Here is a 56898-nt window from a genome sequence, read left to right as displayed (position 1 = left end):
GAAAGCTTGGGTTTATTCCAAAGGGTTTTTGAAATAACAATTGAAATTTTATGATGTCAACATGTTTGTTTTAAAACAAATTACAATCAACAAGATGTGAAAGAAATTCCAAAGTCTTAGGAATGCATTAAAGTTAATAGTGTGAATTTGAATAATGATGAAATACAGTGGTAAAATATTAGTATTTTAAACAGCTAAAAAAAAAAAAGCAGTTATTTCTATCTTGTGCTGCAGTGCGTTAGTAGAAAATATCAGTTTACATTTCCAAACATTAATTTTGCCAGTAATAGAAATAACACAGTGAGATTTTTGTCTGACAGCAGCCAGTGCTCCACACAGATCTGATCTGATCATCATCCAGTCTGTCATGAAGAAACAGAACAAACTGAGACTAAATCTAGAAGAACTGTGGCAACGTCTCCAAGTTGCATCAAGAAACCTACCTGCAGAGCTACAGTACTGTTAAAAGTTTTAGGCACAGATGTTGTTAAATTAGGATGCTGTTAAAAATAATGCCATAAATAGATTTTCTTTATCAACTAACTTCTATTATCTAAACTAAAGCAATATTTGTTGTGACCATCCTTTGTGTTTGAAGCAGCTTTTGCCCTCGGTGCATAATTTTTCAGATCGCTTTGCAGTTAGGTTTCTTGAAGCATCTTGGAGACGTTGCCACAGTTCTTCTGGATTTAGTCTTTCTCAGAATTGCATATTCTGTTTAGGTTTTTCATCACTTGACACTATAGAAGTCTGATTTCTTTCTTTACCGTGAAATAATCAAATGTTTTCCAAAAGAGTTGAGTTGAGGTCACACACTGTTTGATTGACAGCGAAGCCTGGACGCTTGCTGTGAGGGCTCGTTGACCTGGTTAGGGGAGGTCAAAGGATAAGTTTTCCTGGAAAATCAGACACTATGAACCAGTAGTTGGTCGTAACAAGGAGGCCTAATTTGTCTCTGATTGCGATTGTTTGTGTGTTTTGAAGAGACAGTGTGTATCTGTGCCATTTGACTTGATTGATTGACACTGACAGGCTTTTGACTTTCTCTAAATGCATCCAAATAAAAGAAACAGAAAATACAAAGGAGATAATGCAGTTGTATAGCAGATTATTATATAGCCTAAATGAAGCATTTTCTAATTAATTATTCATTTTAAATAAAAGTAGTTTCATTAATTGTATTATTTTGTGTGTGTGTGTGTTTGTATTTAATATACAATTATATACATTGCAAAACTACACACATATTTAATTTATGTAGCTATATATTGAAAAAAATATATACATATATACATAATTGCAGGGAACACATGATTTTCATTGTTGGTGTTCAAGAAAGTTTACTGTAGGGTGTGTTTTTATGTGCATTTTCATGATATTAATGTTTAAAAATGTCACCATGTCCTCTCAATACATTCTCCGACTCTGTGCTTCTTGTAAAACATGTTTGAGTGTTTGCGTATAAGTCAGACCACAGCGGTTGGTTGTTTCCTCATTGAGTCAAAAACTCAAATTGGCCCTCTTATTCTGAAGGCCTCATACCTTTTCTTTGTACTTTATAATATCCCCTTAAAAGTGTGAATCGAGTCAACCTGAAAGTCTCATTATGACTGAATAAGCTACATTTTGTCCTGCCTTTCTCTTTCGTTTTCACTTTGCTTTATAGGTCAGGCCGAAACTGGCCTTTGAGCACTGACATAACTTTATCTTCTCGTAGTTAAATGTTAACCTTACACAAGACGCACGAGTATCTGTATTGAACGTCAAGGACTGCCAGGACTTCTGGGGAGCTTTAACAGAACAACAGAACAGGGTGTGGTGTGTACTAAGAGATTCCTGTCTCTGTGTGGATGACTGAGTGCTTAAGTGTGTGTTTGTGTGTGTGTTATGCAATTTTCCATTGCATGTCATAATTGCATGCAGAGTGCGTGACGGTCCAGCTGAGCCCTGATGCATAAACTGATCATCTCCATAGAATGCAGTTCCACACACAGCCATTTGCATTGGTTGAAACCACACATTTATTCAAACGTGGCTCAAAGGAGGCCACCTACAATGATAGAATCAATTTGCAATGCAGAAACCTATATCTGCTACACTCCCAGTGCATTTTAATTCCTCATTTAGGCTAATTTACTTTCAAGCCTTCCTGTTTGCTTGCAGTGATGGCAACAGGCATAATGAGCTCATCACATGGCTTGGTCATTGGTCTGGAGACCCCTGCAGCTTGGCCAATCACAGGTCGATTTGATGACGCGGGAGGCGGGCTCAAGACGTCTCACGAGCTCTGTGATTGGCTGGATTCGTGAAGCTATAGAATGTGTAAAATGAAACTGGATTGAAGTTGTTGTGTCTGGTTTAATTTCTTTTTTGAATGCTAAAATAGAATGACGCATACTCAGACCTGGACGTGAGCTTCCTTCCTGTTTAGTATTGAAATGAATGTCATCCCTGTTTGAAAAAACTGTTTGAGTGGGATTTTCCAACAGGGCTGATGTTAACGTAAATAACAAACAGGAAGGAAAGTATGTTTGTGCTAACGTTATTTACATCAAAACAGAAAACTAGTGTTTTATTCATGTGATTTTTTGCAGGTTTTTAAACATTTTAAGACAAATTAAAATTAAACGTATACATTCATTTAACCAACAACTAGGCTTTTTGCATTTTTACAATTCGTGAATGTCCTGCTGAAAGTTTATTTTAGTCATTTTGTTAACATTACTGGCTCGCTGTTTTTGTTTTATTCGTTTATATTTTCTCTTTTATGTCACATTTGCTCAAATCGACTACAGGAGTATTTAGATATCGCAAATTGTTAATAATCCCACCTACTCGCTTCGGCTGCCCCTCCCTTTGAATCTCATTGGCTGATGCAGCGTCAGGATCGACCAGCTGTTTCTTGTTTTCCCAGAGCGCGATTGGTCCGAGCGACCTGTCGATCAACGGGACTTTGACAGGTGACTCCGCCCTCATCACCGCTGCCCGAGTGCTGATAGGCTACTGTACCCTTTTGTGAACGCTGATTGGCTGAGGGCGCTGGTTGTCAAGGCTTAGTGCTTCATTCACCATTTTGCGACTGTAGAGTACCCTGGAACCTCAACGGCTGGACTTTTTCTCATTTGCGGAAGAAAAACACTCTTTGCAAAAGCTTTCTCGGGGATTCCGTGGTTTTATAGGCTTGGTTTTCGCATCGACGGCACTGTAAATATTCACGGGGTGAGTCGAAAGCGTTCATCTGCAGTACTGCAGTGAGCTGCCTATATATTTAACGCTGTGTTTTGCTTTACGTCGCGGATCCATCTAACGTTACAATGTTTCGCCGTCAGTTGTTTAATTTTTCTTAGTGGATTGGATAAAATGGCGGAGTAAGCATTTTAACACACACACACACATTGAAAGGGAGGGGTGGAGGTGCACAGTCAGCCTAAAAACTTTTTCTCCTGAAAATATTTGTGTGACAGCTTCAACAAACTGCTTTTGTGTGTTCCTTTAGCTTCCAGGAGCTGTCACTGCTTCTATCCATAGCTTTTTATGTAAACATAACGCGATTATTTTCTTCCTTAAACTTGACTATATTATAATAATATGTTTTCAGTTGCATTCAGTAAATTTAATTCGGATGTTTTCATATGTATAGCCTATAGGCGCGTATATTTGAGAGGGATTGTATGTTTTTTTCTCATATTTAATAATATGGGCCCCGTCGCCCTCGCTTCAGGAGCCTCAGGAGACGGGAACTGCTCTGCGGCCTTGTGTTATGGAGGAGGCCTACACCACTCCACTGTGTTGTAGGTGGTTGTAAGCGTAGAGTAAGGCACTACGACCAATAAAAGCGCTTGACACAGATACGGCGGTGTACTACTCAGCAAAACTTTCGACAGCAGCACCATTGTTGATGAGAAACATTGTTTCAGGACATTTGTGTTTATTTGGAGACTTGCTGTTGCATGGGAACATTTATTATTGTGCATTTGGAGAGTCATTATAAGATTCAGTTGTTATAATTACTTGAAGGGTCAGTGAGTACAGTGGGCAGGCTGAGAAACCTAAATAGCTATTTAGTGCATTGCAAACTTTTTTATTTCTTTATTTTTTTATGTATTTCGCAGACATTTCATCCAAAGTGATTCATATTCAAGGTATACATTTGACCAGTTCATTCATTCCCTGGGAATCAAACCCATAACCTTGATGTTGCTGGTGTCATGCTCTACGGTTTGAGTTACAAAATCATTAAAAGTTATATATATTTCCTATATTATGAGTCACCACTTTATGGGAGTTGCCATGTTGACATCACATGACGCAGTGTGTCATGCAGAGTTCAGTTACTGCTACTTATTATATAATTATAAAACATAGGCCTATAAAAGTTACATTAAATTAATACAGTGGTTATAAAATATTGCATATCTTTATTTTATAAACATGACATAAAAAGCACAAACATAACCATAGTGATGGTATGAATGAGCATGCGATCTACTAGTCCATACAGAATAAGGACGCAATTAGTAAAAAAAGTATTGGTATTGCCCTTTCATTATTTACACTTTGTGTTATCTTGTATGCACTGGAATAGTTTAGTGGCCCCAAAATTTTACTCACCTACATGACCAAGCAATAAAAGTCATAGCAGGTCTTAGTAAACTATTTTATGATGGGATTTTCTTACTGAAGGTTATATACTGCATATCTTAGATTTGCATATTGTCTGCAAACTTGCCTTACAGTGTAAATGGCAGTGTGGTTACTGTGGTTTCTGCTCACAAGAATGGGACACTTTTGCATTGCGGACCTAAAACGATCTGTTACATCTTCATTAATTCCAGCATGCATTGGCTTATCAAAAGAAGTCTTTCATGTTCTGACCTTTAATCATAATATATTAGATGCACATCCGTAATTTAATAAAAACCAGTCGTATTTTATAGTCATAAACCTTGCATGCAGTTTTTGGAGATATTCAAAGTTTAAGTTAATTGTCATTTGACTATACTGAATTATTTGTAATCTGCAGGGTGTATTTAAACTGGGTTGTAGAAAGTGAATTCAAGTGTCTACACATATTTATGCAAACATTGTTGTTGATAACATCTGTGGGTTTTAAATGGGCTTTAAACAGAAGTCGGTGAAGAAAAGAATGCGTAAGTAGTAATGTGTAAGGATGGTATTGTACATTGAGATGTTGTAGTGCTGTGACAGGAAGTGAGGACTGTAGGGGTATATAGCCTCTGTAACGATTGCAAAAAGGTCATTTGAAAGAGCGAGCGAGAGAGAGCCTTAGAGTCACAGAAATACCACTGAACAAGGAATTCCCCCGCCTCCTCTGATCCAGCCAAAAAAAAACAAAATGTGTGTGTGACTTGTCTGGGCAAGCATTTTTCTTTGTGTTCTGTCGTTGTCAAATTTTCTTGTATTAAGTTGTTTTATATCCACTTTTTAAGGCTATATTATATAAATTCACACTGAAGATGTTTTGATGAGATTAGGTTTTAACTTAAAACTTTATCTTGTGCACTAAATTGTTTTTGGTTGTATAATCTGTTTTCTATACTCTCAATTCTCTATATGAGAATTGTAGTGTTGTATTACGAACTGATCCATCTCATGTGCTGTGTTTCATTGCAGGCTCTAATTTAAGAAGGAAAGGACAGCGCAAACAGGAAGAGGCTTGGACAAGAACAGAAGAAAAAGAGAAGAGGCGGGATGCAAGAGGGAAATAGAGTGGAAGATATTGATAGACTGGGACTTGCAGGAAATCAGGAGGATTAGAGACTCTCTTAGAGCAAGACAAGATGAAGCCCATTAAAAAGCAAGAAAGGCGGTCGCCCCCATCCACTCGCGCCAAGGGAGTTAAGAGGAGGACAGCGGACAGTAGCCCACAGGAAGAGAAGAGAGAAACAGAGGAAAAACCCCAAATTTCACCTACTTCTCCCAAGAGACATATCTCCTCAAATTCTGACTCATCACAGGAAGGGCCACTGAGAAGAAGTGGGTCTCCGGAAAAGGAGGGGGTCCTCGGTATAGCAGGGGATTTTGGGAAGACAGAGGAATGCCCCGGGAGCTCCAAGTCTGGCGGAACACAAAGTGACAGCAACAGTAGCACGACCAGCGCCAGCAACAGCCCCAACCCTTCATCTAGTCGCAAGACGGCCACTTTTAAGGCCCGCGTGCCCAAGAAGAAGTACACCTCGGAGCACTGTGCCGGAAACCATGGCAACGCCAGCGCTCCCAGCACACCCCCACAGAGCAGCAGCAGCTCTCATAATGGAAGTGGTGTTAGCCAGGGCCCAGCTGCCTCTGCTGCACACACGGACCTACACGGTCAAAGCCAGCTGGCTGAGGACAGCATCACTGGGTACGGACACAACAATATACCTGGGCCTACAGGTAGAACTGCAGGCGAGTGCGGAGAGAGGGACGGGCCAAGCGCATCCAGCCCACAGCGTTGCTCCTCAACTGACACAGCCAGCGAATACTCGGCCGACCTAGAAGTGACAGCTTCAAGACGTGATTCTCACTCCAACTCCCAAAAGCCACAAGCACATAGCACTTCGACATCTTCGCAGGAGAGCCTGTCATCTGGTCTAGCCGGGGTCCTCGCCAAAGGTCTCAAAAATCAGCGAGTTCTGGCCAGACAGGGTCCCAGATTAGGGGAAGGCTGGCCTCACGATCGGGGCCGGGAAATGTCTGGGGTGTTTCGCACTGGAGTTGTGCGGAGAGTTAGTGAGGAGCATGGGATTGTGGAGGTGCAATTAAATGGAGAAAAGACCATATGCAAGTACCCATTTCGAGTGGCTACTGATTCTGTTGACCTTATTCTAGATGCATCACCTCCCGGTATGGCCCCGGTGGCTATAGGCACACGAGTCTGCATCCCCTTCGGAGGAGGCGACGAGGGCAGTGAGGGAGCGCAACAGTGGTACAGAGAAGGCATTGTCACTCAAGTAGATCCACACCCAGCTGTGTCTTTCCCATACCGTGTTCAGCTAAGGGAAGATCGGTCTGATGAGAGAAAGGAGAGGAGAGGTGTGGAAGATGACGGAAGGGCTCAGGCCATTTGGGTCTCACTACAAAATCTCCGCCTCCTGGTTCCTCCTTGGGACTTAGAACCGCCCCAGCCAGCAGAGCCAGGGATTGATGTTAGGAGGGTAAGAGAAAGAGAGTGGGAGGAAAGAGAGGACATGGAAGTGGAGCAGGAGGTGGTTCAACTGACTAGACCAACGTTTGTTCAGAGTTTGCTTCAACCTTTCCCCTCACCCCATTCTTCGTCTTCTGTCGTTAACACTGCCATCACATCTGTACTCAGTGTGGCCCCAATCAGAGACTGGGAACATCACAGAGAGCAGGATCAGGAAAGAGACTTGCAAAGGCACATAGAAAGAGAAAGGGAACGAGAAAGGGAGAGGGAGAGGCAAAAGCATCATCCTCTTCATTCATCCACCCCAGATGGGGTGGACTTGGAAGTCAGCTGTCTTAGCCAGCTAAGGGATGATGGCATCACAGCCTTGGGAAGCAAAGCTCTGGGGGCTCCTTCTCAGCATCGGCCCATTCTTTCTAAACCAAATTACCTCAGCTCTCACCTTTCTGTGGTGAGAGGGCTCAGCACCCCGATTGCACCCCACCTGCCTCTTGCTCCTCTCCCAAATCACCCCCCTATGCTCCTGGGCCTGGATTCAACCACAGGTGCGGCAGTCATCTCCTCCACATCCCAGCTTCCTCCCTTGCCCCCAAGCTCTTCTCGAGGCTCCCTGGACAAGACCCCCAGTTCCAACTCGCACAGTGCATCAGGGGGTGGCTCTGGATCCTCGTCCTCTTCGTCACGTTCCCGCACACCCCTCACGGCCGCTCAACAGAAGTACAAGAAGGGCGATGTGGTGTGCACCCCTACTGGCATCCGCAAGAAGTTCAATGGCAAGCAGTGGCGCAGACTGTGCTCACGTGAAGGCTGCTCGAAGGAGTCGCAGAGGCGTGGCTACTGCTCGCGGCATCTCTCCATGCGCACCAAAGAGATGGAAGCCGGAGGAGGGGTTGGCCGAGACCGGAGTGGCGCCGGTAGCACGGGCACCCTCACACCTGACCTTCGTTTAGGTGGACGCACCAGCAGCGAGTATGACTGGGACGACAACTCAAGAGACAGCAGTGAAGCCAGCAGCCGTGGCGGGGACTCTCGACCACGTCTGGTGATGACTTCTCTTATACCACAAGAACTGCCACGTGACATGTCACGTTTTGACTTTGACGAGTGCGAGGCTGCAAATATGCTAGTCTCACTTGGCAGCTCACGCTCGTGCACGCCCTCATACTCACCTGTATCCAATCAGTCACCATTTTCACCTACGCCGTCCCCCTCGCCCACGCTATTTGGCTTCCGCCCAGCCAATTTCAGCCCCATCACAGCACCACTGACCCCTCGCCGCCCTCGCCACCTCAGTGGCACAAAAATCCCTGGCACTCCCAGCGTAGAACGTGAGCGCCATATCTCTGGCATCGTCCCCACTTTTCAAACCAACCTGACGTTCACTGTACCCATGAGTCCCAGTAAACGTAAGATGGATGTCCCTCCACCCCCACTGCCCAGTGCATTAGACTATGTGAAATCTGATCCCCAACTCAATGACCCCGGCCTCAGCCTCAACGCAGCAGCATTCAGGGTTCTGTCCCCTCAAAGCCAGCCTACCACCCCCTCATCTATCTCATTTCCTCGACAGAGGAGCGTCACAAGCCGACCCTCATCCTCTGCCGCCTCCACTCCACCTCCTATGCTGGTTTCTCCCACACCACCCTCACCACTGCCACAGGATCCCAGCTCACGTCGTATTGTTCCCCTACGCGATTCGCCTGTCATTGTTCGAAACCCCGATGTGCCGTTGGCAAAATTCAGCGATGGTCCCCTGAGCCGTAGAGCAATCTCACGCTCTAGGGAGCACAGCCAGCCCCCTCTCCATGCCGTGGGCCTCCAGGCCCCTGTGCCCATAAATGGCGCCGCCACCAATGGAGCTGTTCTCCTTCGTAATCCCGCTCCCACCTTAGTCCTGGTGACTTCCTCACAGTCATTGACACCTCTGGCTCCTGGACATCCTGCCCATTCAAACTCTGCTGCTTTAAATGTGTCCACCTCTAATGCAACCACTGGACCTGCCCTTGCACTATCTGGCTCAGTAGGTAAAGAGCAAGAGAGGAAGTCAGGTGGACCTGCAGATGCAGGTGGTGCTCTCCCACAGCCTGTGGCTTGCCATCCTTCACCCACTGCTCTGTTGCCTCTCATCCTTCCAGCCGAGTCCCCTCACCCTGCTCCTCGCAAAGACATCATCATGGGACGACCTGGCACTGGTAAGAAACCCGAAAGATGAATAAAACTAATTAGAACACTAACTTTTGTAAATTGATCACCATAGCCACCAAAAGTTTAAAGTATGTAAAATAATTATATGAATGTGCTAACTTTATATTATTTATATACTACGATACAAAAGCATTATTAAAATAAAGTAATACATTTATTCATCAAGGATGCATTAAATTAATGATTATCCCTGTAAAAGATTCTCACCTGCCTCTAGAGTTTGAGAGTAAATCTCAAAATGTCACACACCGTGCTTAGATTTTTCAATTAGTCAATTTCAATGTTCTTTTAAAAATGAAGTATCAAATTCTTCCAGTACCAAATTATCTAGGCAGTTCTATTCACATTTATTTGATCAAAATAAATTTATTGCACAGCATAGTTTATTTTTACATAAGAGAAAAATAACTTTTTTTTTTCTAGAGTAGTTTGTGCAGGCCAGAATATGTTGTCTTGTAAGTTGGAGGACACCAACAAACACCATTTCCTCTCAGGCTGACAAACTGTAAAAATAAGGGGGGGCTCAGTGTGACTTTGGTATGCCGGTCAGCAGCAGGTGTTTTTGGGTGTGTGTAGTGAAGAATGCACTGTGCGTTAAGGGTCAGTGTTTCTTTAGACAGTTGCAGCATGTCTGAAATGATACATGGGAACTTGCCCAGACATGCACGGCTAGAGCGTGATTGGACCCCTGATTCTCATGAGTACTTAATCTGAGATATACAGATCCCTGGAATGACAGAGGCACAGGACAGTTACACACATTCTTTGTTTTACCAATGTGATACACAGACATATGTATATGAATGGCTTTCATTCAGGTTCTGTCTGACACAGAAAGGTGCCTTTTCACCAGTTCCCTCCTGAGAGAATAGAGAGCCTGTAGGTTTTCCGAAAGAGTCGTGTGAATATATAACAGGTTTGTCTGTTTCTGCATTTAGTTTGGACCAACGTGGAGCCCCGCTCTGTGCCAGTGTTCGCGTGGCATTCGTTGGTTCCTTTTCTGGAGACCAACCAGACAAAAATGTCCATGCAGCCTGCAGATGGCCAAACACTTGTAAATCAGAGCAAAGGTAACATCTGAACACTATAATTTGACATTGCAACATTTTCTTGTATGACACTGCATAGAATATACACAAAATCACATTCAGTTGATATTTTGAAACTGAATAAACTTGCAGAACCTCGCTGTGGAGTTGCCCTTGTGACTGAGGGACCTACTGACCATCCAGCACCACAGAGAGGTTCTCCGTCTTGCCCCCCTCCTACTGCTGAAGACCCACCCGTGGAGAGAGGAGGTGACAGTGAGACCGAGAGTGATGCTGACGACCTGTAAATATCTGTTTGCATATCACAATTTTATTTTATTTTTTTTACTTTTTTTGGTTACTGTTTTTGATGCAATTATCTTTTATTTTTTAAAGTTTTTTCCCAACTCAAGACTCTGCTCCATCCACCAGCCCAATGAAAAGGCGCACACAATCTCTCAGTGCACTCCCAAAAGAAGGTGACAAGAAGGTAAGTTTCGGTCTGCTATTCGTGTCCTTTTGTTATTGTTATTATTGTTAATTTTATCAGTTGCCTGGTTTCTTTTGAGTATCACCAGATGGCCCTGCCATCTCACTTTTTAGTGAGTGCTGAAAAATTACCCAGAAACTTGTCTAGGTTTTCAGGCTACAGTCGTTAAGCATTGCCATCATTCATTCCCTTTTTATCTTCTGTTAAAAGTATTATACAAGTGTACAATCATTATTTCTCCAATCTCTCTCTCTCTCTTCTCTCTCAAACCACAAAGAGGGAAAAGGACCACATCAGACGGCCAATGAACGCATTTATGATCTTTAGCAAGCGTCACCGTGCGCTGGTTCACCAGCGGCACCCAAACCAGGACAACCGTACCGTCAGTAAAATACTGGGAGAGTGGTGGTACGCGCTGGGACCCAAAGAGAAGCAGAAGTATCATGATCTTGCCTTCCAGGTACAGTCATTTTTGTGAAAAATGATTAAATACTGCATAAGAGATAAGAGAAAGATGTCATGCCAATCTGCTGTCTTTGAAATTAGGACATAACGTGGAGTTAAAACGTGGTTTTGCATCTGAATTAGTGATAGAACAATATCGGTTTTACAGTGGTCGATATACAGTATGTACTGTAGATGCAAATATCTGAAAAGGAGGATGGTTGATGGCCAATTTAATGCCAGTATGCACTAGTATCATTCAAATTGTTTTAATGTTTTTTTCTCTCATGCTAATCAAGGCTCCTTTGTTTGTTCAAAAATACACTAAAACAGTAATATTGTGAAATATTATTACAATTAAAACAGCTGTTTTCTATTTGGATGTATTTTAAAATGTAGTTTATTCATGTGATGCAAAGCTGAATTTTCAGCATCATTACTTCAGTCTTCAGAGTCACATGATTCTTCAGAAATCATTCTGATATACTGATTTACTGCACAAAAATATTTCTTATTATTATCATCATCAGTGTTAAAAACAGTTGTGCTGCTTAATATTTTTGTATCAACAATGAGACATTTTTATTCAGAATTGTTGATGAATAAAACGTTCAAAAGAACAGCATTAAAAAAAAGATATCTAACAATATAAATTACTATTATAATATATAATGCATTAAATGAAGAATGAATAATGTTTTTTTATTCATCACAAACATTTAAACGGTAGTGTAGTGTTATCAAAATTAATTATTCATCATTTAGTAATACTATAGTGATTACAAATTTATTAAATAAAATGTTCAAAGGTTTAAAAATTATGCATTTATATTACTTTCATATACAAATATTAGAAATCTGAATATGTGCATGATCCAAGTGTTACACTGTTATTATTGATTAATGTATTAATCTAATATTAGTAACTCCTCCAGTAAAAAAGTAATATATTTATTTCATACTAACTATAGTGCAAATCTATTAACATATTTACTGACAAATTGCAAGTCTATAGTAGAGACTTGCTGATATAAAAATTATAATTCAACTTTATTTGGAGTACTACTTGTGCACAATGCACATTTCTTAATATTAAGCCTAAAATGTGTTTTAATGTCACTATTGACGAGGATTGTATAATCTTTGAATAATATTGGTCTTTAAATGCAAGATATTTAAGGTGTACCTAAAGTATACTTGCAATAGTTCCCCTTTAGCACAATCCAATATACTTCAGTATATCTTTAGTATGACTTCAGCACTACTTCTGCACAATTAAAATGCATTAAGCACAAAATTAGTTGTTCTAGTTTAGCAGACTTTAAGTATACCAGTTTAGTATATTTTAAGTACATAAATATGTAAATGTGTTTATAGTATACTTAAATATACTTGCATGAAATAAATGTATTACAAATTAATTTTAGTGTATTTATTTTTCAATTTTGTTTTGCTGTCTTTTTTGCTGGTTTTCTGTCTTTTAGGTGAAGGAAGCTCATTTCCGAGCTCACCCTGATTGGAAATGGTGTAACAAGGACAGAAGGAAGTCCCTGTCTGAGGGCCGGGGAACTCCAGGGGCCAAAGAAGCTCACGAGCGCAGCGTGTCTGAAAGCATCGGTCCGTGTGGGAGTTTGTTATATGCGTGGGCGTTTGTTAGTCTTGTGAAACTATGAGTGCATAGTAGTGTGAAACACAACTGATGTTGAATTAACCTTCTTTGTTTCCCCAGAGGCCCATTCCACATCTCAGGGGGAAGACCACAAAGGAGCAGGGCCCAGCTGGACTTCACCTCGGCCTGACGTTCACGGAGGATCAATGGGAGTGCAGCTTCAACGGCCTCGTGCCTTTTCCCAGAGCGCTGTGCATTCTCTGGAGAGGAGGGAGAAGGAGAGAGTGCTGGAAAGCACGGGACTGTTTCATCCCCGTGCCCCTGCTCACCCTCGACGACCGAGTGAGGATGTGACCAGTGACGAAGAGCCTATGGTGATCTGCGAAGAGGGGGATGATGATGTCATAGGTAATCATTCCACCTCATTTTGCAACACAAAAGTGAGCTGTTTTCTGTGAATGTGATTCATTAGCCGTTGTGGGTAAATAACTGGAGTGCAGCAAATGATAAAACTATTTACACTACAAACCAGTGTGTTTATAATACATTAAAATATTATAAGAAATACAGGTTTGCAATATCAAGCGGAAGTTTTGGACTGATGCAAATAACTGGAAATGAATGACGTGAAAGCTCTTATGCATTCGAGTTACAAATTGCCGTACATTAAAAATAAGATGGATACATCTTTGTCAATATGATCAATGCCCTAGCAACCATCCAGAACTCGTAGTTTCTTCAGAAGTGTAAAAAATGGTTACACTTTATTTTAAGGTGTCCTATTATACATTTAAGTATTGAGTTATATTAATTACATACATGTAAAAACTTTCTAAGCAATGATCTGTCAAGAATTAAATATTGTATTAATGTTTGTTAATGTAAGTTATTATAAAGTGTTGCTAAGAGCAAGCCTCACTTTTTATGCTAGAGATCTGCATCTGTTGAAAACCTAGGGTCTAATGATATCTGCTTTGTTTTGTCTGGATTCCATTTTTAATGGTTTAATTACATTTTAATGGTTAAGAAGGATAACAAATCAATTGAATTTATACACTTTTAACAGTTTAACATTTTCTTCAAAATTGAGCAATATTAGAGACCTATGTGTTTTAAATGTTAAATGTTTTTTTTTTTTCCAGATTCCATTTTTTATGGTTTAATTAAATGTTAGTAATCAAAAAGTATAGCTAATCAATTGAATTAATAACCTTTTCAAAATTTAATGATTTATTAAAAATGTAAATAATAGGGCTTTATAAAACAGACTTTTCATGGTTTAATATGCACAGACATTATTTTTAATCAGGATTTGTGTACAGCCCTACTTTTGATTGATCCAGATTTAGTCAAGTTCTGTGACATTCGGCGTTATACAATAAATTCCATCTCTATGACTGGATTCTGCGACTCTGTTATCTGCATTTTGAAAAACGTAAGACCCCAAAACCCCCAGATCTGTAGATAACGCTGTCATATGTGGAACGCACCCACCATCTGAAAATGATTATCTTTCAGCGATTTTACAGGTGTTTTGTGTTCCATTCTCATTTTCTCATTATTAGTCAGTCCTGACTGATTCTTGAGTCTGTGTCTCCCACGAGCCCTGTGCTCTCTGATGCACCACCACCATCCAAACATCATTAATTCATTTTGGAAAGGCAAAATCTGCTCACTGCTCGGTGCTCTCAGTCTCATGGGTGTGAGTTTTGCAAACCCTGGTCTCACAGCTAACGTGTGATTTCCCCACAGAAGACTCGTTTGCAGACGGCTCCATTGACCTGAAGTGTAAAGAGAGAGTGACAGACAGCGATGACGAAAACGAGCATGCAGATGAAGCTGACAGCAAGGTAACACTTAATACATCACATGGGTAGTAGGCATGACATGTCAAGCAAAATGTCCCGCATTACATCTGTTACAGTTCAACTATTTTAAACTTTTTTTTTTAAACTCTTGTTAAATTATTCATGCAGTTTTAGGTCATTTTTAAATGAATAAATGTTCTGTACTACTATGTTCTGTCAGTGTTATTCGCCTCAAATTTAATTGATGAAAAGACCATAGATCTCTTTGTTAAGAAATATGCTTTAAATTAGATAAGCCTCATTACCATAGCAACAGAAATTATATTTGCTCTCATCTAGTTATTATTTATAAAAAACAGATTATTTCAGCATCTGTGTGTTTGGTTGTCTGGCAAGTAACTATTATTTCTTCAGGATTTTCTCGTGAGGTCTTCCATGCCAATGGATATACCCACAAGGCAGCAGATGTCTCTAAGCGTTCTCTCTTAGATGGTTCACTAAAAAAATTGTTTGCCTTAAAGTGATAGTTCACCCAAAAAAATCTGTCATTTACTCAGCCTTGTGTCGTTTAAACCTGTTATTTTAGTATAATTGAGATACTGTTATAGCTTTTATCAGTATTGTGAATTAGTTTAGTACATCAAGTTAAATGAGAAATGATGTCTTGGCTATATATATTTATAAATATATATATATAAAAGCATGATGCTAACATCACTAAGGTAATGCATCCCAGGGAATGCATGAACTTAAAAAAATTATAGCTTGAATGCAATGTTGCTTTGGAAAAAAGTGTTGGCCAAATGCGAAAATGCAATGTCAATGTAAAATCCAAGTGGTCTGAAGCCATAAATGAACTTTGTGTAGAAAACTGAAGCTGTTTTTCACTTAAAAGTTTGTTCTGTATTCCGCATATTTGAATTGTAGTTTTATGTACAGTTACGAAACACACACACTAACACAGACATCAAATCCAGCATGAATGTGAATGAACTGATCAGATTATCAGAGTAAAATAGTGGTCTTATGCCACAAATTATCTTTTTCTTTTCAGCGCACCTTCCAACCAGTCCATTCCTCTTTGGCATTCTCTCCGAATGGCACAACTGGCAACAAAGGCAACGAAGAGGGGCGTGACAAGAACCTGGAGAAGAAGGAGAAGAGAGGCATGGGTGGTGCAGAACTGGATAATGTGGGGCCCAAAGAAGGGAAAGGAGGAGGTGGAGGAGGGCAGATTCCATTTCATGTTAATTCGGCCTCCGTCACTGGTATGAACGCCACTTTGCTGCACGATGCCAGGATATACCCTTCAAGAGGCGCTGTCAGGATGGCCCCCACTGTAGTGACCAATGTTGTTCGTCCCATCACTAGCACCCCTATCCCCATCGCCAGCAAGCCAGCTGATGGGGGTGTGGCTGTTGGGACCCTACCTCCAGACGGGAAGCCCAAGCTACTGATCGGTGCCGGAGGAGCAGGAGGAGGTGGGTACTTTCCCTCCTCTTCACCCAAACCTAATGGGCAAGGAAGCTTAGTAACTGGCCTAGTCCTGGGAGGAACCTTCCCAAACCAACCCACCGTTCAGCTCATCACCCCACCCCAACCTATTTCATGCAACGGAGCCCCTAGTAACAGTGCAGTACCCCTTCCCCTGCTTCATCACCAGTTCCTCCCTGCTGCCTCCACTACGCCTGCTAGTGGCGGGAAACCTGTAACACAGGTGCAGTACATCCTTCCAACTCTGCCTGTGACTGCCAATCCCAACAGTCCCTCCTCCCAGCAGCCCTCCAGCATCCTTACCTTGCCCAGTGCTGCACCCACCCATGTGACTCTGGCCAATGGTGTACACTCAGGGGGGGGGCAAGGAATAAGATATGCTTCAGTCCCAGCGGTGGGAGGAGTCAGCCCAGGAGGAGGAGGTGAGATTTGGGGTAGTTAAATTGTGGTGAAGAAACCGGGCACGGTTAAGTTAAATTCAGGGTTCCCACAGGGATCTGTAAAATTCATGGAAATTAATCAAATCTTTAAATGAATGGACATTTTTATTGTAAATAATAGACATTAAACTTCGTTTAGTTTTCTCTCTTAAAAAATGTATTTGATCAGTGTAAATTACCGTACCGTTAGCAAGAATTTTGTAATGTTTTCGAAAGAAATCTCTTATGCTCACCAAGGCTACATTTATTTGTAAAAAATACAGTAAAAATAGTGATATTCAGAAAGATTATTACAATATAAAATAACAGCTTTCTATTTGAATGCATTTTAAAAAGTAAATTATGTCTGTGATGAAATCACATTAGAAGTCATTCTAATATGCTTGAGTTGGTGCTCTAAAACATTTCTTTGAATCAATGTTGAAAATAGTTGCGTTGCTTAATATTTTTGGTGAAGTTCAAGAGAACAGCATTTAAAAAATATATATTTTGTAACATTTATTTAACTGTCACTTTTAATCAATTTAATGCACCATTGCTCAATAAAAGTATTATTATTATTAAGTAAAAAAAAAAAACTTTGAGCAGAAGTGTATATCCACCGCCTCTTCGGTATGTATCAAGTTTTTGTTGACATCATCCAACCTGAAATAAATTTATTTTAGCTTGTATGATACTAAATATTTTTTAAAATGGAAAAAAAAGTTGAATTATTTTAACCTTTGGACAGCACTAATATTTTCAAGTTTCTGTTTTTAGAGGTTTAACAGAGCAAAACCTATGGTTGTGAATGACTGGACTGGATATTGCATTTTGTGTAAAACAGGCCCAATATTTGACATATGTGACATATGAGTCACTTCACAAATGACTCATTCATGAACAAGTCAGTGAAATTCATTTCAAAACATGTGGGAAGCCTATAGGTTATTTAATGTGTCCTCATCCAAGGGAATGTGATGCTTTATTGATGCTTTTCAACACATTTAATGAGGTTTCCCAAGCTTACAAGGATCAGGATTATGCACACAGTGTTAGGGAAATGAGTTTATCAAGTCTATTCTTGGTCTCTACTATATCAGTCCTTTTCATCTCTTTGCACAGTTCAAGCGCAGTCCCCAGTCTTACAGAGCAAGATGTTGGTTCCCATGGCAACAGTCGGAACAGGATCTACACCTCCGCAGCCAATTTCCCTGGTGGGTCCACCCCTTCCTGTTCAAAATGGGACTCAACCAGGAAGTAAGGTAGATCGGCTCGAGTTACTGTCCTGGTACATGAATGAGAAGCATTTATTGTATTTGCAACAGAAGTGTCGGATTCATGAGCTGCTTTGCTTTTCAGATCATTCAAATTGCACCAATGCCTGTGGTCCAAACGAATGTGCATCCTGGAGGATCAGTGCATACTGGTAGCTCGTTTCCTGTCTCTATGCCAACGGCGACTGTCATGGCCCCTGGGCCCACCCCTCCTCAGACGGTGCTCTTGACGCCACCACCTACAAGGTACTTTACTGCCCACTGTCTCTTTAAAACTGCTGCCAGACATCTGAGCACTGAAACATAACACAGTCTAACCTTCTAGTGACTGTGCCAAGTAGGACATGTTCCTGGATCAACATCCTTGTTAGTCCTCGAACAACATCTGATTTAACAATGTACTAACACTGTTTGTTTTTAGAAGACAAAAATCTTTATATTCTTTTATGTTATACAAAAATATAGATTATTTATTTGCCTTATATATAATAATAAATTAATTTTGACCATGGGTGCCAAACATTAAGAAAGTTACTAAATCTGTTAGTTGACACAAGTTTTTAAGATGAAATGACAAGGATGCATAATTATGACTATAATTAAAGGATTTTACTGAAAACATGCTGTTAATACTGTCATACTGTTACAAAATAACACTGCAAGATTTAATGCACTAACAATGTTTTAAGAATGTGTGTGTATACATATATATATATATATATATATATATATATATATATATATATATATATATATATATATAATATAAAATTTATCTTTAATATTTTTGATACATTTTTGCATTTTTTAAAATATTTGTATTTTTAATCATGGGCACCAAAGGATAAGAAAATTACAGACAAATATGTTAGTAAAAAAATTTTTGTCACTGATAACAAAAATGGGATGAAAAGGATTATGAAATAAAGAATTTTTATTTCTAAAATTATATGCCATTTCAGTCTAAGTGAAATTAAGTACAGTTTTGAATATGGCATGATGAACTTGTTTTGTCAAAAAACACAAACTGTCTAAAACTAAAATAATGGTGTAAAAATGAACACTTTCATACCATTTCATCAATTGTTCATCCTCTGATTTTAGTAATTAGGGTTAGGAGTTTATTTCTTTGACAGGAGTGTTAAGAGAGATCCAGATACATTGGAAAAGTCAGTGTGTCTCAAATCTAACTTCTGCTGTGTCTTTGTCGCACAGGATCACATATGTCCAGTCAACTCCTGGAGTTGCAGCTCCTTTGCCATTGGGTTCAACACCTGCAGTCTCTTCCACCCACCAGACCCCATCACCTGCTGGTCCATCTTTTTTGCAATCTCCAGTGGCGACCCTTGGCTTCACGGCAATTGCCCCAGCTGGTCAAACCTTGGTTCAACCGATTGTTGCAAGTGAGTTTTATGACTGAGAGTTCTTTAAACCACCAACACATATTTAACACTGCGTGACTAACATCATTAAATTTCTACCACAGGTCAGCCACCCCTCCTGGCTCCATGCCCGCCCCAGAGCGGATTGTCACAACTTGCACAAGCCTCGACGGCCACCCATCAACTTGTGACCGCCATTTACCCCAGCGTCAGTTTAGCTGGAGGAGTTGTGTCAGTGACATCCATGCCACAAAGCACAGCAAGTTCCACATCAGTTCCAGTATCATCCTCGACGCCTCAAGCGAAGACCCCCTCAGCCGCGGTTGCGCAACCACATGCGCAAACAGATGCGCAGCTGCAGTCTCAGGTAAACATGCACATGGAAAACGAGAGAGGACCAGAATCTAGGAAGGATATGGAGAAACAGAGAAACCTGGTGGTGTCAAAGGATGGACATCAGCCGCCACCTAGTGGTTTGGAGGAATCGGTGCAACACACACATAAAGGTAAATCTAACCTCATTATCAAACCTCGTTAATTTTAGTTATAAATTTGGCTTTAAGTTAAGGTGTGTCCTTGTTACAGTGAAAATATACATTGAAGTAATGAGTAATAATTGACAACATGTACTTACTGTAAGGTCAGGATTAGGAATAGGGTTTGTTTTAGGGTTAGTTGCATATAATTATGCAGAATTTACTGTTATTACTAAAAGAAGTAGAGGTAACGTGTAAAAACAACACTGTAAAATAAATGTAGTTCAAAAGATACTACAAAACTGATATGGCTATTTCAAGGTCTTTAACAGCAGTTGTTATTAAATATTAATCAACCATTTGTATTACTGTATGTTCTTGCAGTCCCTCGAAAGTCATGTTCAAAATGTTCAATAGGTCAGCATTGTGAAGGGAAGGAGGATGGAAAGAAAGGGAGCAAAATGGAGCGAGAGTCTGAGAGAGACGTAGGAGGGGGCCCATCTCAAACAGAGAGAGCAAGAGCGATGGAAGAGGAGACAGAAAGTCAAGCAGAGATCAACAGCAAAGATGAGAGTCGAGAGGTGAGACTCTTTTCTCAGCTGTACAATACAACTTTGCTAAATTTAAACAGTTTTCATATGAAACGGAACCGTGCAGGTTCAGATATCCACATTATTCTATAATCACTTTTTGATTTTTTTCTTTCAGGCCGGACGCAGGGAAACTTCTGTTTTGGACCCCCCGCCACCCCCTTTGCAGACTGACCCCTCTTCAGTTAAAAAGACCAAGTTCCGCCCACCTCCACTGAAAAACACCTCTGATGCTGATGACAAGTGAGTGGCATTGCCCGTGATCGACTGCAGTTTTTAGTGTACCATTTATATACTATTATAGTAAATATTAGTATTTTAATTAGCTTTTATTTTTGTTTTTATTTTATTATTTTTTTTAAATAATTTGTCATATTTTTATTTAATTTTATTTATTTTTATTGTAGTTTTAGTAATTGTAGCACTTCAACTGAAACTTGTTTATTTCAGTTAGTTGCCAAGGCAACATTTCTCATTTTTATTTTAATTACGTTTTTGGTTTAAAGTTCCAGTTTAAAGTTTACATTTTTTTATCTAATATATATTTTACTTTAAGCTGTAATCCAATCAATAAAGACTAGTTTTAGTTAAGAATAACAACAGTGGACATAAACATTGTAACAGTATCACTATTCGGCCAAAAATTTTTATTTGTGCATGTACGCAGGTGCATTATATTTTTAGCCAGTGCGTTACTGTAAAATTAGCGCATCTTAGTATTCAAGGTGGCAGTAGACCTTCAGATATATTTGATATCAAACCAGATGTGATATTACTCCATTCTGTAGCTACAGTTTACTAATTTACTTCAAGATTTTCTTCAAACATTTGCTCAGCCATGACAGTTTTTGACCTGGAAGCGAAAACTGACTGTAGTGCATAATTTATTCCTAGTATGCATTGTTATACATTTGTTTGTTCTTGTGCATCTTTCAGGCCTTATTCTTTTGCATTTACACCAAATTAGTAGTCATATGTCAGTTATTATTTCATTTTGCAACAACTGCATTTGCTCTTTCACAGGGCGCTGTTTGGCTCCTCTTTTGAAGAGCGTCTTAAAGAGCTGCCGGAGTTCAAGCCTGAAGATGTGCTGCCCTCTCCCAATTTACAGAATCTAGCAACTTCCCCTAGAGCCATACTGGGCAGCTACCGCAGGAAGAGGAGGAACTCTATAGGTGAGAGAAGATTATAAATATAATGAGAAATTGCACAGTCAAATACCATGTTTTCCTCAGACAATCACATGTACATTTATGCATTTAGCAGATGCTTTTATCCAAAGCAGCTTACAAAAGCAATTTATCAAAGAGCCAATAATATTTGTTATATACGATGCCAGGTTTATTAGACAACTATATTGAGAAGCAAGCTAGAGAAAGGGATCTAGGGGATTCTTTTTGCCTAACCTTTGCTTTTTGGGGTGAGTTTGATCCCTCCTTTCATAACCTTTTCTTTCCTTCCCTAGATCTCGAGTCCGCCGACGACCCCAGTTCACCACGGAGGAAGAGTCGCCGCCTGTCCAGCTGCAGCTCAGAGCCCAACACGCCCAAGAGTGCTGCCAAGTGTGAAGGGGACATCTTTACTTTCGACAGGGGGGGTGGGTTCTGCTTTATGTTTAAACTGAGTCTCGTGGACGCATGCATTTGTGCATGATTTATTTATTTATGTGTGTTTTCTCATCTTCTGTGTTTATCAGTTGGAGAGACAGAGCATATTTTGGAGGAGTTGGACCGCGTGCCGTCTTCGTCTCTGCGTAGGATGTTGGACCAGCGGCGTTCACTCGTTATGCAGCTCTTCCAGGAGCACGGCTTCTTCCCCTCAGGTAACACCAAGTTAACCATCTCTCAGTATAGCACAGCCAGACTGTTGACTTGAATGGACCCTTTTCACATTTCCGGGTTTCTCAGCAGAGGAAGTCGTCATAGTTGGGTAAACTTCAATAACAGTGAATGGGGGACTACCACAAATATATATTTTTTGCATCCCCATTTGCTCAAATAGCAAAAGAAAACTCCACGATAGTGTTTTCACAACTTTCGAAAAAGGAAAAAAATTGAGACAAAGACAACAATGTCAAATTTACCGTTAGCCTCTGCATTAGTTTCTGCACCTCACACAACTGTTTTGTTATAATTGTTTTAATCTTGTTATATAGCACTTGCATATCATTGCTCTTTTGTTGATTTTGATTGCTTCCATTGTCCTCAAGTCACTTTGGATAAAAGCATCTGCTAAATGACTGAATGTATATGTAACTGTTTACAACATTTGTAAGAATAAGAAATAATTGAGCAGCAAATTAGCATATAAGAATGATTTCTGAAGGATCATGTAACTCTGAAGACTGTAGTAATGGCTGCTGCTAAAATCACAGGAATAAATGAAATGTTAACATTTAAATTTAAACTATGAAAGTTTGTTTCTCACAATTTCAACTTTTCATACCACAGTTCTGACTTTACATCTCAATTCTAAAAAAAAGTATATATATTCAGATATAAAGTTAGAATTGTGAGATATAAACTCGATAAAAAAGAACGATAAAAAGTGTGATTAAAAAGTTAATTTTTTATTTTTATAGTAAAAGTTTTTAAATTTATTTTTCAAAACAAATTGTACAGTTATCAAATTAATTGCTTCAGAGGCTCAATTATATGCATATTTATTATTTGTTTTTAACTGTCAGCATCAAATGGAAAAAAAAAATGCATCCGCCATCGTTGTGAAGACAAAACTTAGCTTGCATATCTTTTTTCTTTCTGGTACAGCGCAAGCCACAGCTGCCTTCCAAGCTCGCCACTCGGACACGTTTCCCAGCAAGGTGTGCCTGCAGCTGAAGATCCGCGAAGTAAGGCAGAAGATCATGCAGACCGCCGGCAGTTCTGAAAGCGTGGTAGGCGTGGTCAGCGGAAGCTCTGACTCCGCCTCTACTCCCGGACCATCCAATCCAGCGGCCAGGGAGAATTCCGAAGCAGATGAGAGGGGCAGGGGCATGGAAGAGCCAAAGAAAGATGTGGGCGATCCGCAGGAGTCAAGATGAAGAACGACGGAGGAGACGAGCGGAACGAAAGAATGAAAGACGAATGTAGGGATGGATTCTAGAAATGTGTAAACCCATTTCCGCTGGCGATATACAGTACAGCACTTATGTGGATTTTGCTTCGTTCCTAATCGAACTGATTTCGTTGCCATTGCGTTCACTTCGTTGATGTTCTGTTGTTATGCACAGTTACACACACACACACACACACACACACACGCACACACTTTATGCAATTACATAATAACATTAACGACTTGCACAAGGAACGCATGAGGTCGCACTCATTTGCATATGCCACTCGTGTTAGGCCGTCATTGGTCCACCTCTGCATTAGGGCGTGGCTTCACTTTCTGTCGGAATTTTAGAGCCCTTCAATGCTGCACCACAGGCAGCACCAAACCAGCCTGTCTGCACACCCTCAGTAAAGCCCCCTGCGTGGGGCCAGCACAGATTTTTATCGAATGGACTGAATGTTTTAGACGAGAAATTAGACTGTTTGAGGTACCGGTAACTTTCAATCCAAAACGGGGATGGGGTGGGTTAGGGTTAGGGTTAGGGGGTACAAATGCGCTTGCACTTTCATTTGTAAAGACCGAGACGGAGGAAAGCAATAGCCGGGGGAGGAGAAGGGTCTTCGTGCGAATGTTACGCCCCCGTGACGGGGTACATACATCGGCTGTTACTGTTCTTCAGCACGGGCTGTAAATTCACAGGTTTTTTTTTGGTTTTCGTCCCAGAAGCAACAAACTCAAGACTCATAATCACGTAGACCAGCGGAGCAGAAAACAGAGGCTACAGCGACCGCCACAATCGCATAAACAACAACAACAACAACAACACAGCACACTCAAAAGCGAGAGAGGAAAACATTGTCCTAACCTTGAAAAGAAGACGCAAACGAATAGAGACACTACTCCTCTTCGAATCAACGTGTAGTTATGCTTTGTCGTTTTGTTGTTGTGTTGTAACGGTGGAACTGACTGATATCTTATTTTGTATTAGCTTGCGCCTCTCTTCTTCTTCTTCTTCCTCTTCCTCTAGTAATACTTTCAGCATGGACTAATCCAGCTATCTAAGTGTTGGAGCAATTACGTCAAAAAAAAAAAGACTCTGTTTTAGCCTCTTAGCTGAAGCTCCTCTTCTCTGGCCGCCGACTTAGGCTTTTCCCCGTACACTGTATATATATAACCATGATGGCTGGGGAGGGGGGCAGAGGGTGGGCACGAGGCTCTCTCTGTGTTCTTTTCCTCGTTTCTTTCTTTCTTTTTTATATTTCAATCAGGTGTTTGCACAATATATGGTCCTAGACCATGGTTTAAATCAGGAAAGTATTTGTTTTTAGATATTTAAAAACTAACCAACGACTTGATTCCATTGCGTTCGATTCTCCCTTTCCGCATCCCGTAAGGAAAGCCCTTGTTTTTTCATCTCCTTAAGACTTTTAACCGAAGTGTTGATGGAAAGCGCCACTTTAAGCGCTGGTCTGGAGTCAGAGTAAGCTTTGTAGTCTGCGACGACCATTTCGATTCAGGATTACGCAAGGGAAAGCTGACCCGAGACCAGCGCTGGGGCGGCATTTCTCAGGATCTCCTCTTTCTTACTCTGCCTCTTCTTTCATTGGTGCAATAGGACGTGGGTGGGATTTTTTTTTTGAAGTAGACGAGTGACCTGTTAGTGCCATAGATTTTTACTGTACAAGCTGTAATAAAAATATATATATATTGAAAGGAGAGTGGGGAAGGAAAAAAATCAATGAGTATCGAGAGAGAAATCCAAACTGAACAAACTAAAAGAAAAAAAATGTAACCTAGCACTTTCTTGCGTCTGGTTTTGCTGAAAGAGAAGGAGTGATGAGTATAAAAATGCTACTCAGTCTTCACTTGAATGTGTGACAACATAAATGTATAAATATACCTATATATTTCTATATGTCCATGATATACAGATGTCTGTGTGTGTGCAAGCGTATGTGCTTAAACATTACATGCACCCTGACAAATCAAACTTACTCCCGAGCAAATGCTATTCATATTTTCCCGAAAATGCAGTGGCACTACATTAAAAGACTGTTAGCGTATGCCTGAAAACCGGTGGCTACTGATGTGTGCGAGGAGAAATCGGCATATGTAACCATTCAGCTCGATTCTAACCTTGATTTATCTGCCCTTTCTTTCCCTTCCCCCTGTGACAGACAAATGCTTGCACACACACACACATACCTGCACATGTATGCGTGTACACCTTATGATTGTGTATCCAATAAACTGTCTTTACTTCGGAGAAGGAGTTTTAGAAAGAGAAAGGTGAGCGTAAACTCATCAGCAGGCATGTTGACCATGTGCAATATTTCTAAACAAGAGATTATTGAAAAAAATTAAAGACCTAACACAACACTTGGTTTTTGTGTAGTTCTTTTCGCATGTATGATAAAGGTATGTCATTGATGGATGGATGGAAATGCATACAGAATAAATAATATTGGTGTTATTTCATAATCTTTTCTGTTTTGATTCATTATCCTTTTCAGAGCTGATTTATTATCTTTATCAGTAATAAGGAACAGTTTATTATTTTATTTATTTTTTTATTAATGAGTTTTGTTTGCTAATTATTATTATAATACACAAATGACTAATAACTAAGGGTGTTTTATAATATATCTATCATCTTTATCAGATATAAAGTTTTATTTACAAGTAGGAACTGATCTTTTTCTGTTAATATATCTATCTATCATTTGTCTGCTTTTGATAATTGATAAATATATAGGATGACACGACTGTTGTGGGTCTCATTAGCAACAGAGATGAGACAAACTACAGGAGCGAGGTGAGCTGGCAGGCCGGGTGGTGCTGTGACAACAATCTCTCTCTGAATGTGGAGAACACAAAGGAGATTGTTGTTGACTTCAGGAGAGTGCACACTCAGCATGCTCCTCTGACCATCAACGGCGCAACTGTGGAGAGAGTGAGCAGCACCAAGTTCCTGGGTGTGCAAATCACAGAGGGCCTCTCCTGGGCTTACAACATTGCAGCACTGGCCAAGAAAGCACAGCAGGGTCTCTGCTTCCTCCGCAAACTGAGAAGAGCCAGAGCCTCGGCCCCCATCATGTGCACCTTCTACAGAGGCACCATCGAGAGCATCCTAACTAGCTGCATCACTGTGTGGTATGGCGCCTGCAACGCGTACTGCCGCAAGTCACTCCAACGCATAGTGAGAGCAGCAGAGAAGATGTCCTCCAGGACATTTACAACACCCGTCTCACCCGCAAAGCCCTCTGCATTCTGCCATGTGCCTAATGCTACTTTATCTTTTTCACATGTCCTTATTTGTATATTTTGTAATAATTGTATATATATATATATATATATATATATATATATATATATATATATATAGTATTTATCTGTACTTTACATCCTACTGTTAGTGTTTAGTGTTATCTGTATGCACCAAGGGTCTGAGAGTAACGCAATTTCAATTCTCTGTATGTATGTGCTGTACATGTGGCAGAATTGACAATAAAGCAGACTTTGACTTGAGTTTGACTTTTGTTAGTTTTAGTATGCATTTTATTTCAATATATTTTTTTTGCTATTTATTATTATTATTATTATTATTATTATTATTAACAACGTACAAAAAGTGTGCATGATAAAGTTAGAGGCAGATAGTGACTCAGGTGTGTGTGACACCTGCTTCTGGGGATCAATATAGCGCGCCTACAGTGCGCCAAACTGCATTCCCCATGAGGCTGCGCGTATACTGGAGATCATATACTCAGCGCGCGAGAGAGTGGGTGAACGCTGAGGGTCGCGGCAAAAAGGTTTGTCATCTTTTCGTTTTTAACCCAATGTTTCACCCTGCACCAGGCCAAGTCGACGAGGGAACCGCTGATCCACGCCCCGCAGCCTCGGCACACTTTCAGTCAGATATGAGCGGCAGCGGGCGGCCCAGGACGACCTCGTTCGCTGAGCCTCAGGGGGCGTCCGGAGCCGCTGCAGCAACCGCCGGATCCGCCGCTGTCGTGGGGAGCAACGCAGGAAAGCCCGGGGTCTCGCAGGCCTCGGCGGACAGTTCATCTGCTTGCGCAAATTTAAAACTATCTAGTGAGTATATAAGCGAAGTTATCTCAGTAACGAGTGGACATATCGTATGGACGTACCGTGTGTATAACTGAACAGCACACCCATGTTTTCTTGATATTGACAGTTATGTCATCTTCACGAAACTAGCCTAAGCTAACCAAGGAAAATTGTCACAATTTTGGGTTAAATTATATACCGAGAAATACTGACCAACTGTGCGGCGTAGGCAACCTTTTGGGACATTAACAGAAATTCTAATGCCGTTACCATGGTACAGTGAAGGTAATACCATGGTATATAACATGGTACTGATTGATTTCCATATGAATGTGCATTGGTATTTATATGGAACATAAAATAATACAATGGTGCTACCAGAGAAAACTGTATTACAATGGTCCCATATCCCAAAATAACACAACTTTACCATGGTAAGATGTCAGAAAACATGGCAGTGCCCTAGTCAGTTGTGTAGTTTAATAATGTATAGTGGATAATGCTGTCTAAGTAAGCAGCACACTTGGATTTGAGACATTATCATAAACTTAAACTGGTTGACAAGCATGGTTCTCCATGGCTTTGTTATTAAAGTGATTGTTTAAATGCTTTACTGAGCAACTTACTAGGTTGTAGGGCATGTTGAATTGGTGGTAACTACCCTTCCTGACACACCCACTGTCATAATGTCCTGTGTGAAGGACACAAACAGGTCAGGTCCATATTTACTCGTATATGTGCCATGTTTCATTTAGACTTACACGCACTTTTTTTTTGTGTATATATGTGTACATAATGTAGAATGTGTACATACGGTGCATAATGTGTGTGGATAACTGTATGTCTAATAATATACTGTGTGTACTGAGTATATGTATGTGTATATTACACATTGTCATCTGTATAAGTCTGTAAGTATGTATGGTAATGTTTATATGTAAATTGTTTCTGCACTGTCTGGAGCACGCTCTCAAGAATTTCACTCACCAAGGCACATGTGCTGTGGTGATGTGACAATAAAAGTGATTTGAATATATTTTCTTAACATTGTTTTGAATCAGTATACCCTGTATATGGCAAATCGGTAGGGATATGTTTATTTTAGAGAATAGCATTGCTGAATGAATGTAGTTTCTGCAAGAACATCATCCCTGACCAAAATTTCCTGGTGCATATTTGTCAGTTTACACCTAGGGAACAATCTGATCTAATGTCTCAAATGTGTTGTAGGAGACAGTGGGAAGGTGACCACAGTGGTTGCCACCCCGGGCCAGGGCCCGGATCGCCCACAGGAGGTGTCCTACACTGATATCAAGGTGATCGGTAATGGCTCCTTTGGCGTGGTGTATCAGGCACGCCTCATTGACAGTCAGGAGTGGGTGGCCATCAAGAAGGTACTTCAGGATAAGCGGTTTAAGGTATGACACACCCTCACACAATATAAATACATATACATACTTGCTGACTCGCTCTGTTCAATAACACCAATTTTTTAAGAGTAATTCCTGTGTAGTAGTTCTCAACTGCCTAATACTAAATTACAGATGAAATGTAGAGTTTGACTCATAGTCTTTGACATCAACAACAACAAAAAACCACTGTAAATCCTAAAACTAAAATTGTTTTAAACTACTAAATTAGTAGAACTACTATTTTGTTTTCTATGATACAAGCATTTTCATTGTAATTCAATGGAAATATTGACTACCTCACAAACTCAATTTGATTGTGTAAACATCATAATAGCTCAGAAAAATCACTTTTTTTGCAGTTAACTGCTAGATAGCAATAGCACTCTTGCATGTGCTGATGTAACTAGCAAAGAGACTATCACTGTAAAAAGTAAGCAACATGGAATATTAAATTTTTAATAGTTAATGGAACTTATTAAAAATGTTATTTGGTAGTTAAAAATAAAGCAGAAAGAAATATAATAATAATAGGTGAAAAAAAATATAAATATATATTACTATAAATTATAGCTATGGCAACTAATTTAAATAAATTTTGAAAAACTAAAACTGAAAAAAAAAAAAATGAAGCTAAATATAAATATTTATTAAAAAATGAAATGAAAAAAGAACATGCCCAAAATAATAAAATTTAACTAAAATTAATATGAAGGCATAAAAATAAAAAGCAAATTCAAAATGTTAATAAATATTATAATATATAAATAATACTAACATAACACTGATTGTGACCCACCAGTTGTAGATGTAAAGAACAATGTATTATGCAAACTAAGTGTTTTAAATTCTGCCAGTCAACAGAAGCTTTTCATTCAGAGTGACTGGCCTTGCACTAATTGGGAGCAGTCTTGGGTTAAGAGACCTTCTCAGTCTCAATATTCTGAATTGAATATCTCACCAGTATGTTATATGACCAACACCACCCTCTATTTCAGTCTTGCACCGCTAACCGTTTCCATGACCCACGTGTGCTGTCCACAACCAAACCTAACTGTGCCCTTGAACGAGGCACTTAAGCCCAGGCTGCTGTAGGGGAATTGCACTGTTGTGACTACTTGTGTGTAAATTTTGTGACGTCTCTTATCCCCGAGAGCTGCTAACAGTCTTTCTTCTGTGTTCATGAAGAACCGAGAACTTCAGATCATGAGAAAACTGGACCACTGCAATATAGTGAGGCTGCGCTATTTTTTCTATTGCAGTGGAGAGAAGGTAAAGAAACTGTGACATTTGTTGCAAAGCTCTATATTTACACTACTGTTGAAAAGTTTGGGGTCAGTAATGTTTATTAACATTTTTCAGCAAGAATGCATTAAAATGATTTAAAGTGACAGTAAAGGCATTAATGATTTTAAAGAAATGATACTGAAAAAAGAATCCTGGTTGCCACAAAAAATATGAAGCAGCACAACTGTTTTTAATATTAGTAATAATAAGAAATATTTCTTGAGCAGCAATCAGCATATTAGAATGATTGCTGAAGACTGGCGCAATGATGCTGAAATTCAGCTTTGCAGCACAGGAATAAATTACGTTTTGAAATGTATTCAAATGCAGTTGCTTTAAATTGTAATAATATTTCACAATATATATATATATTTGTTGTACTGTACTTTTGATCAAATCATTGCAGCCTTGTTGAAGCTAAGAGACTTACCCAAACTTTTGAATAGTCTTGCATGTCATGAGAATACCTCTTAAATTAGGTTCAGAACATTGTAGTTAAGATAATGGTGACTCTTTTCATTCTGATAGCCTGTTCTATTGACAAGTATGTGCTTGTTGATTGTATGGGCATAAATGAGTTGGACCTGCTATAACAGCTTCTGCACTTCTGGGAAGTCTTTTGGTTAAAAGTTAAAATATGGATACTAGGGATGGGCCGATAGATGATGCCATCGTCCATCGCCGATGGCTGATAGACATCGCGATGTTGAGCCGACATCGTGACCCCCCCCCCCCCCCCCATACCCCCCGCAATCCGCTGCATCCCAATACCGTGTTCAGGAAAAAAATTGTGTACTACGGTACCCCTAAAGGGAATAAATACAAGATGGGAGGAAAATACATATGTCAGTACTTTATACTGTATATAACTGCCAGCATCAGGGAGCCGCTATTATGCTTGGTATTGAAACTGCTTTTGAATGCACGATCGCTTTTTAGTTTCACTTTCGAGGCTCACGAGCGCACATACTCTGTTTAGACCACTGAGCGGCAGTACTTGCCACACATTTTACAAGATTAGATGTTTGTCAGTGGTGCTGTGGATCTGCAAACCATTCACCATCGTCCTCAGTCATCTCTCCTTACTCTGTTTATGTGGTATAAGTGAAATATTATGTACTGTAATGTAACAGGCAACCGTTCGAAATTATGTGTTTCCCGTGTTTTTCTGAATACGGATTCGCGATTTGGGCACACCCCCTAACTCTCCCATCCCCCCGATGTCATCGCCCATCGTGATGTTTCACTGTAGACATCGTCAGATGCCAATTTTATAGACATCGCCCAACCCTAATGGATACAAGGGCTTTCCCTTATAGTTTTGGGCAATCAAACAGAATCAAACAGACAGACGGTGAGCACACTATTAACTGCAATGATTATATGTTGCAATTAAGCAAAATATTGTAGTTTTATATGTTGTTCCAGGGTTAGCATCATCTGGTTATTGTTTGTCATAATTTACAGAGGTTAATGTGTCTTTATTCCACAGAAGGACGAGGTTTACCTCAATCTGGTGCTGGACTTTGTGCCCGAGACAGTCTACAGGGTGGCACGGCACTTCAGCAAAGCTAAAAGCATTATTCCCATCTTTTATGTGAAGGTAAAGTTGACTGAACAAACTCTTCAATTCTTGACATTTTAACAAGTCAACACAAATCAAAATTTACCATTTTTAGTTCTCTATAAATGCTTTTGGTTAATGTTTGGCGAATTAGTACAGTTAGAGCCATATTAGTTGGCAGAAGAATGAATCCTATCATGATTAATACATTTAACTGTTTGTCTACTGTTTTATTAGATTTCTTTTATGTCGTCACTGTGGGAAAATCACTGCCACACAGCCTCTCAAGACTTATTGCTTTAATAACTTTTCATGCTTCTGAGACCATTCTTATTTTTGCTGGCATAACCAAAGACATATGGACAGGAGATAAAAAATAATAATAATATTACTGCCTATGTTTCCCAATCCAGTTAAATCATAATGGATATAATAAAGTCCCAAGGCCCACCGCACATTATTTCCTGCATAATATTTATTCAGTTTCACTATGAAATGAGTCACATTGTTAGAAATAGTTTATTTATATTTTTAAATGTATATTTGAATTATCTTGCCAGAATGGGTTAATGTGTGTGGGCGAAAATTTTACATTTTGCAGTAGTATTACATTTTTTATTTTTTTGTTAATGCTTTGGAAAAGATAATGAAGAATAATGTATAAATTAATGAATAATAATTTAATTACATTATTTAGTCTTTAGTAATATAAAAATGCAGGCTGATTAAGATTTTTTCTTTAATATAAAGATGCTTACTTGTCGTCTTCTTTCTCTTAGGTGTATATGTATCAGCTTTTCCGCAGTTTGGCCTACATCCATTCCCAGGGTGTGTGTCACAGAGACATTAAACCACAGAACCTCCTGGTGGACCCAGAAACAGCTGTTCTCAAGCTCTGTGACTTTGGCAGGTCAGTGCTGTGTGAGAGAGAGAGCACGGGCGAGCAAGCGGGTGGATCTGATGGCTTCTCAAATGTGTCCTTCTGCTCACCAGTGAACATTATGTTCAGTTTTAATGGGTATTACACTATAATAGTCATTATATTTTGAGAGTGCACCTCTTTGTAAGTGTGGGCTTTAGTTGGTGTCTAGATTTGATGTTTATTGGGGATGCATTAACTCGTCCCGCCTCCGGTCTTAGCAAGTTATATTTGTTTTTGATAGTGCATTGTTAAATATGTTCGCAAATGGAACTGTTCTTGTCTACGGTTCATTGACAAAAGCAATATGAATTCAGATGTTGATGGGGTCAGATTGTCTCTCTGATGTGATCATTTGTCCTCCAGGCCAAACTCTGACTGCTTTTTCTGATGGATTCCCATTAAAACAGTCTTTTTTCAAAGCCGTTTTTATGAGAACCGCTTGAACCGTTGGATGATAGGCAGACGTGTTGACCACTGTAATCCAGACCACATTTGTTTAATTTATTGCAATTTCAAGTATTTAATTTGTGATTGTGTAAGGCACTTGAAGGCATTCAGGCCGTTAGGTTTTCTTTTGAGGGAACATGAACACAGTTTTTTGTGTCTGTGAAAAAGTGGACAATTTGGCAACTCAAAGGCTTGAAAATAGTAATTTGGCTGAGTGGAGAGATGCACATCAGACTGTTTGATCGCTCAGTTTGAAAATGAAACAGCTGTATTGAATTAGGAGCTGTTTTCCCTGCAGTTCTGTCATTCAGGCATGTTTTAGTCCATTCGTTTTTACTCGCTTTAATTTGAAAAATTACAAAGCATTCGGTGCCAAAACCACTGCATGAACAAAAGTCGTGAAATACTTTCTCTTGTATTAGGATGGAGAGAGATTTTTATGGTGTTGAGCTTGATTCAGTGTTTGTTTTGTTGAGGAGCTATAAATCTTTCTTTTTCTTTCATACTGACTGTCTAAAGTTTTTCTCATAATTCAAATCTGTCTCTCTCAGTGCAAAGCAGCTGGTGAGGGGTGAGCCCAACGTCTCTTATATCTGCTCACGATACTATCGCGCCCCTGAGCTCATCTTTGGTGCGACAGACTACACCTCCAACATTGACATCTGGTCAGCTGGATGTGTGCTGGCCGAACTGCTGCTGGGGCAGCCCATCTTCCCTGGAGATAGTGGTGTGGACCAGCTAGTGGAGATCATAAAGGTGAACCTAACCCTTTACTTTTGAGCCTCAAGATTACTATATCAAATGAATGCTGTCTTTTCTAGTTATAAATAAATCCTACAAATGAATGCATCACAGGTTCCACACAAATATGAAGCAGCTCAAACGTTTTCAACATTGATAATAAGTGTCTCTTGTGCAGCAAATCAGCATATTAGAGTGATTTTTAGCTTGAAAATTCAGCTTTGCGTTAAAGGAATAAATTACATTTTAAAATATATTCAGTTAGAAAACTGTAATTTTTAAATTGTAGTATTTCATAATATTTTTTTTCTTTTAATAAATGCAGCCTTGGTGAGCATTAGAGACAAAAACAAAACAAAAAGTGCTTGAATGATAGTGTTTTTTTTATTTTTATTTTTTTAACTCCGCATTCTTCACAGCTGTTTCTGTCTGTCTGCTTAGGTACTTGGAACACCCACAAGAGAACAGATCCGTGAAATGAACCCGAACTACACAGAGTTCAAATTCCCACAGATCAAAGCACATCCATGGACCAAGGTAAAATCTCACACAAATATCTGACTCGCATCTACAGCCAAAGCCATGAGGTATCAGTTAGCAGTGTTACAAAACTGGCATATAAATATTCTCAAGTAACAACTTTTGACAATCTGCAAGTTTACTGCTTGTTCTGTCCGAGAGACAGGAAGAAACCATCTGAACGACATGTAATGTCACAATTTGTGTAACAATTTGAATATCTTATAAAGGTTTTAGACTTGACAAGTTTACCAAATTCAGCTGTTACAGTTACCTTTTATTTATCGATTCATTGTCTACAGGGCCCCAGACCAAAAAATAAATAAATTGGCTCCTATAAGAAACAACTGACCAATGAGCTTATAGACACCAAATAGTTATTCTGAAGTCAATGTATTGTTATGTGGCATTGAAATAAACGCTGCTTTTCTGCACTTTCATTTCACATGTCTGTCATTTTCAATCTCTCTCATGCAATACAACTGGAGACTGTTTGAAAGCCTAAAACTTAGATGCACTTCATCTCAGTTTATTACATCAACACAGCAATCGCAAAACAATCAGGAAAAAAGGCATTACATGCAAATTCTTAGATCATAACATAAATTTATATAGTTGCCAGTGGCGACCTCAGATAAAACTTTGCAAATTAATATTTTTATTTGCAATTGCCACTTTTTCAGAGCCTTGGACCCTGGTCTATATTCTGTAGTTTATAAATCAGTGTGGTCCAAGTTGTGTTAAGCAATGTTTCGTACAAGTAATGGTTAAAATGGGTGATTTGTCAAATTTCCAAAAAGGGCAAATCATGAAAGTTGGTGTTTTAAGAACAACAGTCTTTATAATTATTATGACTATGTACACAAAACCTGGCGAGAGTCATCAAAGAAGAACAATAGTGAATGATGTAAGGGACCATCAAACACTAAGAAAGGATTGTGTCCAAACAATACACATTCACTGCTGTAAAGTGACAGCTATTCTCAATATTCACTTTAAGACCCTGTTTCCACAAAACCCAACCACAGAGAACTTCACAAAGCCAACATCTGTGAAGGAGTTGCAATTGCTAAAACTTTAATCATAGACACCAATGCGAAATATGAAAAATATGGTGTCCATGATCATAAAACCCAGACAGCTGGAGCACCAATATGAATTTCAACATCTGCTCTGGCCAGACAAATCATTATCAAACTACTGTGGACCATTTTGAAGAGAAGAGTGAGAAGCCGATTCGAGAAGTTTTGATAGACCGCATTCAGCTGGAGACTATTCAAAAGTTGTATGAATCTATTCTAAGAAGATTAGAAGTTGTATTAAAGACAAATGGTGGTAAACACCTTAATAAAGAAACATTTCCCAGGTATTCACATTATGTTGTCCAACTCTAACAACTCTAAGTTTAATCTAATTTCAGTCAGCTGTCTGTTAACTCAAGTGTTGTTTCCTTGTTTCTTATGTCATTCCTCCACAGGTGTTTAAACCAAGAACTCCGCCTGAGGCAATAGCCCTGTGCTCTCGGCTGTTAGAGTACACACCAGTGACACGACTGTCTCCGCTCCAGGCCTGCGCTCATGCCTTCTTTGACGAGCTCCGCCAACCTGGCACCCGTCTGCCCAGCGGTCGAGAGCTGCCTCCGCTCTTCAACTTCACCACCACAGGTGAGTCACAGGAGTTTCATGTGCAACAGACTTCTCACTGATTGCATGCGAAGTTGTCATCCAAGTAACGCATCTCAACAAAACAGATTTCTGTAGGATTAGTGACCGTTTCAGCCTGATGTTATTCAGACTCAGAACAAGGATCCAGATCAGTGTTTAATCAGCCTTTATTGTAAATCCAGCTGTGAGAATCATTAAATGGAGACATGAGAAATCCCTGCCCAGTGCACCAGACCATTTATTAAAACTAGCCGCTGAAGCGGTCTCACATTAACATATAACCACTTTCATTTATGTATTATATCAACACCTTTTTCCCCACTTTGACCTGTCCTGATAGAACACCGTATAGACAGCAGTCCGTAGAGGTTAGCCAATTATTCATTTACATACGCTGATATTCAAAAGTTTGGTGTCTACTTTTATTTTTTGAAATGAAATGGAGGAAATTCTTTTTATTTATCTAATCCTGAAAAAAAATGTATCACTGTTTCTACAAAAATATTAAGCAGCACAACTGTTGTCAATATTGATACTAATATTAAATGTCTCCTTGAGCAGAAAATCAGCATATTAGATTGATTTCTGAAGGATCATGTGGCACTGAAGACCGGAGTAATGCTCATGCTAAAAATGTAGTTTATTAAAAATGTAAGTTATTTTAAATTGTAATAATATTTCACAATATTACCATTTTACAGATGTGTAAAACAAGTGTAGCCAAAATCCTTCTGACCCCAAACTTTTAAAGGTAAAAAGATAAGTTATCTGTCATTATTTACTCACCATCATGTTTGTGTGCATAATGACATGTATGATGTTCTTCAATGCAGAACAACATGTTTATCAATGAATAGTGATTTAAATTTCAAATTTCGTTTGGTTTCAGAAGACCTCAGAGGGAGTCCTTTGGACTACTTTATTATAATTTTATAATACTTTTACATTCTTTTTGAAGCTTGAAAGCCTAATTCTCTATGGAAATTAATTGCACGGCCAGTACTAATCTCTTTTTGTGATCTGCATAAGAAATAAAATAATACAAATTTGGGAAGTCGTGAGTGTGCGTAAATTATGACATTTTCCATTTATGGATGAAACATTCCTTTAATTCCAAGGGTCAGAGAGAGGTCATGTAAAACTAAATTACAGCTACGTTTGATGCAAGAAACCTTGACTAATATAATTGGACTTCAGGGAAGAAAATTAAATACTACAGAAGTGATTGAGAGGAGACTAGCAGCACTTTGCTCAGCCCCGCCAAAATATCCTATTACGTTTCTTTCTTATTTGGATTTTTTTCCACCTTTGGTGTTACTTAGTGATGCAGTGCTCGCACATTTTATTTTAGTTATTTATTTATTTTACCATTCAACCCAGACATAGTTTGCGTGAAACCTTTCTGTTCTTAAAAGAGCATTTGATCTTCTTCTTCTTTGTTTGTTCCACTTAGAGGTCTGTCAACAGAGTGTGTTTCTCTTTATTTCAGAGCTGATGATTCAGCCGCAGCTCAATTCCACTCTCATTCCACCTCATGCCCGCGCACAGACCGTAGCTTCCTCCAACGGTAATGCTGTTATCCTTCTCACTGATGCTCTGGGAGGGGGTGAGGTTAAGACAACATTAAATCAAAACTCACCTTATTAACTTAATGTTAATAAAGCCTTCCTTTTCTTTATAGTGCACAATTAATCAGTGCATTTATTCTAATTATAAAAATGCTGCTTCTCATTATCTTTTAAAGACAATAACTTTTCCTGCTTCTGAAATTACTTTACTGATGTAGTAACGTCCTACTTGGGTATTAATTTAACTAATGTTAAACTACCATTCTTTTATATTTTTTTATGTAAAAAATGTACTTCTACTTACCAAGGCTGCATTAATGTAACCCAAAATGCATTAAAAACTATAAGATGTAAATATATTATTATATATATATATATATATATATATATATATGTATTTTAAAATTAAATTTATTTCTGTGATTCAAAGCTGAATTTTCAGCATCATTACTGCAGTCTTCAGTGTCACATGATCCTTTAGAAGTCCTTTAGATATGATACGCTGATTTGCTGCTCGAGAAATATTTATATATATATACACATATACACGTATGAAGAGTTCATTTGCAAAAACCAATAAATGCCACTTTAAAAAAAAAAATGAGCTGATTGCCGTGCATTATTGTCCACATATAGCGTGATCTGAACCCTAAACACGTTTTGTCAAAGAAGCCGGTATTATCCACTTTCAAGGCATCGCGAATTCACGTTTTACTGCAGAAGCCAACAAGCGCCATTGTTTTTGAACAGAAGCCGATAAGTCCATTTTAGCGAATCAGAGCGCTGTATTCTTACCTTACCCATCTTCAAGAAATGGCTAAATACACATCTCTTCCATCTTTATTTGACCTTCTAACTCTAGCACTCTCTATTCTAATTTTATTTTATCTATCTGTCTACTTTTTATTAAAAAAATAAAAACCACACACTTGACCCTCTATCAATTGCACATTTATTCTCTACCTGCTAGCTTTTCTTGACAAACTAACACTAGATTTCTTTTTCTCTATTCTATCTACTTGTTTCTTATAAAACAACAACAACAAAAAAAACATTAGGTTTATTTTCGCTATATTCTAGCTACTAGTTTTCTTAAAAAAAAAAAAAAAAACTGTGTTTTGTGTACTGCGTTAGGCTAACCAAGACTTGTAATAGCACTTGTGTGTTGTTGCTCTTTTGTTGGTTTTGTAAGTCGCTTTGGATAAAAGAGTCTGCTAAATGTAAATGTATTCAGGTCAGGTGACAAGGCTACTTTCACTTTGAAAATGGAAAATAAAAGCTGATATGTTTTCACGGAGCCTTGCAAAAACAGCGCGTTACAATGGTGAGGGAAAATCTCTGTGTATTGCGTGTAATCACGTCCATACAGTTTATGATCACAACAACAACAACAACGTTTGTCAGGCATCTACATTGAAATCTGAGGAGATTACAAAGATTAAACGAGTGGTTTTTTTTAAACTCTAAAACATGAAATGTGGCGTTATCTGCTTTTGCTGTAAAATATGTAAAAAAAAAAAAAATTGAATGAACATTAATTTTGTAAATTACCTGTATTTGTTTACGTTATTATTGCTTAATCAAAGCAACCCAACTGCAGTTTGATTGATATTACTTATCAAATAAAAAAAGCGATTTCTGAATTTTTTTTTTTTTTTTTAAATTGAGTTATCATTTTTTGCAAATTAACTCTTCATATACAGTGGGGCAAATAAGTATTTGATACACTGCCGATTTTTCAAGTTTTCCCACTTACAAAGAATGGAGAGATCTGTAATTTTCATCGTAGGCACACCTAAACCGTAATAGACAGATTATAAAAGACATTGTATGATTTTTGAATAATTAATTTCAATTTTTTGCATGAAATAAGTATTTCATACAATAGAAAAATAGAACTTAATATTTGGTACAGAAACCTTTGTTTACAATTACAGAGGTCAGACGTTTCCTGTAGTTCTTGAGCAGGTTTGCACACACTGCAGCAGGGATTTTGGCCCACTCCTCCATACAGGTCTTCTCCGGATCTTTCAGGTTTTGGGGCTGTCGCTGGGCAACACAGAGTTTCAGCTCCCTCCATAGATTTTCTATTGGGTTCAGGTCTGGAGACTGGCTAGGCCACTCCAGGACCTTGAAATGCTTCTTACGGAGCCACTCCTTAGTTGCCCTTGCTGTGTGTTTGGGGTCATTGTCATGCTGGAAGACCCAGCCACGACCCATCTTCAATGCTCTTACTGAGGGAAGGAGGTTGTTGCCCAAAATCTCACGATACATGGCCCCATCCATCCTCCCCTCAATATGGTGCAGTCGTCCTGTCCCCTTTGCAGAAAAGCACCCCCAAAGCATGATGTTTCCACCCCCATGCTTCACGGTTGGGATGGTGTTCTTGGGATTGTACGAATTCTTCTTCTTCCTCCAAACACGGCGAGTGGAGTTTATACCAAAAAGTTCTATTTTGGTCTCATCTGACCACATGACCTTCTCCCATACCTCATCGGGATCATCCAGATGGTCTTTGGCAAACTTCAGACGGGCCTGGACATGTGCTGGCTTGAGCAGGGGGACCTTGTGTGCGCTGCAGGATTTTAATCCATGACGGTGTAGTGTGTTACTAATGGTAACCATTGAGACTGTGGTCCCAGCTCTCTTCAGGTCATTGACCAAGTCCTCCTGTAGTTCTAGACTGATCCCTCACCTTTCTCAGGATCATTGATACCCCACGAGGCGAGATCTTACATGGAGCCCCAGTCCGACGAAGATTGACAGCCATCTTGAATTTCTTCCATTTTCTAATAATTGCGCCAACAGTTCTTGCCTTCTCACCAAGCTGTTTGCCTATTGTCCTGTAGCCCATCCCAGCCTTGTGCAGGTCTACAATTTTGTCCCTAGTTTCCTTAGACAGCTCTTTGGTCTTGCCCATAGTGAAGAGGTTGGTGTCTGATTGATTGAGTGTGTGAACAGGTGTCTTTTATACAGGTAACTGTATAAATTAATACAGGTAATGAGTGGAGGATAGGAGGGCTTCTTAAAGACAAACTAACAGGTCTGTGAGAACCAGAATTCTTGCTGGTTGGTAGGTGATCAAATACTTATTTCATGCAATAAAATGGAAGTTAATTATTTAAAAATCATACAATGTGATTTTTTTTGTTTTTTTTGTTTTTCATATTCTGTCTCTCACAGTTGAGGTGTACCTACGATGAAAATTACAGATCTCTCCATTCTTTGTAAGTGGGAAAACTTATTTGCCCCACTGTATACACACATATAATATATTTATCTACCTTACTGACCTCAAACGTTTGAACACTAGTGTATGTAACATTTGATGTGTTTATGCCTTGTGTTTGCTGATCACACTGACAAATATCCTTTATTTTGTTTTGTCCCCTTTATTCTCTGCCAGATGGCTCTGAAGGTTCTGTACAACCCTGATCTACTCTGACCAACAGCACCTGAGGCTGTCTCTGAAAAAAATCAAGCTTACACACCACAGCATCTGAGCCATCACCGCGCACATCTTTCCCTCAGACAAACACACACAGTCTTACACACTCTTTACCTCATACACGGCTTCTCCTCCCTATAGCTCTAATTCACACATTTACCGCCTGATTCAGATGTCACGCGTTGCAGAATTACCAGTTACTGCATGGCGGTCTGGGAAACCCGATGTTTGCTGACTGTTGAACAAACTTGCAGTCTACAGAGAAACATACTGGACACACACATACACACTCCGACACACTGCCATGCACATGCAACAAAAAACAACAAAGTTATACTACTAATATTTGCTTCAGATAATAGAGGTAGTGAATCTTCGAGAGCGCTCCAAAAGGCTGCGGACGCCCGTAGTAAAGCTCACGCGCAATCATAACGCAACACCATGAGGTCAAATATGATTGGTTCAGTGGCTAGGGGCAGGTCCTCTGTCTTAATTTGAATCTTAATTTATTTAGATCAGAGTTATCTGTGGATGTTTTCCCTTGATTTGTTTAGGAGTAACACTCTCGTCCTTCTCAATATCCCCATGCGGTGGAAAATATATTTTGCGGGGAACAAGCAGTCACGGTAAATAATATATCTTGTTGTAAATGTCAAGGAAAAGAGTCGAGACTAAATGTGGTGGTTTTATACAGTTATTTTATTGTATTTAAAAAAAAAAAGAGAGAATATCTTGCTTTTATGTTCTAGCAAATATATTTATCATTTTAAAATGGTGAATCGAATGGACTTTTGAGAAAGCATCTGCACTCGTTTCCCTGTGGAGCAAATGAAAAGCTAGTTGAGAAAAGGTTTAACGCTGTCGTTGACCATTAAGAAGGGAAAGAAAGAGGTATGCAAGACAATAGCCTATTAATATTGTTGTACTGAACTGAAGTGACTTTATATTCCTGGGCATTTAATTATCATTAACTGTTAATGATGCTCTGGGTCTAGTCTTATTTTATGCTTGTGAGATTACAGAGTCTTCATCTGTTCCGTTCAAAGTCATTTTTAGGTGACATCAGGTTTGAAGACTTCATAATTCAGTGTTTCAGTACGTTTTCTTTCTGTTTTAGCATTTCGGTCTATGTCATTTTTACGGTAAATTAAGCTACTCCTAAGGACTTTGTGGTAGAACAGTTCTAGAATATGTTTGTGAATCCGCACACGAGTTGAAAATCGTAACGTCAAATGGTCTCAGTCAACTGCATCGATCCAAAAAATGACTGCTATCATTTGTTTTCTTGAACATATCTGTTAGCCTCTCAATAAACCCTGTTCTGAAGCCCTCAAGGGCCCTTCTTCCAACTTTCTGTGACGCTCATGCTATTCTCCTGTTCTTTTTCATTAGTCTTTTTATGTTGTTCGGTGGGTGTGGTCTCACCAGGTTTGCTCCACCCACCAGTTTTTAAGCCCCGTGTAAGATGTAAATACCGACACTGTACCGCTTTTGTGTTTTCGTCGATGTCTTTCTCTCCCTTCATCTCTCTTGGGCTGTCTTCTCTTAGCTCTGAAGAGCTCAACGTCCGTTTTGTTTGTCATTTACAGTATTTATTGTTTTGCACTGTAATGTTGAGGCTGAAAGTTTCCCTTTTTTGTGAAATAGTAACCCTTGTCGGCGTACTGTATCTCAGTTCATAAGCTCAGCGCTCGATTTGTGAGAAAAAAACTACTTTTTTTTAGTAAAATTTGGTGCGTGTCCAACAGGGTCATGCTTTGTTCTTGACTTTGACCACATTTTTTGCAAAGGTGCACTGGAAGCCATGCTCATACGGTCTGTTTTTCATGAAAAGGACGGTCTCTGAAGTGAATCGGCTGCTTTGTGGAGGTTTTGCCAATCTGGCTTGAAGCCTCAAAGACAGTGGAATGTGTTTATTCTTTAATCTGACATCTGTGAATCAAGCCCACAGCATCATGTATGTGTACTCTTAGAAAAATGTGAATTTTTAATATAGAATATTTAAATGTGTATGTGGCTTTGAAGTTTATTTTCCTCTCCTTGAAGGCTTGTTAAATGAATTGAGACCAGCCTGGAAGTGTCTTCCCCTTCATTGGTCCTGTAATCCTGCCCTCCTCCCCCCGTCTCTGCCTTAAGCCTGCCATACAAACGTTAGTCTATTACCTTTTTTTTTGTTGTTGTTAATTGTTAGAACTTTCTGCCTCAACGTTCTGGCCCAAGGGAATCGTGTCCTGAGACGAAGAGAGAGACGAATGGAGAGAGCTTGTCAGAATAAATTGAACTCATTTAATAAAGTGACGAAACTGAGTTTTCAGAGGCAGTGCTGGTGTGTGTGTGTGCTGAAAGTGAATTTTAACATGCTTTACCTGTTAACATGAGCTCAATTTACCATCATTTATGATTTATGATGCTGCCAAAAGTGAGACCACTGAAAATTTGTGATGCAAATTCTGTGTTTTAGAAAAGTATGTTTTAGTCTGACTTTTCACTCAATTTAATTATAGAATTTAATATTATTTATATAATTTGCATAATAGCTAATAATATTTTGTAATAAAAACAAATTGTATTACAGTAGATAAATGCAAAACAAGCATTTTTACTAGCGGTCATAAATTGGCATATATTTCAATAATATATTTACTGACGGAATCAAATTGTATTAATATAATTAAATGCAAAACAGAAATAGTTAATAGTATTCTTGAACTGTGAATCCTGCTGAATGTATATGCTTGTATATTATGTATACTATGTATATGTCTGTGAAATATGCATTTGGTAAAATATTTTAAATTTGTTTTTCATTTTAAAAAGGTTGTTTGTCATTTAGCAGATGTTTTCTTGCCCAAAGCAACCTCTAATACAGGACCGGCAGTCTGAAAGTGACCTGGAGTGAAGGGACATTCTCAAGGGAATTAAAAAACAGTGAGTACAGTATTATCACAGTATTATTTTCCATCTGAGATTTTGTTGTGTATTGTTACAGCAGGTGAGGCCATTGCATCCTAGAAAGGTACTTTCTAGGAACCTAGAAAGCTCTAGGTTTGTAAAGCTAGTGTCACTGAAACCTGTCATCATTTATTTACTATCATGTCGATCCAAACCTGTATGATTTTCTTTCATGAGGAACGCAAAAGGAGATATTTGACGAGGCTTTCCCAGACAATACAAGCAAACCAGGACTTTCAATCTAAAAAGAAGACCAAAAGATGCCATTAAATGTATTGCATACAATTGAACAGAATTTATAATACACTATATTGCCAAAAGTATAGTGTTTGGGGATGAGTTTTTGGCTCAAGGTCTGCATATAAAGTCACACCAGAGGTGTTCAGCTGGGATCAGGACTTGGCTTTCTGTTCTTCCACACTGACTGAATCAATCATGTCTTTTTGAACCGTGCCTTATACACAGAGACACTGTCATGTTAGAATAGAAAAGGGTCCTGTCCAAACTGTTGCTATAAAATTAGAAGCACACAATTCCGTAGAATATCATTATATGCTTTAACATTAAGATTTATACTCATAGAAATTACTAAAGTAGTCAAACCTATTCATTAGACGGGGGTGCCAATACTTTTGTCAATATAGTGTATAATCTACCTAATATAATTTCCATATTTCTTCTATCATATGGCTTCAGAAGAATTGATATACAGTGTAAATTAATGTTTTTCCATCGAATTCTTGTAGCTTGAAAGTCATACAGGTATTAATCAGAGTAAATATGTTGACAGCATTTTTTGTCGAATTAAGGATGCCACCAGAAGCAATATTGTTTAGTCATTCAGGAAAGTACAATATTGACAAAACAAGGCCATCTGCTGTTTCTAATACAAAGATTTTAAAAATAGCTGTTTGGATGTTGTTTCACCTTCAAGCTTAAAACATTTCCAAACCACATCATTGTAAATTAGCAATAAAAACAAGCGTGCACCAGAGGGCATCATCGCACAAAAATACGCAATAGCGGACAATAAGCATGCTTCCATTCAATTCTGTTTATGGAAATGTTTTTGAGGAACTTGTCGAGCCCATCAAATCTTGGCCTCACGGCATGCATTAGCATGCGACACTGATTGTGTTAATAATTTCAGACACCTCTGGCCTTTCCAGATTATCGCTGTCTGATGTGCATGAGCCTTAAGAGATGGTTGCCAGGAAACAGCCTGCACATTAATTGCCAACATTTCCGATAATTCAGTGTAATCTGTTCAGAACGATCGACTCGCTGGAGCTCGTCTATGTAGTGTCAGTTTAAATGAATGGTAAGCCAGGGAAAGTTTCACCTTCCTGTAGAAAACGGACCATTTTTTCACATTTGTATGGGTTTTTCTGTCCGTGTCCATGGGTCAGTGCTCGGCTGACAGGTCATTACTGGCAGTACTGATGCACTTTGAGACGACCCATCAAGCATCTGATGCTCTCTTCTGCTGTTGAATGCTGTGTATTGAGAGTAAACATGTTGACAAGATGTTAGTAAGATGACCGTCCTATCACAATTTTTTCTCTTGACCATAGATGGCACAATCTCAGTACTTTTGAAGAATGGCTATGCTATGATATTTTTAATTTAGTTATTTCAGGGAAATGGTAATCTGACTTTTGTGTCTATTTGTTAGATGTTTTTTTGTTATGATAGGACAGTATTTGGCTGAGATACAACTATTTGAAAATCTGGAATCTGAGGGTGCAAAAAAAATCCAAATATTGAGAAAATCTCCTTTAAATTTGTCCAAATGAAGTTCTTAGCAATGCATATTACTAATCAAAAATGAAGTTTTGATATATTTACAGTAGGAAATTTACAAAATGTCTTCATGGAACATGATCTTTACTTTATAATATCCTAATGATTTTTGGCATAAAATAAAAATCTATAATTTTGACCCATACAATGTATTTTTCGCTATTGCTACAAATATACCCCAACGACTTAAGACTGGTTTTGTGCTCCAGGGTCACAAATTATTATTATTATTTTGTATTTATATATTTATTTAAATTAGAAGGATAAAATTACACTCTAGGGGTAAGGGGTGACCTAAAACCACTTCTTCTTATGTAAACAATGTTCTTTGTGTTTGTAGCAAAAAAAACTTGTACACTGAGATCATTATATCATATTTTGCTTTAAGGGGAGCCTTTAGCCGTGGTGCATCTTACATACAGTGTATTTAAATGAGACTATTTATAAAGCTTAGAAACGTGTTTCCTTTTGGCACTGAATCTCAGTTCAAGGCTAATGCATGACACTTCCTCCCACTTAAAATATTTTGAGCTGTGTGAAAGAAAAATAGTCAGGTGTCTAGTAAAAAAATAGCTTTGATGGAATTAAACGTTTGCAAAAAGGTTTTGAATGCCTCATCCTTTGCTGGAAATGACTGAAGAAATTCTGAATTTGTGCAATGGCAGTTTAGCAGTAAATTTAGACTTAGTTAAACCTGCTCAAGGTGCACGAGGAGTCGTTTGGTGAAAGTGGAGGTGGAAAGTGTTTTGCGAGAGCATTCGTTCTCAATGAAGCGGATCCTTTGTGTTTGTTATTCCGAGAAGTAAGAAAATGCCGTGTGGGAGTGAGTCATTAATTAACTTTCAGCAGCCTAATGAAAGGCCTCGAAGGAAAGAAACACACTAATGAGATTAACAACGGTGTAAATAAATTAACTTCAGTACAGGCCTATCAGTCACCAGTGCTGCTGACACAAATTGCTGTTGTTTAGCAAAATCACTTCACGTCAGTCCGGCCTGTTATCATTGGTCGTTTCTGTATTGTAAAATAAGAGCGTAAACACTCGCTTGTGAGGATATATATATATATATATATATATATATATATTGATTGAGTGAATTTTTGAATGAATAAATGTTAAAATGAAGCATCTTTTATAAATCATTTTATGGTTATAAAGCTATCAATACTTAATTTAAGTAGCACAAACATAGAAGGTTTGTGTGGATTGTTGAAATGTAGGAAAGGCTATAAAGCAGAACAATGGACTGAAATTACTTCTTTAAATAGTTTTCCTCGTCAGCAGCGACAGTAATTTCAGCTTTATTGCCACACTTTTCACTCTTTAAATTATATTATGGAAATGACAGGACAGAAAAAGTAAAGTAAATAATACGGTTTGTAATATTTTGTCAAATCTGCTCATTATACCTTAAAGAAAGCAATGCAGATATTCAGATGAGCGCATCGATTTGCACGTTTAGCATATTCGCGGTTCAATTATGCTTTTTTTATTAGATTAAATGAAGATTTCTAGTCACCTACAAAATGTTAAAAATACTTACTGTTCATCTTTTATAACAGCCCTGCATCTTGGGAAAAAAATAAGACGGTACCTAATTTGATGATAAATATATAATATTAATAAATATTAATCAAAAATATTCATGTAGGCCTACAGTTTTTTTCACAGAATAAGAGTAAATTATGGGTAACGCTTTACATTACATTTAACTACATTAGCATGAACTAGCAATGAAAAATTCTTCTAAAGCATTTATTCTTAATGTCAATTTCAACATTTACTAATGCATTCTTAAAATCAAAAGTTGTCTATTAATAGTATTTAATAGACTTAAATAGCTAACGCAAACTACTATTTATTAAGTAAAATTACCAAAGTTTAAATACTGTAACAAACATATTGCTCATTTTTAATGTTTGTTAATAGGGTTGACAGACGATGCCATCGTCCAGCGCCGATCGCTGTTGAGCCGACATCGTGATTCCTAACCCCCTTTGGGCTTCGGGGACAGTACATGTAAAAATTGATTGAGAATTGAACAAGTTAAATTCAAGTAATCTGGCTCAGAAGATAGGAAACATGTCTTTTGTGCCAGTTTGTCTGCTGATTAATGAAAAATACAAGACTTTATTTATTGGGGGTGGTGATGGCGCAGTGGATAAGACACATGCCTTTGGTGTGAGAGACCCGGGTTCGAATCCACTGTGAGACACCAATGTGTCCCTGAGCAAGACACTTAACCCCTAGTTGCTCCAGAGGCGTGCGACCTCTGACATATATAGCAATTGTAAGTCGCTTTGGATAAAAAGCGTCAGCTAAATGAATAAATGTAAATGTAAAATGCACATTTTGTGAGAATTGTGTCAAGTTTGAACAAAACAGGCACTACTTTTGGAATCAGCACAGAACAATTAGTAAAAGAAATATTAGACTTGATTGGGCAAATATGTTGCATGGTGGTGTGATGTACAGTATTATACATAGTCTCTCCCAAATTGTAGTTCATTAAAAAACTTAAAGGTGCTTGCATAGCATACCATTTTCTTTGGCTTATTGTCCAAATGTACAAAATCGGCGTACTTTTCCCACTTTGTAATTTATGCAAATTGCTCTTAATCTAACATTAGCACTCCTTTGTGTTTGAGAAGGCTGCTGTTTAAACCACAATACTAGTCGTTGATTTCATTAAAATTCATTTTAGCTTTTGAACGTTAACCATCATCACCTCGGCTTTATTAGTGCAGGTAGTGTGGACTCTTGGCTCTTCCTAATAAAAATGCCTTGCCTACTTCTATATAATTTTTTTTTTTTTTTTAAAGCCTGTGCATTTTCATTTCGAGTGCTGTTCTGATTGTGACCCCAGACTGCACCTCCACAATCTGTTCTTGATGAATTTTTTTATTGTTGCTGATATGGGACTCACCCGTCAGCATTTCATTCTCAAACCACTGAACTCCAGACAGAACTGGAAATACATTTGTCATTAGTACGCATCAGAGAATATCTTTCAAACATTTATTCGATAAATAAAAAAACGAATATATCTTGATGATAATGTTGTTGTTTATAACAGTACATTTAAATTGGAAAAAGTATATCTTATGATTTGCTTTGCTTTCAAATTTTGTACAAGACATTGCAGAGGATATATAGCCTATATATCGCCTCACAAACACACATATATATATTATATCCACATACACATACATACACACACATATATATTAGTGCTGTCAATCGATTAAAAAAATTAACTAATTAATTGCACATTTGTCTAAAATTAATCGCGATTAATCCCACCTAACATTAAAGTTTTTAAATATACTTTTATATTGCAATAATTTCACATTCAGTCTTCAAATGTACAAACAACATACAATTCTTTAAATGGCATCTTTTTATGATTGAAGGCCAGCATCACTGATATATCAATACTACTGATGGTTTATATTTGAGGACACTGTTTACTAAGCAGCAACAAACCTTTGGTGCTTATCAAGCGTTACGACTCACAAAAATGTACAGAGGTTACCACATTTTCTGCCAAAATACCTTAGTAACTGCATTTATCCTGCATGCTTGTAAGCCTTGTAAGGGCAAATGGTATTCGTTCAATTGTATTTGTGTGCTTTGTGTTCAATAGTTTTTAGCTCTCATGAAAGATGTAGAGTTTGACGAAATACTAGGGAAGGGTCTATGCCATCTGTGGGAAAAACTAACTCTCTTTGGAACCTTTATTTGTAGTAGTGTAGGTGAAAATGTGAATCACTAACATGAGCCAGAGTAGTACTAATCTTTGTCATAGCAATAATACAGCATGCCAATAAATCACTGAATAATATGGGATCTCAGTCAAAGGAAGAGTTCTAATTTATTTTTAAATGGCAGTGGTGTCTATCACAAGTTATCACTATTTTACTGTAGTAATTATAATAGCTAGTCGATATGGTGTTTAGGTGGATGCTATGGTTATAAAGCTTATTTTATTTTATTTTTACATTTAATAAACATTGTTATGGCAACCTGAGAAAGGAGATACTTTATGTGACAAAAAACAGATGAAATGTGCTTTCTTGATTCTCATTCTCTAGTGATGACAGAGGCTGATGGGATGGGTTATCGCAGGTTATCAGGCGATTTGTACGAACATGCTCCGGTAGTTAAAAATCCATTGTTGTTTAAATCAACAAAGCAGCGCCTCAGATATATTTTGCTGATATGGGAGTGCGGAGGTGCAGATTACAGTGAGAAAACGCCAACAAAAGCACCCATATCTAAGATCTCTCACATACCCTTCGGGATGTTTGTCTTTCGTACATCGTTCATTAAATTCGTTCACATTGACTGCGGAAATTACACCTGTATCAGCAACTGTGAGGCCTTTCATTTTAAGCTGGTGTTTGTGCACGACAGTCGATCGTACGGCAGGATAGGATCGACCTAACCTGATTCAATACGATGGGATCACAGAGTGAGACTGACAGAAGAACACGCATATTTCTTTGTTTTTATTTTCATTTTGCGTGTCATTGTCTTCGCTGTACATATGCTAGCGGGGGTGGCTAACGGCGTCTGTCGACGGAGCGTTGCAAAACGGCCATCTGTCTGCAATGTCTGTCAATACACACAATCCAATAAGACAGGCAATGTAATTCACAGGAGGCCTTTCACGCTTCTAGAGTCCAAAGGGAGCGCTGACACGCTGCAGGTTTGGATATAGTGTCTCTAAACCGCCGTTCATCCTCGCTGAACGTGTGCGCGGCATGATAGCGGGTATTTAGCACTCGTAAAACCAATCCTATTATGTGGATGTGTGTGTTGTTCAGATTCGTTCTCATTATCCCTGTCTCTCTCTCACACATTACTTTCATGTTCACTGTTGCTTGGGTAATTGTTTGAGTGTGTGTTGTTTCCAGGTCCGCTGGGATGGACGGTAATTCCTCCCCGTTCATGTTCCTCAACCTTTCGGCAGCTGTTTGGATCCCTGGAGGAAGTTTACCTGTAACTCCTTTTATACAGCATCACATGGACCTCTGTAACATCTGCTCAGCCACTGAAACGTCTCTGAGAATAATGAATTTAAATGGGTTTCTGTGGGTTTTAAAACATCTTTAAAAGTCTTAATTGACAAATTACAGCCTTAAAAGTCTTAAAATCAATGCACTGCAATATTTTCCTCAGTATTTTTGTCTTGTTGTCCAGTTCAAATATCGAGACATCCCGAAATCAAGGTTTACATTTCTTGGAGATGGAAAATGAGGATGTGAAGTCTTATTTTCTGAGAATTTGAACAATATGAAGTGAGTTTTTACTTGAAACGAGAACAAATATCTGTCAATGGGCAAAGAATACTCAGCCTTACCCCAACTGAGCTTGGCCTCTTTTGATACGAATCTTGGCCAGATAGATCCTCCATCTACAAAATAAATAAATAAACATATACATGAAACATTCTCACAGGGTAATAGAAATTTAAGTACTGAAGTGTCTATAAACTTTATTTTAGCAAACCTACCTCTACAATGGTTGCCATATTATTAATGGACTCCTGGTAAAATGATCTGTTTTCTTACTTTTCTTCAACATTAAGCAAAAGTGATCTTTCTTTTTTTGAATTTGTTTTTAAGCACATCCTCTGAGTCTTTTCTCTCAAGTATTTGGTAACAAGGGCTGAAGACAAGTGCTCGCCTGTTGTACCTGAAAATAGAGAAAAACATTTTTTACCCTCATCATTCTTTAAAATTATAACCGTATTGCATTGTGGAAATTACCATGTATATGCACATCTAATCAAACAGACCTTGAATTATTTTTGAATTAATCTTAATTTGCTTTGTCCTGTCAAAGAAAAAAAACTAAACATAGTTTGCCTAAACATATGTGGACGCCTGACCTGACCATCACACCTAACTGAGCATCACATTAAAAATGGGAATGCAATGAAAGTTGCTTTGTAATGATGTCAACTAAATGCATGAATGTGAGAAAATGTTAGTCACTAAGTTCTTCCGTACATCCAATTAAATAATTATAATAGTTAATAATAATTAGTAAAGGTGCCCACATATTTTTAAACGCATGCAGTCGTACTCATGGTGGCATCTCAGTCTTTAGGTTTCCTTGTAATCTTATGAATTTAATCCTTCATCCTTTTTGGGAATATTTAAGCTTTCGTAGTGTCAGTTAGGTTCATTAAAGTGTCTCCATCAATTTCAGTATCTGTTAAAACAACAGGAAACATAATTATAGTTATAAAGGCAGTTATAAAGTACATACAAGCAGTATTATTTACATACTACCTTGATAAGGGACAATGGTGTCTCTTTTGAGAATTGATGATAATAGTGCCCTGCTGTCGTCCAGGTTCAGTTCTTCATGAATGAATCAGCGGCACGTGACCAAGCAATCAGTGTGGCTGCGGATCATTATAGAACCTTTAATTCAACTTTGAACCTTTTGATAGCTAGAAGTTCATATATGCACTTTAAAGTTCTTTTATGAACTCTAAAGGTTCAATCTCTTCTAAGAGTGTATTTTTGTTCTGGTTCTCAGAAAACAACACTTCACTGCGTATGCCATTTTTATACTCAAGCAAATGCATATTGATTTAAGAATCTTTAGACATTTTTTCCTGGAAAATGAGACAAACACTGAGGAGGCACAGTTTGTTTGGCAGTGTGATCAGATGTTATTTACAAAAAAAAACATCTGTTGAATTTTTAACCTGTTATTAATAAAGTGTTATTAAGATAACTAATTGTTTACATTAATTATAATCACAATAATAGTTACTATATATTGATTGTTAGCTTTATGCAATGTTTCATTGGAAAACAAATGGCATTTTTGTTAAAATAATGAATGTGACGTGCTAAATTAATTTTAAGGACATGTCTAAAACCTTAAACATTAACACTGGCTGTGGGCTGTTTAAAAATGGGCATATTAATGTTAAATTATACATTCATGCATCTGTTGTTTAGCCTGGTGCACACTGTAACATTTATCGAACTTGGCTATTTCAGGTACTTTAACTGAATATCGAGCTTATTTACCAGTAAGTCTAGTAAATTATGCTTAATGTACAGTTATATTAAAATAACTGTATTTTCTTGTGTGTTAAATTGCTATTTCGTTCTGTGACACTGCTGGTGATGTTTGTTTTCTCCAATGCCAATGATCTGGGCAATAAGGACATTTTTCCTCGCTTAAAGCGGCTGATTACACGTCTCTTTACCCACTGTGGGAGCATCTGGATGTCACGATGTCCTGTCACAATTTCTGAATTTTCCTCTAATTAAGGACTAGCCTGCATGCTCATAATTTAGCATAAAGTGCAATTTCCAGTGTTTATTAGCATTTATTTATTTGTGAATAGAGTGCTCCATGAATGATGTGACGTGAACGCAACAACACATTTCCCCATTTTTGAATGGAATTGAATTAAGTTGATTAATGACAATTAAAGCTGCTTTTACCAGCTATTTAATGAAGGAGACAACATCCTGCTTCTGTGCAGATGTATTGTTATAATAAAATGTGATTCTGTTGACCTATCAGCATTAATTGAAATGAGATTCTTGTCTAAATCTTTTAATTTGTTTATTGCAGATATAGTCCTGATTCACCTCAAGCTGACTATCTCTAGGTATGAGCAGTTGATCCAATCAGAAATGGCACTGCACTACATGCAGGTATGAACCGTGTCCAAAACATTATTGAAACCGCATTTGGAGGTAGTTAATAATGCATATGGATCTGTACACAAGCAGCCACAGGAGATGTGTGTTGCTATCAGGTGTAAACAGAAATCTGTCTCGCCTGACCACTTGTGACGGATTTTAATCCCAGGTGTAAACGGGGTGCGTGGCTTATCTTCAGCACATCCTCTCATCCGTTGCCGGTGTCAGGAGTGCAGGACTTTTTTTTGTTTGTTTGTTTCTGTCCAAGCCTGTCAGAGCAAGAACGCTGCAGTTCTTCACCGCTGCTTTCATCTGCGCCTGTGATTGTGAACAAACAAAATGGTACAAAAGCTGTCAAGGGCAGTAGCCTTTCAGAAGGTACCAATGTGCACCCTTTAGGTACTAATTTGCTCCCTTTAGGTACTAATATGTGTATTTGAGGTAGTAATATGCACCCTTTACATAAGGTACAATGGTGTATACTTGAAAGTGTTCCACCCCAGTGACAGCTTTTGTATGTATTTTTTCCTGAAAGTATCCAGGAGAGAGCCGAGAAAATGCTTCCGCACAATCATAGCCACTCAGAATATAATTAATATTTAAGATGCTTACATGTCATGTCAGAATAACGGACATGAATAACAGCAGTTAGTTCCTGCTGCTAGATGCCGTAATTGTGCTGTTGTGCAGGAAAAAGCCATGTTTCTTTGTATTTTTGTCAATACACACCTGCTTTTGAATAGTCAACTACATAGTTTGCAAGGAATATACACACCACTGCTGAAAAGTTTAGATTGATAAGATTTTTTTAAGAATTCTCTTAAGTGACTTCTTCAGTGAAGTCACCAAGGCTGCTTTTATTTGTTCAGAAATACAGTAAAACAGTAATATTCTGAATTACAATTTAAAATAACTGATTTCTATTTGAATATAAATTGAAATGTAATTTATTTCTGTGATGCAAAACCAAATTTTCAGCATCATTACTCCAGTGTGTCACGTGATCCTTCAGAAAACATTCTAATATTTAGTGCTCAATAATTATTTATTATATTATATATATCATTAAAGATTTCTGAAAAGTGTCGCAATTTCCACAAAAATATTAAGCAGCAGAGCTTTGTATAGTCTGATAAAATGCAAAAGTGAAATATTAATTTATTAAATATTTTGATGATTATACAATTATTTATAATAATAATATTATTTATTTATTTATATATATATATATATATATATATATATATATATATATATATATATATACATATACATAAAATCATCAAAATATTTAATAAATGTATGATTATAATATTATTCATAATATATATATGTATTATAAATAATATTATAATCATCACAATATTTAATAAATTAATATTTCATTTTTGCATTTTATCAGATTATACAAAATGACACTTTGACACTATTTTTCAGAATTCTTTAATGAACAGAATTCAGTGAAAAGCATTTATTTGAAATAGAATCTTTTGAAATATTATAAATGTCTTTGTTGTCACTTTTGATCAACTTAATGGATCCTTGCTGAATAAAAGCATTCATTTCATTTTGAGAAATTCACATTACTGACCTGAAACTTTTTAATGGTAGTGCAAATCGGGAACAAAGTTATAACAGATGATATTTCATCTCATCAGCGCCGTATTTCTTTGGAGGGATTTTAATAGTGTGAAGCAGACTTGTATTTTTCACTGTCTGTGGCAAGGAGCCACATACAGAGTGATCAGTCACATGACATTTATGGCTTTGCAAAAAAGGCCAAAAAAATTATTTCTGGAACCTGCATCCAGGCTGTGCACTTCAGGGCCAACCGAGCAATTGCTATTGTGATGGATGGGAATGCTTAATGGATATTTTCCAGGTATATTAGAGCTCCTTGGAAGAGAGCCTACTTGTCAGAAGACCAAACAGAAGCCATGTTTGAGGATCCCACCATAAGACCACAGAAAATGTCAAGACCTCCATCACAATGTCGCCTCAAGCCTCCTTACAGTATCTGTTCCCGCCTCCAGGCATCTCTTCATCTCATCATGTTTCATGGCCAACATGCAAGCAAGGTTTTTAAGCAGCGCCGATGGAACCCTTACTGCTACGAGGTGCGTGTTATTTCCTATCATTTGAGATCTGGACCACCACTGACATACTCAACAGTCAGACTTCACCCAACTGCAGCGTGCAGGACTGTGAAAGAAATACAGGAGCGGACAGAAGGAACGACACTTGCCCAGAAGTAAGCGTTCGCTCAACATTTAGTTTCCATGGCTACTGTAATTAAACTAATGAATAGGATTGAAGTAAGAGGTTATGATTAAGGTCACTTCAAACAATATGACAGCAGTTTTATTCACAGGCCACAGTGATTTCATTGTTGGCAGAATGGCTTACAGAGAGTGATAGCATTGAGTGTCATTACCCATGTATGGGGTCAGTCAGTAATGTCAATTATGGTCTCGTATCAGTCACATTATAAATGATACTAATGATAATGCCATTCCTAATGATTTCAGTTGCTGTGACACAAGCAGTAGTCATTTGAGGTGCTTGCAGTCTATGCAGGGGTGGAAAATGAACACAAATCCTGTGCTTGATTTAAAGTACTTCAAAATACTTCAAAAGTTGGGGTTTTTGAAAAGTCTCATATGCTCACCAAGGCTGTATTTATGTGATTAAAAAAGTAAAATATTATTTATTCTAAAATAACCCTTTTCTCTTTGAATATATTTTAAAATGTAATTTATTTCTGTTATCAAAGCTGAATTTTTCAGCATTATTACTCCTGTTGTCAGTGTCACATGATCCTCCAGAAACCATTCTATATGCTGATTTACTGCTCAAGAAACTTACTATTATTATAATTATTATTGAACATGTTAATGTTTTTTTTTTTTTTTTTTTTTGCAGTCAAAACTGTGACAAATTATTATCAGGAGTATTTGATGAATAGAAAGTTCAAAAGATCAGGGTTTTGTTTATTAATAAATTTTTTTGTAATAGAAATCTTTTGTAACATTATACTGTCACTTTTGATTAGTTTAAAGTGTCATTTGCTAAATAGCATATTTTCTTTGAAATAAGATCTTATTGACCTTAAACTTTTGAACAGTGGTGAACTTATCAAAAGTAGTACTCCTCTATAAGGACATTGTTCATTTATTGTGTCACTGTAAAGCCTCACATTCTTTGAAAAAAAAAAACAGGCATGTCAAATAAGTTAATGTAATTAAAATGAAATTATTGTGCTTTGAAATGTAGTGAAATAACAGTTTTCCGAAATAAAACTAATAGTGCAAAAGTTCTGTGGACTGCTTTTAATTACAGTCTCTGTAATACAGTCTCTAACCAATAACCTGCAACAGATTTGAGGTCTAAT

At 38.2% G+C, this 56898-nt stretch overlaps 2 protein-coding genes across 7 annotated transcripts; both read left to right on the top strand.

The window, feature by feature from the left end:
* The first annotated feature begins 3075 nt into the window (after window positions 1-3075).
* On the top strand, window positions 3076-25801 carry LOC306885663 (protein capicua homolog). Its single transcript, XM_079442342.1, has 20 exons — window positions 3076-3219; window positions 5635-9339; window positions 10291-10422; window positions 10534-10684; window positions 10777-10870; window positions 11148-11330; window positions 12799-12931; window positions 13044-13331; window positions 14676-14773; window positions 15786-16647; window positions 17770-17909; window positions 18007-18167; window positions 19137-19324; window positions 19408-19809; window positions 20197-20360; window positions 20488-20612; window positions 21393-21544; window positions 21835-21966; window positions 22066-22191; window positions 23138-25801. The coding sequence occupies exons 2-20, from the start codon at window positions 5802-5804 to the stop codon at window positions 23407-23409; spliced, it is 7341 nt and encodes a 2446-aa protein (XP_079298468.1). The 5' UTR covers window positions 3076-3219; window positions 5635-5801; the 3' UTR covers window positions 23410-25801.
* A 1358-nt stretch (window positions 25802-27159) lies between these two features.
* On the top strand, window positions 27160-43385 carry LOC306885407 (glycogen synthase kinase-3 beta-like). 6 transcript variants are annotated; one of them, XR_013785532.1, is made up of 11 exons: window positions 27160-27521; window positions 28728-28915; window positions 30095-30178; window positions 31686-31796; window positions 32537-32667; window positions 33678-33882; window positions 34309-34404; window positions 35864-36050; window positions 37540-37617; window positions 41025-43023; window positions 43113-43216. XR_013785532.1 is itself a non-coding variant. In XM_079441893.1 (11 exons), exons 1-10 carry the CDS (start codon window positions 27266-27268, stop codon window positions 40819-40821), a joined length of 1356 nt encoding a protein of 451 aa, XP_079298019.1. In that variant the 5' UTR covers window positions 27195-27265; the 3' UTR covers window positions 40822-40845; window positions 41025-43372. The 6 variants fall into 6 exon arrangements, 5 of the variants coding, with proteins under 5 accessions (XP_079298017.1, XP_079298018.1, XP_079298021.1 ...); XM_079441893.1 differs by adding an exon at window positions 40802-40845 and having other exon boundaries at window positions 27195-27521; window positions 41025-43372; XM_079441891.1 differs by having other exon boundaries at window positions 41025-43385.
* Window positions 43386-56898: the final 13513 nt, after the last annotated feature.

Source organism: Barbus barbus (genome assembly GCF_936440315.1).
Source record: "Barbus barbus genome assembly, chromosome: 19".
Taxonomy (NCBI): Eukaryota; Metazoa; Chordata; class Actinopteri; order Cypriniformes; family Cyprinidae; genus Barbus; species Barbus barbus.
The sequence above is the reverse complement of the archived record's forward strand: the minus strand, read 5'-3'. Positions and strand labels throughout refer to the sequence as shown.

Bases quoted from the DNA above. Each gene is read 5' to 3' on its own strand.
- LOC306885407 (XM_079441891.1), top strand. From the start codon at position 27,161: ATGAGGCTGCGCGTATACTGGAGATCATATACTCAGCGCGCGAGAGAG. The intron at 27,522-28,727 runs GTGAGTATATAA...AATGTGTTGTAG, and splicing joins CGCAAATTTAAAACTATCTA to GAGACAGTGGGAAGGTGACC. The intron at 34,405-35,863 runs GTAAAATCTCAC...ATTCCTCCACAG, and splicing joins AAGCACATCCATGGACCAAG to GTGTTTAAACCAAGAACTCC.
- LOC306885663 (XM_079442342.1), top strand. From the start codon at position 5,802: ATGAAGCCCATTAAAAAGCAAGAAAGGCGGTCGCCCCCATCCACTCGC. The intron at 10,871-11,147 runs GTAAGTTTCGGT...CAAACCACAAAG, and splicing joins CAAAAGAAGGTGACAAGAAG to AGGGAAAAGGACCACATCAG. The intron at 14,774-15,785 runs GTAACACTTAAT...TTTTCTTTTCAG, and splicing joins CAGATGAAGCTGACAGCAAG to CGCACCTTCCAACCAGTCCA.